Source organism: Anabas testudineus, chromosome 16, assembly GCF_900324465.2.
Source record: "Anabas testudineus chromosome 16, fAnaTes1.2, whole genome shotgun sequence".
Taxonomy (NCBI): domain Eukaryota; kingdom Metazoa; phylum Chordata; class Actinopteri; order Anabantiformes; family Anabantidae; genus Anabas; species Anabas testudineus.
The window spans coordinates 18,433,042-18,495,333 of record NC_046625.1 but is presented as its reverse complement, the minus strand read 5'-3'; the positions used below and the strand labels follow the sequence as shown (position 1 = coordinate 18,495,333).

Here is a 62,292-nt window from a genome sequence, read left to right as displayed (position 1 = left end):
CATTTTTTGAAGCATGAAATAATGTATTACAATATTACAGTAGTTGTGTTATGTTGTGTGTTTAACATGTACGCGTATCTGTAAGGAAGTGCACATGCATGCATTTATGTGGGTGTGTATTATGCATGCAAGTAGATCACATTTCAAGAATGCGGCACTGCGTTATAGTAGATTTGTGTTTGTGTGCTGGATGGTGTGTTTTCATTTGTGTGTTTCTATCTATGTCTACAGCTGAGTTGGTCATATGTAATCAAGGAAATAATGACTTGCACATGGGTGTTTTTGGACATGAGTTCATCTTATATTTAAGGAGGCAGTGATGCGTATTAGTGTTTAGTGATACACATCAGTTAGTGTGTATTTCAGTGTATGTGTGTAACTGCTAAGGGAGCTCCTGTAGAGCATATACAAGCACTGTGCCTGCCATTACAATTCAAGGGCTCACCACTGATAAGACGTCTCTCTGTCTTAAGTCACTGGTACATCAGCAGTCAGCAACATGGCTCCCTCTCACTGCTCACATGCTGAGCAAACAAGCCTGACCTCTGCACAACACCCACAACAACACCATGAAGTGACAGTTATTACACATGACTTCATTTTACCAACATGATCTGTGCAGCGTCATAGGCTCTGCACAGGAAAATGTATATACATCTGTGACGATATGCGTTGATATCAGCAAAATCACAAAGTGCACTGATTCACCCTTAGAACCAGCGAGTAAGAACTAAGTATAACTACTGTAAATTATACACACCTTTGGTTTATCACTTTAATTTGTCATGCTTTTCTAGACTTTCCAGTTCTACGAGGGAGCCATTGTTAACCCTGTTTTGTCAGACATATTGTTTGCTGTGAAAAAAAAAAAATTAATCAACTGAATTCAACGTCATTAAGCCTATTTTTCAAAAGTGGAGCGCGCATGAAGTAATATAAGGCTTTATAACTTCGTAGTTCTAGCACAGGGCGCACAGATTGACCTAAGATTGTTGCTGCATAGCTTTATGCAGTATGAAAGTTGATCAGGATTGAGCCTGCTCCACTGAAAATAAAGCAGCTACACAAAACAGTGAGAAAACATTTGATTTATCCAGAGAAGATCTGTTTTGATGTCATTTGTGACTGTTTAAAATCTTTTCTTTCTATTCTAAAGGGGAAAATTCTGCATTTAAAGGAAAACTAATGAGCAACTTGTGAATGCAGTTTCATTTATTTCCCCCCTTAGAAATAAAAGTACATAGTTTTCTATGTATAATGTAACAATGGGTCAATGTATGTAACATCTTTGTGTGAAAAAGAGGAAGTGGGGTTTCCCTGCCTTAGCCAGTGAATCGACTTATTTCGACTTTAGTTCAGTCGTAATTTAATGGAATAGGCGTAAAAGTGAGCTGTACTTCGACAGCATTTCCCATAAGTTTCCCAAACAGCTGTTATTGCAACAGGGTGGATCAACTATCAGCTATCAATACAATCAGTCGAGCGCCAAAGAGTGAAAGACACCACACTGATTCCCCTGTAGCATCATTTCACATCTCAACATAAGGGTGAAGAAGTCGCTAAGATGGTCACTGCCCGTGTCTTTGTGCACTTTTTTTTTTTTTTAGTCCTTAGCAGTATCAACAACTTTTCGCTGATGAGATAATAGCAGATAGTTCCATTTAATGCGGGAGAAACCACTCGGCTGCGGAAAAGGGGTGCCAGGAAATTATCAAAACTCGGGCGGAGGCACCGAAATGAAAACATTTCGTATCCCTTACAGATGTCCTCAAATCCTCATATTTACACGGACGCATTTAATTTTAAAAAAACGAAACATGTAAACCCTACGGAAATAATCGCAGAGAGGACTCCCCGTCGTCCCCCGCGGGACGGAATGGAGCTGACCTACTCAATCATGCACTTCAGCATACACTGCAAAGAGCATGCTTTCACCTTTAGGATTGTCTGTGCTTCTTGAAATCACACTGGCCTATTCTTGTGGATGAAACAGGTACGCAGATTTCTGATTTCCTTCTTTGATACACATACACACCGTACCGGACCACTCCGTGTCTTTTCAATTTGGGGCAGAAGGGTGAAAAACGATTGTTTGATCATGATGTAGAAATAGGTTACATGCAGGCAAGAGAGTGGATGTAGAAAAAAAAAAAAAAAAAAGTATGACCTACTGTCGGTGATCATCTCGTGGTAACAGAACCAGAAGTGCGTAAAAATAGATAAATAAATAATTCATTTGACTTTTCATAGACGGTGTCTAACTTGTGCCAGCTTGATGATACTTGTGATCTACTACGTGAGTCATCATACTTAATGTCAAGCTCCGAGAAGCAGCCTGAAGTGAGCTATTCAAATCACACAGTGCAGGAATAATGTCAGCACGACCAGCCTCACAGCCTCCACCGACATCCTCGAGATTCAGCAAACTTTCCGCCGGCTCCCCGAACACGCTCATCTCTCCCTGAGTACATTTTTAGGACAACATACTCTATCACAGCAGCATCAAACACACACACACACACACACACACACACACACACACACACACACACACACACACACACACACACACACACACACAGATTCATGGCGTTTACGGAGCTGGAGGTAGAGTGGAAAAAGAAATCATAGCGCGCAGAACATCCAAGAGGAGGATGGAGGATTTATCTTATTTAAAAACAGAAAAAAAAAAAGAGTTAAATTCACTGATGCGGACACACAGAGGGTGGAAGTGGACGTTAGGGAGGGGTAGGAGGTGGGTGGCTGGTGTTGGTGGTGGAGGGGGGGTATATCCATATTAGGAAGTGGTGTCCTACATAATAGGCATGGCACAACTGCCTCTGAGCAAGGCACAGGTGCCTGCAGCCGGAACGGTGGCTCTTTCTTGTCATTAATATGAGGATGTGAAACCGCTGGAAGCTCTCTGGTGTGTCGCATTTCTTCTTCTTCTTCTTCTTCTTCTTTTTTTTTTTTTTTTTTTCAATCTCTGCGCCAGCTCTAGCGCTCTGAGCTTATCTGCATACGGTGTGCGAGTGTGTGTGTGTATGTGTGTGTGTGTGTGTGTGTGTGTAGGTGCGTGTGTTTTGAGGAAGGGTGGTGAAGTGTGGCGAAGGAGGAGTCGATCGGGTGTTGTGTGTGTGTGTGTGTGTGTGTGTGGGAGGTGGAGGGTCCGCATGCATCTAACTTTTTTTTGTCCCCTAATAATGATGCACCTACAAGATGTGAGCCTGCTGTTACGGCAGACGGACACAATGGGACTAAGCTGCGGGCTGCACGAGGGGTGGGTGTGGGGTGGACAGCGGACAGCGGACAAGTCCGAGTAAATGACGTTTTCTGGTTTCACTCCGTCGTGTGACGTGTGCATACAGGTGACTGCACCGACACGAGTGTGTGTCTCTGTGTGTGTGTGTGTGTGTGTGTGTTTACAAAAGTAAGTATGCAACCCCATCGCAGATAATGCTATCTGCCACCTGGCACCGACGTGCCCTTTTACGCACGAAACCGAGTGCGCATGTATGCTGCTGGGACTGCTGATTGAGCTGGGGACAAATGTTTAGTGTCGCCCCTTGTCTCTTCTCTTCTCTTCTCTGGACAGTTTAGACTAAACAAACACACATAAACAGAACAGCTGATCGGTAGGAGGCGATGGAGACGTAAATGAAGCAAAGATCCGGTGACATGTGCGACCTGGAATGATGGGGTTTAGTGACAAGGACTACACCGCAGGGACAAACTTTTTCTGCTTCTCCTTTTTTCGCCCTCGATCTTGTCCTCCGTGTTTCACACACACCCTCCCTCCCTCCCTCTCTCTCTCTCTCTCTCTCTCACTCACACACACACACACCAGAGCTTCATCCCAACGATGGTGCGTTCAGCGGCCCACGTAAGCACCGACATTTGCGTGTTAGAATTTTTTGATCAGAAACCCATAGGATAATAATTTTAAAATTGGAAGGACAGGTCTTTAGTGTGGCAGAGGGCGGGGGAGGGGAGAGGAGAGGGTGAAGACTGATTAGCAGGGCAAAACAAATAATAATATTATATTTATAATATAAAACAAAATAATATTGCTCAAATGACAAATACAAAACTTCAGATCTATTTGAAACATAATTAAAAAGTCAGCCAAGTACAGCTGATTACTTTTCTATCGACGGACTCCTTGTTAACAGTGCTTGAAACACGTTTCTAGCCAAATGTTAACGCTCTCTCCTACACTATTCCCACAATGCATTGCCCCGTCCTGGACACATATTGACTATGTGGATGGGCTAAGTATTAATCACCTGATAGTATAAAAGTCCAGCTTTCGTATGGAAAGTGTGCCAACGAACCACAAGCAGCACCTTTTTGTTTAAATTCGCCACGGAATTTCTGGCTTTGCCAGCCTTCGGTAGAAAACAACAATATGTCCGACACCACCTGAAGGCAGCACTAGTGAAACGACAAGAGACGAGAAATAGAGAGAGAGAGAGAGAGAGAGGAACCTGTACTACTCGGCAACACAAGGAGACAGGAATTCGCCTGAGATAATAATACAAATAATAATAATAATAATAATAATTCTCCACGGTTTTCAGCAAAGTTGAGCCGCGGGTCGCTGCCGTCAGCCGCGGCTCTGGAGGATAACAGCGGGTCTCCAGTGCGCGCTGGATCCGGACTCTTCTCATTTGTTTTTATGGAGAGCTGCACCGGTCCTGTTTTTCTGTGCGTGTGACTGTTTGAGCTCAGCGGTGTTTCAACTGGTAAGGAAGTGACTGTATATAATTATTATTGTTTGCTATTTAGAGGGTGTGTTCGTCGGGGCTGCTGCTCCTGCTGCTCCTGCTGCTGCTGCTTCACTGTGTGGCTATTAGAGACTGTTTGGCTTGGACCTAGTCATTCCCTTTAATAGTGAAGCGACAGGGCTGATAAAGAAAAGGGCAGCAAAAGTACATGTGCTACATTGGAGATAAGGGTCATTTTGAGGAATGCTGTGCTGATAAGAGACTGAGACCATGCCAAAAAAAAAAAAAAAAAAAAAAAGAGCCCCAACAATGTTAGGACACATTTAAGATGTCAGTTAGTTAGTTCATCAAGGAAGTGTGTACTTCTATTACAGGTGATATGATGAAGCTGTAAACTCAAGTTAAGAATAAAGCTTCTTCAGGCTCCAGATCTGCCACAGGTATGTTATAGAAATATCCCGGGACTGTCGTAGTCACCATCAGCTAAAGAGCAGGCTGGAGTAGTTATCACAAGAGATAGTTATGTAAAGGGATAGTTTGCAGCGGAGAGAGGAGAAAAAAAAAAAAAAAAAAAAGAGGCAGCGTGTGCGCACGCACTCACGTGCACGTGTGTCAAAACATGGTATCAGCCTTGTGTGTGTAGTTTGAGGAATACAACATGTAAAACAAAAAGAAAATATGTAAAAGGAGAGCTGCTGTCTTATCTGGTGCAGCTGGAATTCAGACACACGCACAAGGATTCATGGTGAGTGATGGTGGGTTTCAGCCTACATGTATGTTTCTAGCATGTGGTGCATCATCCTATGAACACTCACACTTATTACCTTATTCCAGTAATAATCTCTTCAACTTTCTATTCTGTACTTCTCTACTTTGATATTGACTTTGTGCGGTGTACTGTTTTCCTCTGTACTTGTTGAAAGATACTGCCTTTTGTTTTGTATAAGGTCACACACACACACACACACACACACACACACACAGAGAGATAAACACACACATACAGAAAGAGAAAGAAGCAGAGAGAAGCAGGGGAGGGAGGGAGGGAGGGAGGGAGGGAGGAAGAGAGACGGAGGGTTGTTTTGCAGACAGGATTACATTGTCTCCCCCATGTCAGATTTCAGACGTTATGTTAAACATTTCTTCTACAGCCTGCAGCTCTCACTCTAGGGTTGTACAAGTGAACGTAACACCCATACGACGCTGCACAGCGACAACGAACGATCTAACTTCCTAAAATTGACTGCCAGAAAATAAATAGTTCTAAAGAGCGCCACCTGTGCACCGGCCCCGTTAATGGAAGCAGGCGAGATTCAGAAGGTAAACACATTTATTTTGGTAAAGCTTTAGGGAAAGTGTAAGTAAATGATTTGGTGGCAGATTGTGGTGTAACATCATTACTGGCGAGTCGTGCTTGTTTTTGACATGTCTATTTAAGGGGAAGCCACAAACTGGCTTAACTCTACCTGAAAATGTAGAGTCGGGATTTTTCTTTTTTAGACGGTGTCTAAACCATGCTGCGTTTAAGTTCAAATCAGAAGAGGAACATGACCTACTCCATGTATATATGTGTATCTTGTGGCTGTCAGTTGACTAACACAAATGTGATTCATGCTGATTGACGCTCTTACCACAGTTCCAAAATGAGTCTGTTCAGAATTTTTATTTTTCACTAAGGGGCCTGTCGCAGATGCCTCATATTCATTAAGTGATACCTCGAGAGCTCACATGTGACTCAAGTGAAGCTTTTGTATTTGATTGCCTTCCACCATTGTGCCTCCTTTTTCCCACTGAATAAATGCTGCATACATTTGGCTTTTGTCAATAGCGCTGTTTGTCTTTTGTAAGCAGCATGTGTGCTTACTTTTCCATCACTGTGCTTATCACGATCAAACTTTCAACTCTACCGTGGCCCTTTATCTCTTCCAAAGACTTGACTTTTTTTTTTTTTTTTTTTACTGAGGTTCACCCCCACCTCCCCTCCTTGCACCCTTTCTTGTATCTGTGGGAGTAAAATTAGCAATTTAATTTTTTTTTGTCTTCTCCCTTCAGAATGTGGAAGTGTTTTATTGGTGTGGCGAGAAACAATGAGTACAAGGCAGGGCTTTGTGGTGGCAGAAATGCATTTTTAACCCATGTGAATGAATGGCGCCTCACATTCCACAGCAGCAGGGCCTTTACTGAATGGCAGCACTAACTCGGCTGTTTTCATTACTCATTACTGCCTTGTGCCTTTTCACCATGGACATAGTCATTTACCTTCACCAACTGGGGGGTGGGAGATGAGGGGGGGGGGGGGGCGTTCGACACTACAAAGACTTAGTTTTAAGGTAATATGACAGAGTTTCATGTGTGATAAAACTTTTTTTTCTTGCTTACTAATTGAGAACCTATTGACTGTAGCAGTTCAAATTCAAGCAACAGTATGTAGCTTTTATCAAATATATTTTAGTAGAATGCTCCTGTTCATATCTCAACATAGAGATGGCTGTGACACACACTTGTTGAACAGCCTGGCAGCAGTGCAGAATGAGACTCACCCTTTTAGCCACACAGAGTAGATGATTTTTAATTAATTTTTCTTTTTTTGAAGTGACTTTTAGCTTGTTGTTTTGGTTTTCTGGTCTGGTTCACTGTCATTGCTCTCATTTAGAGCTCGGCTGATGAATTGACCAGGTCTATAAATAAGGTGATATTAGAAAACAAGTTAAATAGTTAGTCCATCACAGAATACTGACTAATCGAACATCACTAGTGAACTGGAGCATTTAGTAGCCTTAAGCAAGCTAAGGTAAAAAGTTCACTGTATCAACTTAGAAGTTTATAGTACACCAGTGTTGTTTACTTATTGTTTCTTTTGGCTGTATTTGTGTCAAATTGTTAGTTAAAGCAGAATTTAGAAAAACATACTTAAAGTTAATTTTTACAACAAGCTTCAGATTTGTCTTTTCTAAAATTAGTTTTTTAAAAGTATTAGCATGGACCAGTGTGTCTGTGGGTGGTTTCCAGCACTGTCCATGTGCATAGCTACAGTATGTCATAAATTGAATCCCTTCAGTTCTTTTTAGGGTGTAATTGCTACCCTGCCTTGACTCTACTTCTTCATCTCTGTCCAGACTGTTCGTGTTAATGTTGTGTGGCTTTCATAATAATGAACTAGAATGGATGTGAAAAAAAAGTGAAGACATCAAGTCACAAGACAGATATGTTTTCCTACCGAGTCAGTTAGGCTGAAATCTTGTGTGTCATGTTTCTTTCTGTTGAATGTTGGGTGAAAAAGAAAAAAGGAAGAAGTGCGTGTTTCTTTGCTGGTGGTCCAGGGAGTAACATCATTTTAATACGGGGTCTAGTGTCTATTCTGTGGTGATGGCATTGATTCCCTGGTGCATTGTGGGGGTTTCCACCCTGAAAGGGCAATCTCTCTGTGTCAGCCTCAGAAGCACCAAGCTCCTGGATTAAATTATAAATGAGTCTTCTATGAGAAATATATTGTTTAGCACCTGGGATAATCACAAGGAATTTTGATTTCCTGCAACTATACACACAGTCAGTATTTTCGTATGCCATTTTTATTAGGAAAAACATGATAAGATAGTAGTTTTCTTATATTTTTATTTGGGTCACACCTCTGTGGATCAGTGTCTGTGCTGAGCTAACCAGCACTGTCCAGGAAGCAAACCGACGCCCGATAACTGGTCAAATTAGACCCAAAGAAAATGATCTAGTAATCAGAGGATTAGGATAGGAGAGGGGTTAGAGTTGTTGAGGGGTAGGGGAGGTGCTGGCAGGGGGGATTTAGGCACAGGCCCATTTTACTTCACACATGGTAGTGGGGAGGGGAGAGAGGAATGTGGTAGTAGTGCAGGGTAAGGTGCAACTGTTGCATATACAATTTTGTTTTCTTTAAATCTGGACAGTTGAATTCATATTCAACTATCCAGACCTTAAGGTCATCAAACCTTAACATTGTGACAGAAATGCTATTCCTCAGAAATAGTTGCGGGTGTGGAAAACCCCTGTGAATGCCACCTGGGAACTCACAAAGTGCAAGCTATACTACATATCTTCCTCCAGACAAGCTGCTCCTTAGAGTTTTATATAGACTTGCAAAAGCTAAATAAGTTGAATGGTAATGAAATATCTCACTACTGTATATGCAGATAGAGATATTAATTTACTCCATGCTAAGCATGAAATAAATATCTGTAACCAAATCTTAAAATGACATCAACTTTAATCTGGAAAATCTAATTATATACAAGGTTTGTGGGGTGTTTATTTAAGCGCACTTCCGCATTTGTATTTACAATAAGTGTTTAATATAGGCTTACACGTATGTTTTGTCACACATTGTCTTCATCAGGCCTACAAATAAAAACATGGCAGTGTTATTTCTATTGTAACAACAGCTCAGTGTGGGTGCAGAACCAACCCACAATAATTAGTTGCAGCAATATACCATGTTTTTCAATAAATTATAAAAGGCTACATTATTAATATTGTCCAGTAAATCCCCAGTTTGCTGACACTGACAGGTTAATGCCAAACATTTAATGTGAACAATAGTTAGTGCAAGTTGTTTCCCATTATACTAATTTCTCTGATTAGATTTATTTCTGAACACCTTATTTGTAACCTGCCTGTATCCAGCTACTCTGAATCATGGGAAGCAGTGTACGTGTTCTCCCGATGAGAATACGCCAGATCAGACTAATAAATGATTATCTTAATAGCTGTGCAAAGACAAGACTCAAATCCGAAATGGACCACACTGAGAGGCTGATAATCAGGGTCGGGCATCGACACTATTGGTTCTTCTGTGTTTGTTCTGAGGCCACTTCGCTGGAGCCGGGGCCTGTTAGGGATCCAAGCAGCTTTAGATCTCCTTGTGAGTTCATGAATAGTTGAACTGAACCGTGTTGGTGTTGTACAGAAAGTAGAATTTCAATCCAAATCAAAGCACATTCACTACAGTACATACTTCACTACCTAACACAGTCGCTCATGTTGATTTTCCATCTTACACATTATTGATGATCCAATGAAATAACAATCTGAGCACTGAGCTGTGTGTAGATTCATTAGCAGTGCTTATCAGCTTTGAGCTGACATAGCAATCATAGTTAATAGATGTCTGCCTTTGTCTATCAACCAATGCTTGGCATTGTTGCTGTGATTGCCGTGGGATTAAAGAAGAGGAATACGCTTAGAGAGAAATAGCCCAGTAAACCACGTGGCTGTGATCAGGGATTGAGAGAGGGCGATAGAGAGAAGCGGAGAGCTGCCGGGGGAAGGAGCAGCACTCTTTGTCCAACCCAGATGTCACTGTAGTAGATTATCGATCCACTGCTTTACACACACATCCTGCACACAGCCACATACACATGCTCATATTCCAATTAGATTGTATTTTAAGAAAGGATACTGTCAACTCTGTTACATAAATACATTTTTATCATTCACTCAGCCAGTCGACAAAACAGTCTGATTGATGGAAAGCATAACGGAGATCAGATTAGGCATACTTTGATCTATAGTGTCTTAGTCAATGCATCACATCCTGTGCTGCCTAATCTTCTGTAAAACCAGCTTTTCTCACCTCCACATTCCTTTTTATCTCATCTGCCTAGTTTGTTTATCTCTCTGCAGCTCCGTGGCCTTCCTAATGGCCTTTCTCATATTTGATAGACCAGTATGACACACAAATATAGCATGTAGGTGTCTGTGTGTGTGTGTGTGTGTGTGTGTGTGTGTGTGTGTGTGTGTGTGTTTTGGAGGGGTAACGACAGGGCTCGGCAGGGAGGGGACATGGCACCCATAACTTAATCCAAACTCACAGCAGCCCAGAGGGCATTAAGGGTGGGGTGGGGGTTGGGTGGACTGTTTCCTAAGCAGTGAGGCTCCTTTTCAGCATTTACCATTCTGTTCCAGTTAATAAACTCCCTCCCAATGGGAATGAAGAAGGCAACAAAAATTCACTTATATAACACAAATCGAGGTCTTTTATGGTTGTTTGAAGGAAACAAGGCTACATTAGCCTAGTAGCACATGCACGCTAATAGGCAGTCATGCTTTGTTTGCAGTTTGTTGTTTTTAGAATGAAGACAGGAAGAGTGGCCACTGTGGCAGTGCAGACAAAGAAAGGAGGGTAACTTATAGGAGCTCGGCCTCTATGAACAGAATAATCCAAGATTCGGTTACAAGTGAATTATAGGAAGAGGGAGCAGGAAAAAAAGTCATGAAAAGCTGTGGATTACCACTTTAAAAGTATTTTCAAACTTTTATTATTATTATTATTACTTTAATTTCTATGTAAATATGTAATGACTTACTCTACACACACACACACACACACACACACACACGACATGTTGTCTCATCACTCTAAAGGAACCATTTAGTGTAGAATGAAAACAACTTCAAATACAGCAAAGTCTGTTCTGCTTTTTGTTCTGCCCTGTCTCATCCGACCCACATTCACTACATTGTTAACATTATCTATTAGTCTATAAAAACCTCTCTTTTTTGCACCATGTCAGAGAAAATGGAAGAGAGTAGATGTAGTTACTGCAAATTGAAAGCCAGTGATGTTGCATGTCTGACTAACTTAGGGAAACAAGCTGGATATGTCTCCAGGCTACTGCAGCTAATCATTCAGCCCACAGAAAAACTGATCGTTAGCCACTGATGTCAGCCTAACCTTGCCGTCATGCACTTCAGTGTGTGTGTGTGTGTGTGTGTGTGTGCGTGTGTGTGTTCATTCACGTGTGTCTAAAGGAGAAGGGGTACAGATGGATAGAACTTTATCCAGTCGCACACATTTTGCCTCTCTGATCATTACATAGGACATGATGCATTTGTCAATTATGGGATTATAATATAAGAAAAAAAAATACATCAATAAGGAGTGATTACATTGATTTCTAGAAAATGCTGCTGTTAATGTGGCTGCATATCACTATTGTTCCATCCGTCTGCTGTGGGAAAAGAAAAGAAACCCCTGCTCTGGTAGGGGAACCCACTCATATGGAACACTATGACACTGTGGGCTGTCTCTAAATGAGTCAAAATAGTGAAGAATAGTAAAAGTGCTTTATTATTGGAAAATCCAAATTAGGGCAGTACTTAGTACTGAAAAACTGGTGAACTGGTGAGTACACTGAAATTTAACTGTACTTGGGAAATCACCACAGGTGATTCATCAGTCTTACTACCTTCATTTATTTTACGCTTTGTAGTGAAGGGAATAATAAAGCATGCCGGGTTTAGCAAGAGACAGGTACTAGTAATAGTAATTGGAGTAGCTCCTGCAGGGAGCACACACAGAGGGCTTTGCATGAGCAACACGTTAGCAGAGCAGCAGCAGCAATAGCTCTGGCTCTCCATCGGGGTCTACACAGCAGGCTTTGAGGCAGAGTGTTCAGTTGTAGGTCACCCACGTTTCTGAAGCGCTCAGAGCTCAATAGACTTGAAGCGTAAAAATCGGGTCGCTGATGACACACCATGTGTGTGTAGACATGGCAGCAGGGGTCACTCAGGACAGAGGTTAGGTAGAGGAAGTTTGTCCAGGGGCTAGTGAGCCCAGATCTACATGTGGATCAGAGTTATAGTTGCATACTATCTAATCTAATCTGGATTTATGATACTGGTGATGCATGTGAATTCATTGTCGATTCTGAGAGTTACTAATCAACAGGTAGGATTCTTGCGATGTATAAGTAAAAATGTATGCAGTGGTATTTCCACCCTCTAGATGCATTGTGGGTAATGTAGGCGAGAAAATAAAATGTGTGAAGTGCAAAATATTTCTGGTTCTACTGTAACTTTCCTACTTTTTAACTCTTTGACTTTGATCTGACAACATCATAGAAGTGCAGTGATGAATTGATGGAGTAGTATTTTACAAAGTGCAGTGGTTGCAAGTATTTACATTCCTTTGATTCCTGTGTTTTAATCAACACAGTAGCTGAACAGTAACCATATGTAAGTATGTAGGGCTGTCTAATTAGGGTGTTATCATGATCTTACATCCAGTGTATTTGTGCTGTTAAGAGCAGGATTACCAGATTTTTTTTTTTTTTACCTTGTCTGCATTTATGCTCCTTCATTGTTCCTGAGCTGCTGTTTGCTACTTACCTCAGTTCCCAGCTGTCTGTCTGTTGCTCGGGGGGCTTGTAGTCAACTACACAGTGAAGAAAAAGACAGGGAGCTTTTTAGCACCCCCCTCCCTCACACACACACACACACACACACACACACACACACACACACACACACACACACACACAACACACACACACACACCTCTCCACCTTCCCACCACCACCACAACACACACAACCCCTCGCCTCACATCCACCACCACCACCAGCAGCAGCACTACCATCAACTTTTTCCATTGGCTCTTGATGTTTTGTAAAGAATCCCACAGCACACTCTCGCCCTCTCTTCAGCTATCCCTCTGGCCTCAGTGCCCCGTTCCCACATTGGATCCAGATGTGAGGAGGATAGTTGAGGGAAAAAGGAAGGGCGGTTGGTAGTCCTCCCTCTCCATCTCCTGCCCTGTAGACACCATCCCACATTAACACCATCCCAACACTAGAGCTTTTCCAGTATGATCACATAAGAACTAGAAACAATGGAGTGAGACCTGCAGAGCACTTTAGACTTTCATTTAAAAAATCTATTACTTTATACACACAGGTACACACATGATACAGTATTGTGACTATGTTATACTAGTGGATGCTTCTACATTTCCCCCTAAAATTAAAACCATGGAGATGAAAATCTGTTGCTCCTGAGGTGGACTGACTGCAATCAGCTAATCCCTGGCCACAGAACTCTATTTAAAGAGCATAGCCGTTAATCTCATCAGATTATACCTGACCAACTCCAAAAAATCACCCAATTAATAGTCTTAACGAAGGCCACAAAAGCCCGTCTTCCCTAAAAAACCAAACCCTAATAAGTGACATAGAAAAATCTGACCCATTTCTGGAGCCTTAATCTTATACTTAGTCTCCAACTGGGAGCCAGGCGGGGTTCAGCCTAACCATGGCCATAAGTCTTCACCCAGAAAAAGAGCTGATAATGTAACCTTAAAAAAAAAAAACTGCAAATGTGCATATTTATGTCAGTAGAAGTGATAAGTTGCACTTAACTGAATTAAGAAATCTTAATCTGTGATGCTCATTACCCCCAGACTATACATGCTATGGGTGCACCATTTCCTAATGTGCTTATTTAAGGCCGTAGCTGGCATCTGTACACACACAGATATAGCTCATTATAAATGCATATTGATCCCACAGCTAGGTTTGAGCCAGCAGTCCCACAAGCAGTTGATATGCTTAGGTTTAAATACCTGGACAGCAGGCTTCACAGACATCATTGTCCCAGATAGATTTGAGGTGGAGTGCTTTACTTGTATGTTTTAGGATTTTTGTAGTTACTGCCAGCTCGTTAATTAAGGAATCAAATAATCTTGTTCCAAATTTCAGTATTTTATTGAAACTGCCATTGTTCATAATAAATGAATAAATGAATTTTATAATAGCAGAAAAGCCCCTAAAACAGCATTTATATCGTACAATATTAAAACATGTGCTACCAATTCTAACCAGAATCAAGTGTGCTATTGATTAACAATACATTTGCAATCAGTTATGCAGATACATAGTGAAACAGCGAGCAAACCTTTTTCTAATCTGCCAAAAAAAAACATTATCATGTCACTGTTGTTGATTCAGCATTTGCACTGGAGCCTCCTCTGATCCTCTCATAACCGTATACATCTCAAACAAAATGTCTCTGTTCATCCTTTGTAAGCTGAAGCTTTTTTCAGTTTCATTTCCACGTGACTATTTGATTTGCTTATCTTAGATTCATACAAATACATGTAAGTTTAGAATCCTTTTTCTTTCCCTCTCTCTCTACTGTATATGTGCGATACTCTTCAGAAAGTGAGTGTCTCGATTTTTACTAACCCGTCCTGCAGCCTTTGAGTCTGTGCGCCTAACAGTGTGTTGTGTAAATCTGTCCACTGGTGCGATGTGGAGAGAATGACAGTATATGTAATCCGCTGTCGCTTATTTCTTGTGTAACAGGCCTGTGGGTTTTTAGTGGTGGCTGAGTGGCTGGTGGGTTGGCTTTAATGGCTGTTTTGCTGCCTGGCTGATGAAGGTAACTCCCGTTGGATGGCATCTGATCTCTTCTGGGAGTGTTGTGCAAACATTATGCAAAATTTGCTTTCTCCTATATTACCGTTGGTTGCTCCTGTGAATTGATAGTTCAACATTAAGTAGAGAGCAGAGGGGAGCTGCCGTTTTGTACAGTTGTCAAAATGAATGATACTTACCATATCACAGTTATCTGAAATTATTGCTGTACTACTGCTATCATGCAGTATAACACTTTTTATATGAGTGTGGTACATTGTTATGTCATACAGTATATACAAACCATATTCAAATTCAGGCACATACTGTATCTCCTGCCACACAAGCTCCTAGCCGGCACTTTGTACTACAGCCTGCCTTGTCTTTAATAACCACCAAGTAATTGATTATTGGCGTATAATAGTAAGTAACACAGGGCTTAGTATTTATGCTGCACATATAATAAGGGCATTATATAATGCTCCTGGCTGTGGTCTAACAGTGAAACATCACTAAGTTGGTGAACAAAATACATGGTGCTGTAGCTCCCTGAACACTGTGTCAGAGCTAAAGGGAAGGAAAAGAAACAAGAATAAGATTGTATAAGCACACCAGCCTGTATAAAGCTATGTCACTATGCTCAGTATTGCTTTGAGCTAAATGCTAATGCTCTCAATTACATTAATACCTTGTTGTTGTTTCTAGCTCATCTAATTTAGTGTTTAGTGTGTCCAAAAGGGCTTAGAAAGGAAAGCCAAAAAGGTGGTTTATACTGCAAACTAACCCTAAAGAGGATATTTTCCATCATTTAAAATAAAAACCTAGAACACACACTATTCACTTGACAGCAATTTGTTATCATTGACATCCCACTGACATTATGTAGCCCATTACCACATAGACTGTTAGTCTGACATTCCAGATGTTGATCTGGTGAACCCACTACTGTCTAAACACAGAAACTGGTGCAAATCAGGCTTTATTGCAAACAGGCGCACCGAGGAATGCTGCTTGTTTACTGACAGGATGCTGTGATCTGGTTCTCTTAAGCCCACCTGCATCAGAAGGGAAGATGAACTGGAGAAATGGCTGATTCAACCCCCCCCCCCCCCTTCTGCGTTTATTATATCCTTCAGCACATGATTTTCAATCACATGTCGTGGATGTAATTTACTTAGTCATCTAGCTTTTTTCTCCCCATTTTGAATCTCATCTAAGTCATCTGTGTATGATGTTATCTTTGTTCTTTGTCATGAAGTGCAAGGAAACTTGTCACACTGCAGCAGACATCATTTTTAATAGCTGCTTTTAAGAAATTGTCTTTTCCAATTAAATCTCTAGAGACAGATGTTTCCCACCATTATACACACTGGTGGTTTCTTAGGCATGAATGAAACTGCTAACTATTTGGTGGGAGAGTTCTTTGAATTCATAAAATCAAAGAAAAAAAAAAAGAAATTTCTGTGAAAACAGAGGAAAATGTTAAATTAAAATTTGTTTCCCTCACAGAGGCACCTACCTTTTCAGAAATCCACCTACACACCAGCCTGGTGAACACACACACACACACACACATATTGTTGCACAAACAGGTACATTTACACTGTGCAGTGCGGCTTGATTGGAGGGTGAGGGGATTACAGTGTAACAAAACTAGCAGATTGTCTCTGTAGGACTATTGGATGAATGTTTAGGGAGTGGATTCTGGCCAGTTTCCTGTGCTATGGTTACACTGCAAAGAATATCAGTCATAACAAGCTGTGTAGTCATGTGTTGAGTGGTTAAGTCATACTTCTTTAAAGAAGGTGAGCAAATATAAGACACATTCATAACCAAAGAGACATTGTTTTTTTTTACCAGTCTACTCATCAGTCAGTGGTGATCCATAGTCCAAATTCCTAAGAAGTCAGAGCACTCTTGCATGATGGGCATTTTCTGCTGCGTCCATCCCACAGCCTAGTTTTCTCTCGCTGGCCCTCTGCCTGGCTCCATCTCTCACATCTCCCATTCTCTCTCCCTCACAGTCAGCTCTTATTATCCCAATCCATCTCCAGCCTTGACTTTACATCACTATTTACCACTTATCTTCCCTCTGCTGCCCTCCCTCTCATTATTTGCTCTGCCTTTTCTGCTCTCCTTGACATGCATCCCTCTCCCGCTCTCTGTTCAGATGCTGCTTTGTTTTCCTCAGTATTAGTTTAGAGTTTTTCCACTGGGCAGGTTAACAAGCCGACATGATTTCATCAATGTGAATCAGTCAGCTTGATAAGACGTGACCCAGATGGGATCTCCAGCTCTTTTTATACAGCCATCCATCACGACCACATAGCCACATAAGCGCTCTCCCACTGTAATGTCTGTCAGCCTGTGTATGAAAGAAATGTGTCATCAGCGCACGCTGTAGAAAAACTCTGTGTCCTGTACAAAAGACTAACAACGTTTGTTATTCTCATCTAGCAGCCTCAGCTCCTGTGTGGTGCTCCTTTTTTTTATTATTATTTTTGGCTGCGAGATTCAGGGCAGATCTTTTAGCACATACACAAATAAAACTCCCTAGAATATTCCGTCGGGGACTTTTGATGGTCAATAATGTGTTTATGGTGCATCAGTGAACTTAGATATCTCTATAATCATCCCCAAGACAATAAATTGTGCAGTAATTGGCACTTTATTATACTGAATATCTTTTAAAGGAATTGTTTGGCAATTTGGGTGATGTACTTTTTGTCTGGCTACAAATGAGATGAGGAAGTACATGAATGCAAAACTGTAAATCAGGTGAAATAAACAAGGAAAATTTAATATTACACTTCACACAAGATGTACCGGACGAGTTCCTGGCAGGACTGTTACATATACCTGTGATGTTTTTATAGTTTAGTTTTTGTACAGATGAAACAAACAAGGAGCAGTTTGCCTCTGTTTGTAGTCTTTGTGATAAGCTAAGCAACTGACTGATGATGATGTGCCACCTTCTGCAGGAGGCATGAACTAGGCTTTGAGCTGCAGCTTAGTTCAGTTCATGTTAGCCAGGCCTAACACATGCTTCTGGATCCTGTTGTTTGTGTTCAGGTTCGGGTCTGAACTAAGAACTCTCCTGAAATGCTGTATTTTACTTCCAGCTTCTGTGGTCTCTTTGTCTCTATATGCATTTTCGTAATATTGTATTTTTTGTAATGCTTCTGTGATAATGCTATTTATAATGTCTGTGTGGCAGCCAAAGTTAATTTATCTGTAAGGCTATATTTTCGTCTTCATGGGGTATTCAAAGACGTACACACATACAGAGGGTACTGTACACAGTAAACCTTTTTCAGGGGATGAAGCTGAATTTTACCCACAGGTTACTTTGTATGGAGTTGTGCTACTTTATAATGTGTATTGTGTGTTTTTCTTTTATTGTGTACTCTAGAGCAGTGTGTGAACCACCTCGCAACAACAACAACTGCCTGTTTGAGCCCACACACTCTTTCTGTAGTAGAGCCATCAGGAGATTTCTGTGGACGCCCTCCCATCCTGCCTGCAAGTGTGTGTGTGCGCGCGCGCGCGTGTGTGTGTATGTGCGAGGAACAGTCGAAAGCAGATCCGTTGCCCTGTTATGTTCTTATATCTCCTCTTGACAGCTCTTGCAGGATGTGTTCTTCAGAATTTGCCTCAAGGTAAAGACAGGTTCAAAAACAAGTTGCACAGCAAATAACAAAAACAAGTAAACCAAGTAAATGAGTTGGCAAAGAAGATTCAAACAGGCATTCTCTATTCATGCACAGGAAAAAAGCATCAATGCAACACCTTAGGATGAACTCAAGATGATTCCTTAAAATGTACGTAGAACACTGGCCTCACTGCTCCATCCTCCACCCTGTCGCTGTGTTGGGTCATTGTGGTTGGACCATTCTTGAAATGACTATAAACCGATGCCCTTTAATACAGTTGAACTTTCCTTTTTTTCCCTCTCTGGCAGCCAGCTGGTGGGATGCAGGCTTCACGCATCAGTGTTGCTGTGTGAAAAGACAACTGTCTGTGGTAGATTTTATCAGCTGTAGCTCGTTAAAATTAATTTTGTGAGTCAGCCAGATTGCAAAATCAAAACTCTTGGCTGTTTTCTTATTAATGTTCTCTCTTCCTGCTGTCGTCTGGGCCACTTATGCTGTGCTGAAGATGCGCATTTAGACGCAACACTAAGATTAGTTTGAAATGTAAGCTTTGTCTTGCTAAAGGACACATTGGCAGCTAATGCTACAACACTGGACCATGTCCATGATGTTGTTTGTGTGTGTGTGTGTGTGTGTGTGTGTGTGTGTGTGTGTGTGTGTGTGTGGAGTTTGTGTAAACTCACTAACCACTTGGCCATCTTGCCGCAGCAAAATAAAACGATTATGTCAGAACGTGTGACAGTGTGAAAGACTGGTGGCCAGATTTGAGGTCGCCGGTCTAATTACACTTCAGAGAGACTGATTTAGGTTCTCTTGCGGAGGTTGTTTGGGGGCTGCAGATGGATGGCAGAGAGCGCAGAGGAAGAGTTGTGAGGAGAATGGACAGTCGGGGCATGGAGGGAAAAGAGATGGAGGAGTTTCAATTTAGATTTAAATCAAACACTGTTGCTGCAAGTGTTTCCTCTGCTTTCACTGATATGACACTAACAAGTTGGTGTCAACTTGTTTCTGTGTCGACTCCGGCCCATTCAGCCTCTGTGTGCCTTCAATTTCAAAGCAAGGGAAGAAACACAGCTAGGACCGGGTTTTGCAGCCATTTGAATGAATTTGAACAGAAAACAATGACAAATCTTTTTTCAATTCATGCACAGTTGTGACCTTCTAAGTTACTGGTGTACTCATGAACATCCTTGTAAGGACAATGAGCATGCTCCTGTTACACAAGAACATCTGGATCATTTCTAGTAGTTTAAGGTTAAGATTTGGATTTATGGTAATGATTGGATGAAAGTTTTGATCAGGATTAAATTTGTTGCTGCGACAACCAGTTGAATCCTTCAACCGGTGCAAAAAGTGTTCATGCAGTCAGTACATTTTATACATTTTATATCAGTACATATATATTGTAATATATATCATGTACTGATAGTTTAGTCTTCTTTGTACAGTGACAGTAGATCTTGGTGTGTGTGGTTGTGTATGCGCAAGTGTGCGAGAGGAATGCTGCTGTGGTTTAGGAAGGGGGTGGGGGTGGGGGGACTCCATGGGCAGGAGCACCCAAGGGTTAACGAGCGGTGTGAGAAAAACAGGCAGAGTTTGAGAAGGAGGGGGGAGGGAAACACACACACACACACACACACAAGCACACACAATGCACACAGTGCAAACACACACAGACTCCCAGAGGAAGCTGAAGATGGCCCATGAGATCAGGCATCTCTTGTTCACTTTACACAAAGCTAAATTATAGTGGCAGATATTATTGCATGTCTGTTACTTTAGCGCTGTGGTGAAGAAGGAACAATGTACGTAGTTTCCTCAAATCCAAATTTGTGCAAAGTTCATTTTGACATGCTGGAGTGTACTCTATAGGACTGAGAACCAGCCCCTTGTCCTCCTGACCCATCCAATAATCCCATGAGCAAGAACTGGTCAACAAAATGTAACATGACAGTACTGACCCAAACACCTGCCATTTCCTACACACACGCACACACACACACACACACACACACACACACACACACACACACACACACACACACACACACACACACATAAACACACAACAGACCCAGTGGACTCTTTTCTATCCAAAGGCCCTTCTCACGCAAGTGGAGTAGGCAGGCAGGATCTCCTCTCAGCCTATTTATCAGAGGGGGGTAGAGGATAGGGGTGGTGGTTGAGAACGGGCAGACATGCGGTGTGGACCCCCTCTATTGTTCTGGCTGGGTTTAAGGGATGAGGGGGTAGGGATGGAACTAAGGATAGGATGGGAATAGGAGACCCCAACAATGCCACAAAGCCCCCCACTGCTATTCCTGCTTATGAGCATGACCAGCTCTGACAGACCCTGACAAGAGGGAAAACTATCACGTAACTCAGCCAAAAAAGTCTTAAATTGGCTAAGAGGTTAGTCTTAAATTGGACTGAGAGTGGAGTCAACTTGAAGACAAAGTTTAAATAGGGCCAGATCTGTCAAAGAGGAACCAACTTGTCACACTACAAACACACGCAGACGTTCGTTGTCTATCAGATGTATACAGTGGGCTGTGGCACTGCTAGTTTTCTTATGGCAGGTGGAAAATGTTATGATAAATTGTCTACACTTGATTTTTCTATCCTAACTGCAGACAGACAAAAAAAAAAAGCAGCACAAATGGACAAAGCTGGATGCAAAAACAAATCATACCAGAGCCAAAGTGGTATGCCCAAAGACACTTAAACACAGAGAAGAGACCTACTTTAGGAAGAAGAACTGACTGAACTGTACCAGAACTGACTTAAACACAGCTGCACCACCATCATCTGCATTTAGCCTCTAAAAGGATTGTCCCATGTAGCTTGCATAAACACACAAACGTGGCCAGATGTGGTTAGGTGCAAGTATTTGAGTAATGTAGTAAATTCTGAATGACCACATACTGCAGGAATAATCTTTACTGCATTGGTTATATATGATTTGAAAGTATGATATGAATTTTCTTATTGTTGTCTTTTCACTACAGTATCTGTAGTGAAAAAAAAAACTCTTTCTTCTTTAATGTGTGGACTAAACCTGTAGCACCAGTACTTAACAGTCGACGTAGAACGTCATCTGTCAACCACCAAGTTTGCAAAAAGCTTTTTTTGTTTTGTTTTGCTTTGTTCTACAGCTGACACGACACCCTCAAAAAAACCTCACATCTCCAGCATGTGTGTGTTTTGCGAACAGCCTGCAGGTGTGTGCGCATATGATGAGTGTGTGTGCACATCCAGCTGTGCTTTACCCCTCTTTCTCCTCATTGTGGAGCTTACAGCAGACCTCTTTGTCTGTCAGTTTAGAGCGGGGTGGGAGGTGAAGAGCAGTTTGTTCATAATGGATTATTGATTGGTCTGAGAATACACTGGCTCTGCACTGTGTGTGTGTGTGTGTGTGTGTGACTCCATACCATCCCTTCTGTCCCCCTCTGACCACTGAATGCCTCTGCTTTATGAGCAACTGTTCAGAGGATAGCAAGGTTTTTTTTTTTTGTAAAGTACTCTGTATGTTATGGTTCGTGAAGCAGTGTCTGTGTGTGTGTGTGTGTGTGTGTGTGTGTGTGTGACTAGCTCTCTGTATGGGCTGTTAAGCTTTCAATGCTGCCTGTATGAAACAGTATTAAAAGCCCACACTGTGCTCATACAGACTTTCAAAAGATATGTGTGGACAACATTAAATGCCCCCTGTGTTTCACTTCTTGATTTCCTCAGTTCCCTTCCACGTATGTGTGTTCGTTTAAACAGAAGGTCCACTCTTTATTTTTCCCTGCTGTGTACGTTGTTTTTCCTGAACCTCAAATACTCGTCTCTGTGCTACTGTGTGGGAACGAAACTGATCTCATCATGGATGAGGGATGTCCCGCACGAGAACAACCTCCAGTCATTATCGGTGATAAGGTGACAGTGCGAGTGAGCCGGTGTCTATGAAAGTCAATCTCCACACCCTTGGGTGCAGGAGATTTGTGTCATGGCTGCCTCAGAGATGATTGCTATGATGAAAGTATGTCCTGGCTGGATGACAGTGTTTTCTATCACAGAGGAGCAAAACAGTGAGGTGTACCTTCTGCTAAACCTTGGTACTGTATAATTCATACGTACTAGACTACAGGACTAACCAAATCTAAACATTTGTTCACAATATTGCACCAAATGTGTTCCATAAGGTTATTCTGAGGCCTCTAGAGGGGGCAATTGAACACATTACATAAATACTGGCATACATGTGTTGACAGGTATTGTTGTTGCACCTTTTATATTGAGTTTTTGCCATTGTGTAATGGTAGTTGTATTTTTTATATATATTAACCCTAGTTTTAAAGTCCATTTGTGGCTTTGTGACAGTACTAATGTGTGAAACATATATAAAACAGATAATCTGACAGCACACTTTGACAGTGCTTGTCTCAAGATTCACTCCAGATGTGAACCTCAGGAGTCACGGAAACAAAAATAGCTACAGTGCTCTGAAAAGGTTGCGATTGGATGAGAAAATAAGGACGGATTTCCTCCTCTTACTGGACCTCAGCTGCTGTGGTTCAGTGTTTGGGTGGGTGGGCGGTTGGAGGGTGCAGAGCAGCAAAGGTTGAGCATTTAAGGAAGTGGGGGAAAATGAAGAATTTTCCTTTCAGTTTGACACAGCAGTCATTATCAGCTGAGTGTAGGCCTCCGCTCACTCCTGGTGACTCATGACAGGGCAGCTTAAATGTCCATTAAAGACATGTCTGATATCAGCAGAACATTCCCAACTAGGGTTAGACTGGTCTTAGCAAAAAAAAAAGAAAAGAAAAAACAACAACATTGAGAGGAAGATTGTTAAGTGCACTGTGTCCATTCATTTATTTATGTTTTGTACTGTGTTGGTGTTTATTAGAGCTTTGATGCCTCATCACTTTTTGATGACTTTAGTTGATTGGTAATCTCGTCCACCTCTCCTGGACAGTTTCTCCCCCCCTTGAGCCAATTTGTCTTTTTCTCCTCCCTCTGGCCTGTATAGCAAGGAGGCTGCATTGTTTCCCTTCTGCTGCCTAATCTCATTACATATCAGTTTGCACATGTGACTGTCTGGTGGATGACAGGCTTGCTGTTGAATAGCCAACCCTCCCAGCCCTCCTGACCTCCAGTCAGCAAAACTGTTTAATAGGAAATAAGATCATTATCCTCATATACATTAGGATGTGGAGACAGATGAAACAGCGCAGAGAAAAACTGCACTTTGTTTCCTTTATATCGCTGCTTTATCTGTCATCACTCGTTTGTCTGGCATGCCATGTGTTGGAGGCTATTCGCTCAAGCTTCTTTGTTCCTCCTAGGAAGTGGTGGAAAATTAAGATCAGGGTATTTGTTTTTCTGAACATTCATCTTCTCATACTTGGGGTTTATATATATTTCATATCAACAGTTCGTATATCTGTGTAACTGAGGCAAGGACACGAGTTTATAAATAATAGAGTGCATACCACAATGAATCAATGAGTTGTCATTGGGTTAAAATACTGTAATTAAGACAACTGCACACTGCTGTGTCCTTGTATTTGATTGGACTGGACAAACAATAATCATTTTCTAATAACCTTATGAGCTTTAAGCTGAGGAAGTTGACTCTGGTTGCAAACATGCTAATGGTTTGCACACATACTGTTTACCACGTTACTACCCTGTGTTTTAACAATTGCATATTACTGTGTACACTAGCTAATTACCACTAAGCACAAAGTACAGCACAGGGTATTCTAAATGCCATGTAGACTAGTTTTGCAAGTCATAAAAAACTAATTTTGACTTGATAATTTCTGTAGGTGATCAAAGTTTAAAGGTTCAGGCATGACCAAATGATTCTTTACAAGGTATGAATTTCAGTACCAAAATGAATGCCAGTCCATCCAAGATATTTCACTCCAAACCAAATGTGAACCTAGTAGCCGCGCAGTAGGAGGATCAACGAGGCTGCAAGGATTTATCACACAAGTGTGTGAAACCATACCTTATAGAAATAGCCTTAACCCTACCATGGCAAAAAATGTAAAAGTTTAAGAGTTTTCAATTGCATGCAGGAATTGCGAGCCTCTGTCCTTTTTTTTTTATATCTACGCTGATTATATTTAGACATTAAGCGGTCTGGATCTGATAATACATTGTGTTTCAAAGTACCACAGCTGCACTTCTGGCTGGAAGAGTACTTGTTCGCTAGAAACCTCAGCTTACTAAGCACTCCAGGAGGAAGCATGGTGAACCATTCAGGCCGGGCTGATTTCAATAGCATAAATCATTCTAGATAGATAGGTGGCTCTGGCTCAAGGTAGTCATTTTCAGTGCAAGAGTTTAAGACATATGATTGTTCTTGCGCTACGTTCCCTCCTCCACCACCTTATCCTCTTATGATTATGATCAATTATCCACTTATAATTAGAGGCTGGCAGTAACTCAGCTTATGGGCTCTGGCACTCTATATAATAGCCTGTAATAATGCTGTCAGTCACATTTCATATAGTCCACACTTTCAGGCTCCAGTATCTGCTGAAATTAATACTCCAGCTTCCCATTTCTTTTCATGTTTCAGTGTTTTGATCTTTGTGTTTATTGAATTGTAGAAGTTGCGTCTGATTTTCTATATAAATATGTGTCAGTTAATTCAAGACATGAACTCTATACTATCCACTTACATAATGCTTAAATGAGCTGGCAGCAAAGAATAAAGATGTGATTAAAATGTAGTGATTCTTGCGTGAATGTATATAGTTACTGCAGGAAGACAAGCACAGCTGAGCAAACTGACACAAAAAGTGTTGAAAAATAAAAATATGCAGATTATGGAAAAAAATATTCCACTTGCAGGAAATACATGCAGTATGAAATCAAGTCAACGCGGTTAAAAGTCTTTGTCTTCTTCTTATCAGCCTCTCTGTTTCTGTTTCTGTTTGACTCTCTCCTCGACCCCATTCAACTCCTGTCTGAGAAACAGAGCAAAGCAAACTGTCTGAAGAGCCACTTCCTGTTGTGTACTTAAGATCCCTGTCATGTGATAGTGTCAGTTGAGGCGGGTGTGTGAGGCCAGAATGGGGGAGGGGGTGGGGGTGGGTTGGGGATATGGTGGCATTGCTGATCTTGCTGATGTGAACACCACCCCGATTGTGTAAAGTGTCGACTCAGCCAGTGTGGCGTCAGAGCCCCCAAGCCCTGCACGGCTCGTGCACAAAGGCAACATACACAAACACACACACACATGCACAAACACACACACACACACACACACACACACACACACACACACACACACACACACACACACACACACACACACACACACACACACAAAATGCAAGCCACAGATACATGGTGGATATTTTACATATACTGTATATAGATATAATAAGCCACCTACACACTTTTTAATGGAGTATGTGTATGTCATATAAGTTATAATGTATTCTCCCTTTTAATTCACAGCACATTATCAGACATGGCATATGGAGGTCTACACTAGGACACACCTACACTTACATATTATAGCTATCTTGGCCATGTGTGTGATGGTAACTGACTGAAAACTGAAAATCTTTTAAAAAACGGGAGTTTTTCTAACACGTCCCCTGTTTCTCTTCTCACCCTCTCCCCCACTCTCTGTCTTCCTCAAACTCGCTGTCTTTCATTCGCAGGTGGAAGACATACACGCCAGCTGTGCTGCAGAGAGCTCACCGTTAATATGACTCGAAAGCTGCTCATAAAAACCCAGGATGGAGAGGAGACACTAATCATGTGAAGAACAGCAGTTAGTTGAATTAGCTACGCGGACACAGAGAAAAACTCCCCACCACTGACACAATGATGATACAAAATTGAGTGAAAGCGTGCTCACATTATTTACAGAAGGAAATTATATACTGTGTTATTGTTAATCTGAAAAAAGAAAGATTTTACATTTTGCTAAATGTTTCTTAGCAAATCTTGAAGCTACACAAGTTGCTTTTCAAAGTGCCAGTTGCACGTAGAGATTGAGTCACTGATTCACTGACAGTGCTAGATGAAGATGGATAGATGGAGTTGCATCCAGTAACTGGAGAGTGCTAAATGAGCTGCTGTGTAAGCAGCTGCATCTCTGGATGATAGACGGCAGATAACATTTTAACTGACCAACAAAGGCAAGCTAGACATCCCTAGATGTGTAGCTGCAGATAGCAGTAGTTTGAAGTTTTATTGAGTTTGTGAAAGGCCGGGAGGACAGGGTTGATTAGTACGTACGATGAATCCTAGAGACAGTATGGAGGTGATGGAGACCCAGTCAGGAGGTCAGAAGGAAAAGCTGGTTGCAGACAAGGCCTACCCTGAAAATGAGATTGAGGGCGATGATGACAAAGTCCCCGGGGCATACGACTGCAGCGTGTGTGGACGCAGCTTTCCATTCCTCAGCTCGTTGTCGCAGCATATGAGACGCCACACAGGAGCACGCCCTTACAAGTGCCCATACTGCGACCATAGGGCCTCCCAGAAGGGCAATCTCAAAGTTCACATCCGCAGCCATAAACTTGGCACGCTCTCTAGCTATCACTCAAACGAGGATGAAGAAGGTGGGGCTGACGAGGAGGAGATGAGTGTTTCAGAGGGTCTTGATGGAGGAACGAGTCCAACTAAGAGCACCTCAGCCTGTAACCGCATGATTAATGGAGATAGTGCGGAGGAGAGCCGGAGAAAAGTGCCTGCAAGGAGCTTGAAAAGGGAGAAGCCAGTCACTGACCAGCGGCCTTACTGTTGCCGTCTCTGTGGCTTCGAGGCCCAACGGGAGGACCAGCTCCTCAGCCACATTGAAAAGGTCCACATCACAGCAGATGTAGAAGAGGAGCCTACTGTTAAAGATGAGGTTGTGACTGAGCCTGATGCCATCCAACCCCAAAGTGATGGCACCTTCCCCTGTGAGACCTGTGGCCAGGTCTTTACTCAAGCCTGGTTTTTGAAGTCGCACATGAAGAAACATGCAGGAATTCTGGACCACTGCTGCCGCATTTGTGGCCGACGGTTCCGTGAAGCTTGGTTTCTGAAATCTCACATGAAAACGCACAACACCAAATCCAGATCACGTTCAAAAGCAGATTCAGCCGAGCACCCGGCCACCATCAATGATGTAGCCCAGGATCCTGAAGTTGTTAACAGCTCTATTACATCTGTCTATCAGATGTGTTCCAAATGTGGGAACCTGTTCCACAATAAAGAGAGCCTGAGAGCTCATGATAAAGTCCACAATCCCAGCTATGGCAGGAAATCCCAAAGCCAGTGCAGAACCAGCGATGATGAGGACTCACCAGCTGCTAAGAGACGCTTCCTCGACTACTTAAACCTTCAGCCTGTCGGGGGGAAGACCATCGATGAAGAGGAAGAGCGTGAGAAAAAAATTCTGGGTCAAAGAATCCAGGAGCTAGATCCAGTTTGCAGCTACCAAGCCTGGCAATTAGCAACTAAAGGAAGAGTTTTGGAGCCAGTGGAGGCAAGTTGCAAGGGCAACTATGGAGGAGGTATGGGGGAAGAGGCCCTCGCTGAAGCAGCTGTGGTTTTTGAGAAGGAGAACAGTCGTTATGTTCTACAAGGTCAAGAGAAACGCAGCTCAGGCAGACGCAGCAGCTCTGGGTTGGGAAACCATGCCTCTTCAGGTGACCGGACACCAGAGAGCCTCAGTGACTCTGAATACCGGCCTTCATCACGTCAGGACCGCCGACGACCATCCCAGTCGCAAGCTTCCTCCAAGTCCAATGAGTGCTTTGAGTGTGGTAAGGTGTTCCGCAGTCGTCATCAGATGATCGTCCACCAGCGGGTCCACAGGAAGGACGGAGGCAGAGCATCTGTAGGAGACAAGGAAAGAACTGGAAGGGGAGACCGATGGGGTTCCAACAGTGATCCAGAATCAGGGTCCCCTAGCCGACCCAGCACCCCAGGGTATGGCGACTCTCCACCAGCCTCCACCCTGGGAAACCAGGCTTCAGAAATGGGTACTGCAAACTCTGGAGAGCATTCAGGTTTGTTTTCTTTTCACATTTATCACTTTATTCCACTTTTCTTTTATTTTTCTAAATGATCATAAAAGAAACAGAGATGTGTTGTGACTTGTTTCGGTATCAAGGATCATCTGTGATCCATCATTTACACAAGTTAATATTCTGTCTTTTGAGAAAGTGACTCAACTTTCTAGCTTTAAGCAGTAGAAAAATATAACTGTCATACAACTACATAACTACACTGCAAGATGCACTGCAGGAGTTTCTAGCGGCAGAAATGACTGTAGACCTTTTCAAGCCTCCCACTCAAGGCCTCAGACTCGGTAGTAAACATCTGTTGATGAAATGGCCTTTGTGTAGGTACAGCTCCTCGCTTATGCGTCTCTATGGAGTAGGAAGTAGAGCCACCATGTGGCTGCATGTTAGTATTACATCTGACTTCAGCTCTTTTATACAGTGCTACACATAAATACTATGAAATATGGTCAATAAACTTTAACGGCCAGTGAAAATCCTGTTTACACAGTTAGGTTATGTTGTATCACAGAGCAAACAGCTGAAGCTAACAGTTAACTGAAGCTCTGTGCCTTTCAATTGGCAAGTCAGTAGAGCAGAGGACATTTTTGGAATGCCTGTCATTTTTTCACCTCCACAACCAATAAACACTGCATAGCAAAAAAAAAAAAAAAAAGATAACCTACCCATGCAAGGGCAAAACACCCATAATCACATCAGAAATAGGCTGAAGGAAGGACTCTTTTGTGTGCAGCACTTGAAAGCCCTCCGGCTTTTGTCTTTTATCTATCGAACCCCCTGAAAACACAGCACATGTTAGGGTAGTGGATAGCTGCGAACTGTAGTGAAACTGTAGTGATTGTTTCCATTCCTCCCTGTTAGCACAGACATTCAAAAATAGCAGCAACATTTCTTTGGGCCTGATCGAGCTGTGTGCTATTTCAGGTCTTCCTGTCTCAGGAAACTCCCCCCACCCCCCCTTTATCTGTGTGAATATGTTTTTTGCTCTTCTTCTTACGTCTTTGACGTGGAAATATGTCTGTTTGTTTCCTTTTACTCTTTACAGATGTTGCTCAATGTTTAAATACTAATTATTAGCGTGAGTACAAACATTACAGTACATATCAGTCCTGTACTCCAGCAGTTAAGGGACTTTTTTAGCAGTATATTTACTGTATGGTATATATTGATTTTCTCCCTAACCATTGCTCTCCTGGTGTTTGGATTCAGGAATTGCATTTAATGGGCCTCAATTCATTTAAATTGCAAACTGTATAAAAATAAATAGTATGATGCAAACTCTGCAACATGTTATGATGTAAAATAACATATCGATACATAGCATTTGCCAATATGTGATGGGATTAGTTGATATTTGCAACAAAACCAGATGAAATAAAAATATTAGAATTCAGCATGTATTAAAATAATATTCTCACTCTTTCTTCCTTTCATCCAACCTCTTTACCTGTCTTCCCTGTCCCCACTGACTGTTTCCTAATCTCTAAGGTTACCTCCCGTGACACTTCCACTGTCACTCAGCCACTCTTCTTACCACTGAGCCAGTCAGGCTGCCTGATGTCTGAGGGATTGGTTATTTATAGAGTCACCTCCTGATGGAGAAGGATGCAGGCTATGGGGGAATGAGACACTCAGAGGACACTCTAGTCCCAGTAGCCTGATGTTCCTTAAAGCCATTTAGCTAGTTTTTACGCTGCAAATGAGAAGTGCCAGTGTATGCATGCAAATACTCACTTACATGCCATCATCTTCTTTTTGGCAAACCCATTGTAATGATAATAGATTGGTGACATTTTCCTTGGTGGTATTAATAATCGCCACTGCGCAAACACATGCTTATGTAATAGAGCTGAGAAGTGTTATCCGAGCTTTGCACCATACACTTCCACTACTATGAACTGTGTACTTTTTTCTGCTCAGCCTTTTATCCAAAGCGACTTACATGGGGAGGAACAAGGTACAATGGCAGGCAGGGTAAGCATGAGGAGGTCTTGCCTACGGACCCCTACTGGAGTAGGCCACAACTGGGATTCCAACCTCAGTCTCCCTCCAGAGGGCGGTGATCTTACCCCACCACTATCCAGCCACTCATTCTTTTTAACAGCTTTTGACACAGTGACACAGATTCCTGGATAGTTTGATTGGCTCTGTGTGTATTAAGATGCAGTTCACATGTTGTTTACTGTAACGGCTGCATGACAAGTGTCAGTGTATAGACTGGCAGTACTATGGCATATTGTCTGCACTGTTCCTTACTTTGGAACAACTGCTATAACTTTGACTGATCAGTAATATTTTAATACCAGTATCATCATGACAAACAGGACACACCAGTCTTTCCACTCTGCTAAGCTGCCCAGCCTGAGGGTTTCACCTTGGCAGAATCTGAGCTCAGAGTGTTGGCCAGTGCTGCCAACAGGAAGCCAAATGAAAAACAGATGGCAGGTTACTGTTGTTGTTGTAAAACTGAGGAGGGGGTAGCTGAGTGTACAATAATGTGCTACCTATATTATCTGTAATCGGCGTAAGATTACGGAAGATATGAGGTTTAAAGCCTCCTGTTTGAGGATTTTAATGTTTCATCCATTACTTAAGGTTAAATTGTATTTTGACAACAACAAAATACAATGTTTATCATATTCTTACTGTCCTATTTCCTGAAAGTGAAAACTGTGGGAGACTTTTCCAGTAACCAGAGTAAAATTCACTTGTTAAGAAAGACCATCTCCGCCACCTAGTGGGGCATTTATATACCTGCACCTCAGGCATCCAAATGACTGATTCCATGCAGTGACTGCCTGTGCAAGCCAATTCATCATCATACTGTAGATACAGAGCAGCTTTATAAACCTTTTAGCCATAATGTTCATTTTACTTTGTGTCAAAAAGGTGTTCAATCAATTTGATTGTATAGCATGACTGTTTCACTCCATGTAGATTAAAATTTATCCCAGACATAGATTACTGTAGGGGATAATTACTGCTCTGATACAATTGTACCAAACAATAAAAACTAATCATGAAAGTTATATCAGCGGCATGGCCAATACTCTGTATCACTGAAAATTCCCTTTTTATTTAACATGATATGGGAACACTGCACCAATACTGCTACCTGGTGGCTACATCTGGTTGAAACAGAATCTTGCACAGGCAATAAGCTGTCCCTCGTGGCGAGCAACAGAAAACAGTCTAGTCTGCATCTCAGTTTTTATTTCTGCTCAATCTCTGATTCATTAGTCTGGATGTATAGTATAAGAATAATAATAATATAATGATTTCCATTTTATTTTGTCATTCTTCTGCCTTACAGATGTGAAGCCTTACGTCTGCAGCTTGTGTGACTTTGTTACACCAGAGTCTCAGGCTTTTCTGACTCATGTTCGTGTCCAACATCCGGCTACCCCTGAAGATGGACACAGTCCCATTCCCAGCCCCAGCTCTAGCTCGGACAGAGCCACTCCCAGTGGTTATCCCAAGTTAAAGAAAACTCTTCTTCAGGGTTTGAACAGCTCTGCTCGATCCTCACCTCTTGATCCCAGCTTAACCCCTGTGGATCTATGTGTGAGGGCTGAGGGCTGCAGGGACATAACCTCCTTAGCCCTGGACAGGAAGAGCCTCCCTAGCCACAAGTGCTCCTTCTGCTCACACTCCACGCGGTACCCCGAGGTGCTGTGGATGCACCAGACTGTGGCTCACCGCATCAACAGCAGTAGCTCTAACCTGGCTCCTAAATGGGCCCTGAAAAACTCCTCAAAGGGCTCTAAGGACGGTTTGCTGTGCTCCAAGAGACGCACCGGTCCCCCACCAGTTCTGGAAGGGAAGGAGTGTCCACCACTGCCTCCAATAATGCGCACCCAGCGTACCAGGCCTCCAACCCACTCTAGCGAGGTTTCAAAGAAAAACAAGTCAGCCAGTCATGCAGCCACAGCATCAGCGTCATCCTCGACTCCCTCCTCCTCATTCTCCAGGGGCTCCTCATCCACCTCAGGCACCCAAGCTGGAAGAGTTCCTGTACGGCCAAGCAGCAGCACCAGCACCAGCAGCAGCGTCAAACACGCCGAAGACCAGAGTCATCAGTCTCGCTACAGACCAAAAGTGGATATTTACCCTCGTGGAAGCTCGCTGCCATCCTCCAGCTCCTTAGAGAAGAGCACTGGCACCCTCTCACGTCCCTCAGCCCCAAGCCCGAGCTCTGCTACAGCTTCCAGGATGAGCGATGGCTACTTGATCCCTCAAGAGGGCCTCGGCTTCATGCTGTCCAGCAAACATGGTCTAGCAGAGTACAGTAGAGCTAGAGGCTCCTCTCATCAGCCGCTCCCCAATTCCCTCAGCCAGAGCCGGGCTAATGCTACTAGGCCCAGCGCCATCACCCACAGCTCCACGGCAGGACTCAGCTACGGAACCTCCCAGACACACAGAGGCACCCCACAGAGTTCCTCCTCTTCCTCTTCCTCCTCCTCAACCTCTTCATCTTTGTCTTCAGAAGCTCATGGAGAAGTAAAGCAGGAGCCAATCACAGAGGCACAAGAGATGCCAACTGACATCTACAGCTTCCTCAAAAACTACAGCCCCCATGAACTGGCAGCCCTCTACCACCGCTGGGGTGCAACAAATGCCATGTTGGGTTCCACTGGTATGAAAAAGTTTTGTTCCCTTTTATTTGATTTGCATTTAGTAAAATGTGTAGTTGCACTTTTCAGATTATTTGCTGGTTTAGATCCATATTTTATAGAAGGGCTCTTTTGGAGAAGGTCTTGTGAAATCCCTCATCATCAGCTCACATACCAAATGCCCAGAGGATCTTGGCTCTGGAGAAAATGGCAAATGTCAAAAGTTGAAGGCAAATGTTTTCCAGTGGTTGAGCTGCTTGTTTTTTGAGCTGCTGGGAAAGGAGCTGACTTGATATGTCAAGCTAAGCCAGGGAAAAACCCACAGCCACGTAGATACACGTGTAATATATGAACCATATTTAATCAGGTATATAACCCCTAGAACACACACTGACTCCATCTTTCACATTAACTCACCACCTGGCAGAAGGTGATTGACAGACACACAAACTGCTCCATAGGCTTTGAATAATGAAGAGGGGAGCCATTAAATGAGCAAACACACGTGCTTTCATGTTTCTGAGGTAAGATTAAAGGCTGTATCTGGGGCAGCATGTGTGTCTGTGCACGTGTGTCCATATGCATGCTGGTTTTGAGATGCAAAAGGAGTGTGCGAGCCTGTGCGAGCGTAATTTCTCTTGCTGTGAAAGACGTGAGAGAACCTTTTGCTACTCTCAGGTCTGCGAGGCGTGCCTAGTCTCCAGCTCCACTCTCCCAGAAAGCTGTCACAAACTGTTTAGGTCACGGCTCTGCCTGATGAGAGACTCGCGCAGATGCGAATGGAGGGAAGGAAAACAGAGAGAGAGGGAACATAAGAGGCAAAGAGAGAGATGAGACAGAATAATTACCCCACCAGCTGCTTTGGAAATGGTCATTACTGAACATTCATATTATTTGCCCATTTCCAGTTGTGTCTCTAAGGTCAAGTGGGGCTGTATAGAGCCAGGGGTCAAAGACAACAGCCCCAAAGCAGACGCATGACATCGCTGTCACCCGTCCAGGCACATATCGTCACGATCTGCCTTAGCCCTTTGAGTCACATGCTATAAAGTGACCTTTTTTGAGCAACTGAGTATTTCTCCCTTTTCTCTCTGTAAAATGTGTATGTGTGTGTGTGTGTGTGTGTGTGTGTGTGTGTGTGTGTGTGTGTGTGTGTGTGTGTGTGTGTGTGTGTGTGTCTGCTCGTGTTTTCCGTCCAGCTCTGTCTTGTCTTTCATTAGTGCATCAGTGAGAAGGGCTGGCGGCCCAGAGTAGAAGTAGAGTATCCAGAGGCCAGCGGCCGGGCTGCCAGAGACACTCTCTGTCACCTCCTCCGCCTCCACCGTCCTTCTTGTCCTGCTGTGTCCCCACTCTCTCTCTCACACACACACACACACAAACATACATACAACTAGTGGGCACTGGCCAGGTATATACCAGGCTTAATGCTCGGGGTGTTGCAGCAAACGTCCCTTTCCCAAAAAGCACCCCCAAACCTTTAGGCCTGTAGTCTGTCAACAAGGTAGGTCACAGGAGTGCATGTACGTGTGTGCCTGGAAATGTGAGTGTGTGTGTAGTCACAGTGTCATTAAATGGATCCAGCAGTCTTTAAATGCTTTTTCCTCCTGCTGCTGTCCCTGTGTCTCCTGCACCAAACTAGTATAATATAGTAGTCCAGTTGTCTTCATCATGCAACCACAGGTTTCTTTATGCGCCTTTAGCCACTCTATTTGATTTAGCACAAACACAGTAGGGCTTCATGTCTCTTAACAATTAATTTCCTGGTGGCATTTTTCTTATACTGCTTCATTATAGTTTCAGACCTCTCGTTAACTGTGTTCACTTGCCTGGTTTTGCCTGAGTTTCTTTTGTGTTTTAGAATTAGTACTTTACTTATTTGATTATTTTTAAGTAAAATCCATGTAGCATTAGAGCATCTTTAAAAAGTTTGAAACTTCATTTTGTTTTCCCGTACCACAATTACTGTATGTTCTTTGTCGGACGTGTATAATAGCATCGGCTCATAAAGTACAAAGCATGTTGTCAAGGCATCAAAACTCAGGTAATTTCAGGAGGTTTGAAAATGATGTGACGCTGTTGGGCACAATTTCCCCAGTTATTTTCGGAAAGAAAAATCTCATTAGGTTCATCATGTTTGTCTACAATCAGTTGTCATGTCAGATCTGTATACCAGATTCATCAAAACTATAAAAAAGGAGCATAATCTCTTTTTAAAGGAAAAAGAATCCTGACTTTATATTTTACTCAGATCATGTCGTGATAGAATTCATGAAGTCCTCAAAATTCAACAAGTCTCTTCTTTCTGCTATTTAAGACCATTAACATACAAAGGTGCCTTGTGCAGGTGATGTGAGTGCTTTTGCATCACTTTGTTTGCGTGTGTCTGAGGAAATAAAGCCAGCACGCGCCACAGCCCAAGTCTCACTTTCCTACCTTGGACCAAACACACATACATACAACTCTTGAAACATACAAATGCAGACACACACACACACACACACCTGACATGTGACACACGGGCAGCGGAGCGGGCACATCACAGCCGGGGCGTTTTAATTGCCTGTAATTTATGCAGTGTGTGTGTGTGCTGTGTGTGTCTGACTGTCAGCCTCTGAGATGATGCTGTGTGACAGCTGCAGTCCAGCCCCTAGAGCTACCCGCTCATAATGACACATTAGACATACTAATGATGCTTGCGCGAGGCCACTACTGACGCTACCCACTTCCACAGCCACTCCAACCTAGCTTTATGCTTGTGTACGCCCACTCACTTTCTGCCCATTGCTGACCTTTACTTCTTCACTCAATCTCTGCAAACACTGCCACGTGGAAACGTCTCTTAACATGAACTGATGCAGAGTCCACCTTCTCTCCACTCCTGTTTCAAATGAGCAGCACTTTTTGATGTCTCAAAGGGTGCAATTTAGGCTTTCATGTCCTAATATTGTTTTAGAGAAAGAAATCCTTTAGATACCAAAATATAAAATGTTCTTATTATATATGAATGTAAAATACAAAAAGTCCTAGAACATTAAATATTGGTTAGGTAATATGTGTGACACACACAGAAGCATTTAGTGCATAAAATTGACCCTTGATATTAGACTCCTCCATCTTTGAATGAAAGTCTTCTAATAAAAATGAGTACATTCCAGAAACGGCTCTAACACAGCTCAGTCTGCTGAAGAACAGTTGCCACAGGTTGTACATTTGCTCCTTTGGACTTTGCCTAATTATGTCTTCCGCTCTTTCTCTCTGTTTGTGCTCAGGGATGCTGAGGTCCCTCATGCGACAGGGACAGTATTTCTGTCACGAGTGCGGGAAGAGTTTCAGTCAGCCCAGCCACCTGCGCACTCATATGAGATCCCATACAGGTGAGCACAGCCGTCACTGACATTAAAACACACTTCGATGAACATATATTGCACGTGCAGATGTACATTTAGTGGCTGGACAAAATAATGGAAACATTTGCTGTGTTCATAATAACAGTTTTTTGAAACACAAATTGATGTTTGCAAACTATTGTCTTCCAACTAAGTATGAAGTTGAAAAAACAAGTCTAATGAAAAGGACTCCAAATCTCCAGGAGCCCGACTGCAGCATTAGCAGTAAAGAGAACAGACATTAACGGTAAAAAGGTCAGACAGCCAGTCCTTTAATATACCTTTTCTAAGTCATATGCAGCAACTTGAAAAGTTTTTGAAGGAAAAATGGTCTGTAATCAAGTTGCAAGACCATCAGTCATGACTGTAAAATTATTTCAAAGAGAAAGGTATGACAAATACAGATAAATGACGCCAGCAAAGAGCAACAGCAAAAGGAAAATCCAGCATCCCGCTTTCACCCACATCACAACCCCATTAGCTACTTGTTATTCATGTATTACTGAATGAATTTTTTTTATTTTTGGCCACTCCTTCAGTGGTCACTCATTCCCATGCCACCTGTGCGCACGCATCATCACCTCTCGCAGCTATTTGTCCACCAAGAAACACTCGCATGAGACGTGGAGAATAAATGCACGGGGATTCTCGGCCATATTTCATCATCTGACTCTCCGTACGTCTGCTACGTCCCGCGATCTCCAAAATAAATCACAATGGATCTTTTTTGTTCACTTGAGTGTGACAGCCAGTCTGTGAGCTCTTCCTCGCCCTGGGCTGGGCAGCTGTCTCTATTTTTTAAAATGAAACATGATTTGCTCCGGATACTGACCTGTGACAAATTGTATACATTATTAATCACATGTCAATTAGAGAGATGGAATTGTGCATTCTAATGAAGCAGAACAGCATTTGTCCACGCCAGCCCTATGAATCCATTTGCATGTGTCCCAGTGCCACTCACTAAAGAGCTCGATTTAGAGATCCGGCCTTTTCCGCCACGCTCTCCTGTTATACTTCACTTCACTTCCACTGTGGCCTTTCCTTTCTTTCCCTGTTTTCTCTCCTCTCATCTCACCTTTCCTCCCGTCCTAGTCCTCTTTCTTTTCCTCTCATTTCACTCTTTCCTTTTCCTTGCGTATCTTATTTCTCTTTTCCCCTGACCTTCTCTCCTTTTTCCTCTCATCTTATGCTCTCTCCTTTTAACATCCCTTTCTTGTTTCCTCTTGCTTCCTTTTCTTTTTCTGTTGTTGTTTCTCACATTTTCTCCTCCTTCTCTTCACTATTCTGTTCTTGTTTCCTCTCTCTTCTTCCATTTCTTGTTACAGTTCATCTAATATTTTCTCCTCTTCTTCTTTTCTTTCCTTTTCCTTTATTGTTTGCTCCCATCTCAATCTTCTCACTTCTTCTCTTCCCTGTTATTTCCTTTCATCTAATCCTTTTTCCGCTCCTAGGCTGCAGCTTTACTCCCACTTCTCTCCTCCTCTTCCACTTCTCCCATCTCCTGTCCTGTCATGTCCATCAGCCTGGCTGGCAGTGATCACAGTAGACAGTGAGTTAAGTAGCTTCTTTATAGAGAGTGTGAATGATATGTGGCACAGCCAGTGATTCTAAGTGACAGAGGCCAAATGGTAAGTGATGCAGTGTTCAGCTTTCCCCCAAGCCTTATTGTAAACACACAGACACACTGCATCAACACACACACCAACATGCCCATGCACGGGCTCTGTAAACACTCGCCAAGGCTGTAATTAATGTTGTCACCAACGGTTGTCTTCAGCATGGACGTGCACACGCAGAAAAGGCCAGCCACCCCGAGGCCTCTATTAACATGCGTCATATTAAATCACTGACTTGCCTCCACCAGGTTCCATCACCATCATCACCACCATCACCTCCATCATCATCAAAGCCAGATCTCCTTTATTAGCGAGGGTGCTGGTGGCTAACGCTACTGTGTGCGGGTGGTGGTGGTAGATAGAGAGAGAGAGAGAGAAAAAAAAAATGCTTTTGTGGATCTGGTAGAGCTTTTAACCGATTGCCATACTCCCCTTCCCTTCCTCCTCCTCCTCCTCCTCCTCCCCCCCCCTCCCCCCCGCCCCACCCTCCTTCTCCCCCCACAGTTGGGTTTGATTTTAACGGACTCCACAGAGGTACTGACGCTCACACCACCGCTTCTGAAGCTCCCAAACAAGTATGTGGCACGATGGCTAATCACTGGGCTCCCCCATCGCTTCTGCATGTTTCTTATAATTATTGTCTCACCTTTGCATGTATGTGTCAGTGTCAATCCCGCATCCCACCCCCAGCATCCTGTTATGAATGCTTTCTTGCTGTTTTTTTAATGTAACAGTCACATGTGGCACCATCTGCACCTGGCATTAACAGCTGAGTTTTTTTTTTTTCTGGATCACACCTGAGCATCAGTATGTGTATCCAATATATATGTCACAGTTGTATCATTGAATCGCTTCAGTTTTGCTGCAGTCAGTGACTTCCATGTTTTGATGACACTTAAATAATTAGTGCTTCTTTTGTTGATTGACAAACCAACCTGACACTTCAGAACGTCAGACCCACATAAGGTAGTTTTTCTGCACTTTTCACCCAACACTGTAAGGATGGGGTCAGTTTTCCCTTAGTCATGCCAAATTGCAGTTTGTTGCACTACATGGTTGTTTCAGTTTGTATGATCCTTTGTCTTTGCCTGCATCCAATTTGTACCGATCAGCCAACATTAACACCACCTGGTGGTTTTAATGTCGTGGTGGGCAGAGGTCAGCATGGGAAGAATGTCGTGCTGGCCTTGACTGACAGGTGTCACAACACACAGCTTGCTTAATATTCACATAACTAAACACTTATCACACCGCTTCACGACCAGAACTGTCTCCATTTGTAGCTTATGTAAACCAAAAGGACTGCATGCAGGTATTTTGCAAAAGGAGAGATCATATACGGCATGTGCAGACACTTGCAGCTGCAATGCAATAAAAACTACAGTAAAGGTATTTCACTGTAAGTCAGAGTCAGCTGTTTCAGTGTCGCTGTGATTACTTGAATCAAAAGCAGTGAAACGCAGGTGAATAGAAAACAGGATAAGCTTCTACTTTTTGGCTGAAAGCAGCAGCGTAACGAGTGCAAAGCACGTTTCACTTTGCTCACATTATACATGTTCACACACAAGCTGCATGGCTGAACATAGAATAGAGGTAAAATAATAAGGAATGAAAGTGATGGTTAATTGCAGTCCTAATGGAAACAATAAAACCAAGAGTGTTGAGGGTAACATGTAAACAGGATTTAATCCAAGCATTTAATCCACTTAACATATTGGAGAACTATTCCACTTAGTTTCAAAGTAGACAAGCATTGAGGGAGCAGCAGAGTAAATCTGTTCTGTTTTGACATGTGGAGAGAGCTGGCTTCCACACACTGCGCCTCCATCTTAATTAATTACACATATCACACACACATACACACACACACACACCCACACACATTGGCTCAGATTTACTGCACGCTATGAATGATGGGAGCAGGCGCGGCAGAGGGGTCCAATTAGATGTAGTGTTGACGCTGCTTTACGGTAACGATAACCTTTAGTATAATGTAGTGCACCGGTCCCGTCAGCGATGTTTTTCCTCGCAGGACGATGTCGTGGAGGTTCTGGCTTTCTTCTCACGTCTCAACTCACCGTCTTTCCAGCTGTTTTTTTTTTTTTTTTTTGTCAACATTTTTGTGTGATTAATTATACCTTTTTTGTTTTTAGCCCCCTCTATTTCTTTCTCACATCCCCACCCTTCTTTATTTCTCTCTGTTGTGTTTCTGATGATGTATGATAACAGCTATATTTCCCCGTTTCTTCTTCGGGGAGAAGGGTGCGGGAGGGGCACGGGGAGTCATTTGTTTTCCCGCTTTGATATTCTTCCATTTATCAAAATGATAATTAGGTGCAATTAAATGGCAATCTCATTTGTTTTGTTCAGGTGTGTGTTTCCCTAGTTTTATTTATCTATTTATTTATTTTGCCGGGGTGTCTGCACCATTGTAGGTCAGTCTAATTAGAAGAGGTAGTATAGGGTGTGTGCGTGTGTTTGTGCATGAGAGAGGGGGTGGGGGGCGTCCTGGGTGATTGAGAGAAATGCATAGAGAGAAAAGTAGGACTGTTCTGACAGGGTATGTGTGCTGCTCTTCTCCAGATGGCAGGAAAGGGAAAGGAAGAGCTAGTTCATCTGGGTCAGGACAGAGACGCGACGTAAACTTTTTAAGTGAAATTAGGTGTAAAATATTAAATGTGAATGCTGCTGTTGACCTGCCTAATGTCTCCATACTTCTCGCTGAATGCCACCATGTGTCTTGGTTTATGTTTGTCTGTGTTTGCTTGTTTGTTTCTCTCCTGTTTTGTTTTGTTTTGTTTTTTCATTCATTTCCTCTGCAGCATTGCATCGCATCCATGGTTTACATGGATTTTCATTGTGTCTTGTTAAATCCTGTATATTCAAGCCTGTCTGTGTACGACACAACTGGTGCACATACCTGACTTTTCAACTTTACGTGTGTGTTGTGCTCCTCAGGGGAGAGGCCATTCTGCTGCAAGCTCTGCCCATACCGAGCCTCTCAGAAAGGGAACTTAAAGACGCACGTCCAGAGTGTCCACCATATGCCTTTTGACAACAGCCAGTACCTAGACACAAGGAGCTTGTTACTGAGCCAGGAGGCGCATGGAGCACCGGCTGCCAAACACCAACCAATGCCACAACAACAGTAGACCTTCTGATAAACAGGGACTCGGACTTGGGGCCAGAGTAGTCAGGAAATGAGGATGGAAGAAGAAGTAGGACCCAAGATCAGTGACTGACTAATGACCTTAGAAGAATTTTCTACAACGATTGAAGGTTCTTGTAGTGTTGGGATTTTTCTTTTATTGCTCTTAAACCTGTACTAGGAAATTGCAAAATCAGAGACTGCGGAGCATGTGGGAGTCTTTATGCATCAAGAAGAATTCAAACAGTGAAACAGTGTCTTCAGCAGCAAGCAGAAAAGCTGGACCCTCCCATGTTAACTCGTTTTTATTTTGTTTGATCCTTTTTAGTCTGGAGGTTGGCAAAAATGAGGACGTTGTGTGTAGTTAAGTTGCCTCGTGCAGCTTTACTAAAAAAACTTGCAAAAAAAGTTTTTGATGGAAAAAAGAGCTGAACTTGAACACAGATGTGTTTTAATCAAGGACTGTGGCATTGCATGGCTGACGTAGTTGCACCCCTCATCCACCCTCCCATTACTTTCTAGCTTTATTGTATCAGTTTGTGCACTCCTCAGGGCACCAGTCATCTACGCTCTGCACTCCATCAGCAGTCACCTAACAACCGGCATGTTTGTCTGCTCATGGTTCTAAGTCATGAAGATGAAGGCTTGCGTGTGTGTGTGTGTGTGTGTGTGTGTGTATGCACAAGTGTTTTAAACTAATTTTTCCTCTGCTCTCCACTTCCACTCTGCTGTAATGTTAAGAGTTAGCAGTGGCCACTCTGAGGCTGTGTAGCTGATGATTAGAAGGAGAGAGCGTGTCTGAGAAAAAGGATTAAAAAGAGCTAGCGAGAGAGTGAGAGAGAGAGAGAGAACGCTAATGGCGGTGTATGCTTTAGTGCTCATTAGAAAGAGTGTACGTTTTTAATAGCCAATATAAATGAGTGTACCGTTTTTATGGTCATTGAGTTAGTCTCCATTGAAGAGGAAAGGACTGAGTGGAAGCAGTTTTCCTCCATAATGCCTTCATATTAGGGAGACACATGACTCCAGAACTGTGGGGGTGGCAGGTAGATGTTCGCTCTGCTGTGGATTGCACAAATGATAAGGAGAATAAGGTACTGTTAGTGTTGCTGTGTCCTCACCCAATATGAGATGAATACCAAAAATCATCTCAGTCTCTCTGGTCGAGAGTCTGTCAACAGCACACAATGCCTTAGCACAGTGGCTCCCACACTGAGGTGTGAGGATCCCAGCGATGTTGCAATAGAAAAGAGAGGGGTCCCAAGAAAAGTAAAGGGATAGGAATGATAGACATGAATAAAAAAATAAAACAAATGGAGAAAGATAAATAAAAGCCAGACTGACTTTCTCCAGCCAGAGGTCGAGGGTCAGCCTCTGAGAGGGTGCAGGGATAAAAACACAAGGTGGAGATGTGTCGAAGCCTATTCATTTGTAGAGCCGTCACAGCCTTAACACGACTTTGAGTGAGAGTGTGCGTTTATGTGTGTTTGTGCATTTTATTTCCTCTCCATACTGTATAAGCGACTGACTCCAGCTGACCCCCTTCCTCCAGATGCTCTGTACATTAGCCTACAGCCTGAAAGCCTGTTGTAGGTTTGTTGGCATGTACATGTATGGTGTCCTGGTTCCCCTCCACCCCCTCGATGATTGAATAAGCCATGCCTTGACTCTCTGGGGAAAAGAAGGACTAAAGAAAAGCAGTTCAGCTCGAAGGGAGAACTCTCACTTTGCTGAGATTTTTTTTTTTTTTTCTACACGCAAAAGCAAAATTCGCACCACTTGCAGATAACGAAGTATACAGAGTACTGTACTTCATGTCTATTTTAAAACCTCAGTAGTTTTACACGGTCGCTATACCAGTGGTTTGTCTAGATATGCATACAATATTGTGTGCTTGAATATGCCTAATAATACACAAATGTGTATATTGATGGTGTGGGTAGTGAAAATACTTGAAACGGATACTCTAGCCTTCGAGGTAGTGTAGTACTAATACCAATGTTGTACAGAATTCCCTTTAAGATTAACTCCTCAGTTATGATTTTGTACCCCGAAGTGTGACTTAGATCAACTATGAAGCAGGAGCGAGTGTATGTAATATAAAGTGTATATCTGTAATCCACTATTACCAAACCCTTTATATACAGCAGTAGAAACCAAATGGCATTACTAGTGCACTTAGACTAGGTTACTGCTTTAACTGTTCTCATTTAGCTAAGCTTTCTTTGAGAATGTCTTTTTAATGGTGCCGGCTAACACACTTCCATGTCATTATTATTATTATTATTATATATATATTTTTTAGGATGATTCCATAGATTTGAATGACTAATGATTTGTTCTGTGACGGCTGTGTGGTCGATAATGCTAGGTGCAGCAGCAGCAGCAGCAGTGCTTATTCTTTTTCCATAAAGATGTAAGAGTGTGTTTTTAGTCTTTCTCTTTGCTAAACTGTAGGATTTGTTCAGTAGCTAGTCATGGCTGCCCTCCCAGAGGGGCTGGCAGGTGTTGTTCTTTTCTCTTTGGTTGAGTTCTTATCACGCTTCTTAAGTTGTATTATTTGTGTCCGTATCGCTTCTTCTTCTTTTTTTTTTTTATGAACTTCATGATTAATTTACCTTAGAAGACATTATTATTCCAAATGTATTTGGTTGCTATCTGTATTTATTATCACTTCAAAAAGGATAAGAAGACGCGGGCAGACAGGAGCGTTTGTTTTAATTTGATTTTTCTGGGTTGTTTTTGTTTTTCTACTGTGTAGTTTTCAAGCCAGCAAGCCGATGTGAAAGCTCTACCTCGTCTGAGCCATTCTCAGTTCTGTTACACTTTTGTACATCATTTCAAAAAGATGTAATGTCATGTCCACAATAAAGACACACAAAATGGCACCTGTTGGCGCTGTTTTTCATCTGGTTTCGCTTGTTTGTTTTTAAATTTACCTCCGCTGCTGTGACTGAACACGTCCAAGTTTAGATGAAACGGCTTCAGAGATTCGCAGTTTTTAAGGTTTTATTTTCTTCTCAGTTGCCGATGTGAAATTTACAAAGAGGCCCTGCAGTGCGGTGTGCTGTCTGTGAATATTGACAGGATTAAAAACTCAGCATGTTATGTATTCTTTTGTGTCTCTCACAAAACGTATTCTTGCTAAGGGTCACTCACTGTCATCACATGTTATTGTCAGCCCTGTGCATGCTGCAGTATTAGTATTGCACCGTGAAGTCACAAGAGACACACAGACAGAGGCTGTTTTGCTGTCGTGCAGGTGAAAAGGTTTGAATCTCTACCACAGTCTTGACTTTCTACTCAGTCCTGGACCCTCAGTATTGAGTCAGTCCAGTCAGTCTGTTTCACAAATCCTTCCTGACCACAGCTGCAGCACATCAAAAGCCGATAACAACTGCAATCAAACTTTATTGACTTACAATTTATGTGGGAAATTACTGTTAAAAGTGTTTTTGTAACGGTGCCATATGGTAAGCATTGTCACTCTGCAGCAGAAGGCTCCTGTGTTCACAATGAAATGGGACTGTAATGTGTAGAGTTTACACGCTGTGCCCATGTCGGGCTGAGATTTCCTCTACATTTACTCACGTTCTGTACTTCAACCAGAGATAAAAAAAATAAAATGAAAGAACATTTATGAACACTTCCAACAATTAGTAGGAGGTGTTCAGGCCCTTGCTTTAAATGACCTCAGCTCATGTGCCGCCACAGGACATCACTGGTCTGTCACACTGCTCTGGAGTGACGTTGGTCCACTCCTCTTCCAGTCTCCTCCACAGTTCTGCTGTAGTGGGTTCTTGGTCGTAACTTTGTCACCAAGGATTTTCCAAATATTTTCTACTGGGTTTGGATCAGGACTCTGGACTGGCAGTTTCATTATTTTACTGTTTACAGTTCTAAAGAACTGCTTTACCCGTCTGGCTGTGTGTCAGGGGCGGCGTCCTGCATGAAAACGGTTGACTAATTGAATGACGAATGCAGGGAAGGAACTGCATGTTGTTAAAGAAGGTTCTGATAAACATTTGCATTCGCTCTGTAGCTGTATAAGAGACCAAACTACTGCTGCAGAAAACATTCTTCAAACCAGGACACTTGCTCCTCCACCTTTCACTGACTCCTTTACACACTTTGGGTTCAGTCTTTCCGCAGTTTGACGTCGAACATAATGTTTCCCATCGGACCCAAATAAATTTGGCTTCTTTCATCACTGAAGTGAAGTTTAACTAATTCTCCTCTGTCCAATTGTAAAAGCACTGACACCCAGCTGGCGTCTCAGCTTGGTTGGATGACTGAATAGGTGGGTGTGGTCACTTCGTCTTGCTTTTCCTTTCTGTTGCCATTTTCTGCCATAAAAGCAGTCAAGTCTTCAGCTTCACTCAAAAAGACTAGCTAAATACACATCTTCGTCTGCCCCATTAGAACCTACTGTAATTTGTCATCCATGTGCACGCACTTGATGAGACTAACCTGCTTCTTGGAAACAGTCTGCTGTCTCTAAGAGTGCCCTCTGGCTCTGACTGTGCTCCAAACACCATTAGCTGGAGAAGAAAGTGCAAGTGGTCATGATTCACACATATGAGGTGAAAACACGTTAGACCTGAGCCACACTGCGAGCTCTTCCCTTTCATAGCATGTGACACATTTGATGGATAGAGACTTTGATGTTTGTCCGGGGCCCGTTGGCACCTTGATGTCCATGTGTGGCCATGCGGTTGAAGTCGAGCTGCCAAGCAACGGTGATGAGAAACCCGCACCCTTCAACAGCAAGGGACCACCTAGGGATTGGTTGCTACTTTGCCAGTCTCTTTCATGTTCTGTGTCTATGTGCACCATCTGTCTGTCGGTTTGAGTGACGTCTGAATGACGGGTTCCCTCTGAGAACATGGCACATAACGGTAATGCCAGGCAGGCCCGCGGGCTGAGAAAAGACTGCAGCTGCCCGTCACTCTTCCCAACCTCATCAGTCACTGCGAAGGCAGACGTGACGGCCCTGAGCTCCCTGAAAAACCTGTTCGCTGACATCTCTTCTTTCTGTCACACAGCAGAAAGAAACTGACTGACTGACTGACTGAATGACTGACTGAGGCGGAAAATACGCAGAACGTCAAGATGACTTAGATTTGATGGACAGGTGTGTTTGAGAACACAGTATAAGGTACTTTCTTTTTTTTATTTCACATTTTTCTGTGTTGTAAGAGAAAGCTGTTGTTCTCTTGGATGCTTTTGCTGTTACAGAGGTATAACCACAGGGGTGTATATAAAATACTTTTTTTCCCCCACTGCACAGAAACGTCTTTTTTTGTTTTTACTTTTTAAATGCATGTTTTTATTTCTTATTTATTTCGAATTCAGCTTGGTTTCAACAGATACAGGTCTTATAGACAAAGGTTTTGGATTTGGAATCATTGTTGCTGTTATTATGTTACTGTTACAGTGATTTTAAGCTGTTTTAAACCGAATTACATTGTGACAAGGAGGGACAAAACTTTAAACAACATTTACTCTTTAATGAAATACTTTATTGATCTCCTTGGGGAAATTGTGGTTGGACAGCTGCCAGACTGCCAGACAGTACATGTTGGCGCTACTATGTTTCAGTGTCTTGTCCAAGGACACCTTTAGCAAGTAGCCAAGAGGAACCGAGAATCGAACCACGTGAGCTACTGCCACCCCAAAATAAGTTCCCTGGCCGAATCCTAACCACTAGACCACCAGGGATACAGTATACTACTCTACAGCTGAACATGTCTCACTTGTCAGTGACACAAACATGTAGCACTGCACCAACACATCTCTTTGATTCCTTTACAAATACTTAGGATGGCAGAATAATTTGACTGAATTTTCTCTGCAGTCTCTGTTTAGCCTCTGCATACCCTTACGGGTATGCAGAGGGTGTATTTTCCAGCACTTGTTGCCATGCATTTGATCATGTTTCTGAGTTGTTTCTTCTATTCCTCTCTGGCATTGCTTGCTGCAGTCATACCTCAGTGAACTGCAGTCATTCCCTCTGGAGTAACTTCCTTTCTTCCTTTTTGCATGTAACCCTTCTTTACTCTGCAGCGTAGTGCTCAAGTCAGAGGGCATGATCTACATCTGCCACCAGGGAGCACTATCCCTCTCTAATGGCCACTAAACAGACTTCCTCAAGAGGACAAGGGGCCACATCACAGCCCAAATGGCACTTGTATATCTACAGTGGTTGTGGCGGCGTGGGCGGTCGAGGGCTACATATACTTAAAACACACTACGGCATATCAGCGCAGCAGCCTTGACTGCAGTTACCACCAGAGAGTCTAACTCCTCCGCATTTCCCAGGCAAAAGGCCAAACGCATTTACAACACTTCAAGTGTCTGCGACACAAGAACGCCCTCTCCACTGTGAAATATGTAAATATTGCACTAATCAAAGGGTTGTGGAATCGCAAAATGCCATGGAAAGGTTATGACCCGGAGCCTGTGCTAATAGGGGAGTGAGGGAGGGGGAGGTGGTGGTGGGGAGTAGAGGAGTGACAGCTACCACAGGCGTTTCTCCTGCCTGAGGAGGACCTTCACATGCTGACCTCCGCCTCCTGCACTCCAACGCTCTGACAGTAATGAATAGGAAGGGGCTGTTTATGCATATCAAATATTATTTACTCTTCCACAGTCAACTGTAGCCACAGAGGATAGAAAGAAAGAGGAGCAAGAAAAAAAAAAACAGCAAGATATTCCCAAAGACCGTGGGCTGCCATTAGAACAATGTGGACAAGAATGCAGAGGTCTCTGTGGTGCACTGAGGTTAATCTATCTATCGCAATGAATTACATGACATGGTTTTTGTAGAGCTTCAGCTCGACTTGCTTTTAAAATGCCGCATTGTTCTCTGCCTTGATTTTCTTCCAGGATTTGAGTGCTTGACAGATACAGAGTACCTACATGAAAACATGCCCTTGCAAGTATATAAGCGAACTTGACAATGAACTCCTCTTGATATCTAGCCCCCATGATTATTTACTTCAACTATCTCCTGCTCCACCAAACTAAAGTCTATATCCAGAGACAGAATCAGGGGGATGTTAACATAAATTCTAGTCATGTAATATATTTTTAAGCAGGATTAATTCTTTTCCACGTTGACATGATTGGTCTTAAATAGCACAAACCTTAAAGCCAGAGGGAGGAAAAGCCTGAGCGGAATTATTCAAAGGAATGACGTCGGATGACAAGCTCAAGAAAATAACCTTGAGCGCGAACAATGAAGAATCAGCCACCAGAAAACGTTTGTGTCCCCCCCCGCCACCCCCACCCACCCTCTCGAGTGTGCGTGTCAGCGTCACCGGTTTACGGCCCGGGCTTCATTTTCCATCACCTCTTGTGAGAATTAAGTTGGATCTTAAGTATGTAAATGAGAACCTATTCTGTGGCCCCCAACCTCTCTTATGTGAATCCCAGGACAGACCATGACATTTAACATCGCCTTCACTAATTTGTGCTTAATAGCCAAAAAGTGATTAGAATTAACATTAATGACATTTCATATGTCTCCCTTTCTACATTCATTACCCCTTCTCTGGTGGTGATACTTAAACAGCTAATGCTGGTGGGTGCTCGCTGCAGCTTAATTTCCACGTTACACTTTTGGCAGAAATCTTTCAGTCGCCCTTTTTTACTCTTTTACTTTTACGCGCTCTTTGGCCAGAAGACAACAAGGAAAGAGAATTAAAGGAGGGGAGTGGGAGGGGGGGGCGTGTTATAAAGCCTTTGAGTTGGGAATCTGTTCTATCAGTCACACCCTCTTTACCAATTGACATGAGAATCGCGGGAGATTAAAAGAAAAAAAGGGGGGGGTCATCTCTTTTCTGGTTCGACGCCTGTGCTGCAACCCTCAGCCCTTCTAGCTGAAACAAATACCCTATACCGATACCCTTCAGCTCTTCCTCTGTGTTCGCGAACTTCACTTAATGCTTCCAGAGGATAGCACAAATGCTGGGATCATTTCTTGCTAAGATCTGTACATATGGGAGATTATTATGTGAAAAATGAGCATTGTGTTTCTATCCAACAATGGTTTCTACTGGATCAACGTCAGAAAAGTCCAAACAGGAAGCATATCACTTGTAATTAAACAGAGCCAAGAACAAATAAGCAGTATTATTTCTTCTCAGTGCTGCAACATTACTGACAGTTATGCATAAAAGTATTTTAAATGGTACATGGAAACCAAAATAAACAAGCGAGGCAATCCGAGTTTCATAAAGACGATTCTTCGAAAAGGCAAAAAGCCTAATAATTATTGCTTTTCATGCAGGTTTAACAGATTTTTATTAAGCCGGTTGTTTTGTCTCATTAGGATCATCGACTGGAGGGCAGAGTTTAAACACCTTCTTTGTTTACCTCCACAGCACTGTTGTAATACACAGATGGAGGACAGAGGTGGCAGTAGAAGAGGGAAACACAGAGGATTGTTGTGGACAAAGGGAGAAGAGAGGATATTTTTGTGCAGGAGTGGAGGGAGGGTTAGAAGAGCTGGGGGTGATCATGGATAATGGCAGGGGCCTGGCCGTTGACAGACAGGCCAATCTCCCGCCTGGACAGACTCAAGAGAGATGTGTCAGTCTCCTCCGGCACCCCGGGCCAGCCGCACCAGCACACTGCTAAATGTGTATTGGCAAAGTGTCGGTGCCATTGCCATTAGCCAGCAGACTTAAATTCCCCAGTAATTTTCAGTGGCGCTCCTCGTTATTGGCACCTCTGATGGGATCGAGTATTTGAATCCTGGTTCACTTTTAATGGATGTCTAGTGGTGGTGAGCAGTGGGGCGATTTGTTATCACCGTTACAAGGCACGTCGACGTGCACACACAAGCACGCTCACACTCACCGGTGTTGTTGTCTGTACGAGGACCTCCGCAGACACGATTCATTCTGCATCACCTCAATCTCTCCCATGTTAATGTTATTTGTGTGTTTTGCTAGTAAATATATGAAATCCTCACAGGCCGCTGTCTCAATCCACCTCTTAAAAAGCAACTTCACAGGTTTTGATTCCTATGGCTCCAGTTGGACTAGTACAAGTACAGTAGCCTAAACCTCCCTCTGTTTTTCTTATATTACAATAACTTCTAGATGGACCATTTGAATTCAGATGATGTTGCCTCCAGGAGTTCTGGATGAGCAGGTGGAATGAAAAACGTCTTTAGATGACATCATCTGTTGCTCTTCTTACAGACGTAAAACACTTCAGAATGGTAGGAAATAACCTAAAATCATGTGCTCAATCCTTGCATGTCTGTGAGATAGTTTAATTTCAATTATTTGTTAACAGTTAACAATCCAGTATCACACACTGTCATAGTCTGACACTTGAAGTACATTTTTCTGATAATACATATTTACTACTTAAAGCCACAGTATGTAGCCGGGTTCAGGAGCTGCCAATGCCTCCTGTGAAGTCAGACTTAGACTAAACTTGATAATGGCTGCTAACTGAAGGGCGGTGTAGAACATAGCAGAGTGTAGCATAAGGTAGAAGAGCACAGCAAAGCAGGGAGGGCTGGGCCAAGAAAGACTGGAGAGCTGATCATTCTCATTCTAGTGAAATAAGTCACATAATGCGGCTTTAATGGATGAGTTTAGATCACATGTTTAACAACTTACATCTCCACAGTCTAAAACTCACAGTAGTTCAGTAAAATAGAGGATGAGCATCCTACACACACACACACACACACACACCTTAAAACATTCCTGACATGCACCTTAACACCCCTCATTACACCATCAGGACACATTTAATGAAGGGGAAAAGACAAGAGGCCGAGAGTTGGGAGACACAGCCTGAGAGCAGGCGTTTGCCAATCAAACCTCACTCATTAGCTTTATAGGGCGGTAAGGACAAACTCGCATGCGGTCTGATTGTGATTAGCATTTAATTTAACTTTTTCACTGAAATCCTCCACGGATTCTGATACAATAAGTGCTAAAAAAAAAAAAAAAAAAAAAAAAAGAGAGAGACAGCTTTACTTTCTCTTACCATCTGTGACCCAAAAACACATTATAACTGCTCGAATTTTCATGAGCTTAACGATTGTGAAGTTGTTTTGGACTTATGGGATTTGTAGCTTTGAACGTCTCCTTAACAATTTTTACGACTCTCCCTCTCACTCTGCTTTTTTTTTTTTTTTCCCTTCTAGCGACATTGCCCGTCGCGTGTCGAGGGAATACAGCCTTCGCCAGGCCAAGACAAACGCACGCTCAAAAACACACACAAAAGTTAAATAGCTATATACAGGAGCAATTTGCCTCCGTTGTAATTTGTATATAGTGTTTGACAACCTTGCTCGAGAAGTTTTCACCCCAGAAATGCTAAGTAGTCCCAGCAGGAGTCAGTCAGGAAGAGGAGAGGGGCTCTTTGCTGTTTAATGTATTCTTCGGCAGCCCAGAGGCCTCCAAAACGCTGCATGTCTTTGCCATCCACTGTACACACACAGACACACACAGACACACACACACGCTCACATATCTGTCGGCAGTCAGGCTCTGAAGGAACATGGCTAATGGGGCAGTTTTTAATGAGCCAGGAAGAGAAAAGAGTGACCCTTCGAAGGTGAATATCTCTATCTCTCTCTGTATTTTGTTGCGTACGAGTGTTTGTACGCATGCCACACACACACACACACACACACACACTCTCACACACACACACACACACTTCTCACGCTCGCCCTTGTGGATTTATACGAAGTTGTAATATTTGTGTCTAATTGTTTTTAACTGCCATAATTACTTTCAGCTCTCGGCTCATTCATTCATCCAGCCTTCTCATCAGGAGCGATCGTGTGAGACATCAGAAAGCAGGAATGGGTGCTTTTTACAGCTGGGGATCCTGCATAAATTGTAAGGGTTTGAAAAAAAAAAAAAAAAAAAAAAAGAAAAAGAACCCTGCAGCAATAGTCCTCTGCAAAGCTGCAGGAGATTCGTCGATTTCCTCAAGTTCCACTTCACGTTGCAAGGGACATATCCATCCCCAGACAACCATTTCACTTTATTTCACTGATTTTATGATCTTTGCCTGCAAAGAAAAAAAAAAAAAAAGAGGAAAAGGGAAGATGCAGAGGAAGCAGTTCTGTGCGCTGCCAAAAGATGGCACACTATGTATGGTGGGAGGAGGTCTGTGACGAGCGTTGTGGCGGCTGCCGAGTCTGTATTTAACCTAGAACCTGGAGAGTGTCTGTGCTTCCTGTGCTGGGAACCTTCCGCTTCCTGGATTCGTAGGGGTAAGAAGAGGAGGAGGAGGAGGAGGAGGGAGAAGAAGGAGCTAGGTAGGTGAGCGGATGTCATGCTTCTGTTCATGTTGCTCAACAAGCCGTACCGTGGCTTCTTTTACACTAAAATGAGCCTGAGGATATATAGCTGTGACATTTTGTATGAGAGCACCCCCCCCCCCCCCACCACCACCCCCCCGTTCATTTTGTCTGCAGAACATGTGGAGTTACAGTGCAATCTGAGAACACAGCTAAAAATAATAGATATCCTGATGATTTGTGTCTTCAATGCCTCGTGCAGAAAATAAATGCACTAACTAACCAGGTAGGACATATTGTATGAGTTCATATTTTTGGGCCCTAAAATACGAGAGCGCAATGAAAAAGATTTCATGCATCATTTTTATAACAAATTTGTTATGAAGCATCCTCATTAATCCTGCCAAAATTGTCTTTTTATGGGTGTTGCTGATTTCATTTAATCATTCTTTCCTCACGCTCGTGCTGCAAAAGCGGTTTTTATGTCTGTGCTTAACAGTTTCTTTTTTTTTTGCCAGACGTGAATGATTGGAATGTCCCTCTTCTTCGGTGGGTTAACTGGGGATCGTTACATTATCATTATCCCAAAAATACAACGTGCGAAAATGTGGGATTTGCTCTCGAAGATAGGGTTACGATTCCCAAAGTGCCAATATCCAAATTTATATTCGCACATCATAAAAATGAGCTTATACGGATGTTTTTTCTTTTTTTTTTTCAAATGGTGAATACCTTATTTAATCTTTTTTTTCAAATGGTCACGTGCTCACGTCTCTCTGGTGTTGTACTTTGTTGGGCATTAATGCTGAAACTGCATTTAACAGCCTGTTCCTGCAGTGTGATTACATTTGCTCTGTTATCACACAAACACTTAACATCCCCGCTTTGAACACGGACATGCTCCTACACTCACACAAACTCCACAAAGACACACACACACACACCCATGCTGCGAGACCACTGAAAATCAACGTGACAGGTTTCAGTTGTCCCTCAGTGTACACATCCCCTCTCAGACTCTCTCCTGACATCTGCTCGATTACCTCCTACAGCCACACACACACACATAGAAAGAGAGAGAGAGAGAGAGAGAGACGCCCTCCCCGTGGCCGCTCTAAGCCCCTCTGAGCCATATGAAAAGTAGTCGGTGCAAGAGAAACCAGATACTGCTGGCTGTGTCACATCGCGTTTGCCACCACCCGTCAGGAGCGCGGTCTGTTTGACTGCCAGCCGTTATGACAGCGTCAGTCATCCTCCAGCCCAGCAGCAGGCTGTGGGATGGAGAAGAGGAGGAGTAGGAAGAAGGTGGAGGGGTGGGCGGGTGGGGGGCAGAGATAGACCTCCACCACAGGCTGACTAGGAGGTGGAGAGAGAGGGAATTTACACTAGAAGAAAGACAAGAATCAGTGATTTCACACAAACATATCATGCTTCGTTCATTTGATTTTAGATCTCCCTCACTCTTCTTTTCGGAAACATCGTGCTTCACATTCACACTTGCTGAGAAAGTGAAAGTGGTATTTGAAGCGCCCTTCCGCCGGCTCTCTCGCCGCTTGCATTATGCTTGTGAGTGTGTTTGTGTCTGGCTTGAGGATTTGACAGCTGCAAAGTTGATGATTGAGCTGCTTATCCTGTCAGACCTGACGGCTAGACTTGCAATTTTTATTTCATTTTATGCTGCTTTATATTTATATATATATTTTTTCTAGCCTAAGCTGCAAGAGAGCGCAGTATGTCAACTTGCAAAAAGGACACACACACACAGTACAAACAAACACAGGTGTAAACTCAACCTGCACACACACACACACACACACACAGAAGATGTGATGGCAGCCTGCTTTGTCAGGTCATCCGACAGTGCAGACAGAGCTGTGGGCTCCCATGTGGCCTGGAGAGTTTCCAGACAGCAGGACAGGAGGCCCGGACAACAGCACCTCATGCACCTCGCCTCGTCTCGCATGCCTCCCACCCCCCACCCCTCCCCCCCGCTCCCTCACAGGCCTCACCTCTAGCCTCACCCTCTGCCTCTCACCGTGCAGGACAGGAACCCTCAGAAGAGCCCGGCAGGATGAGAGATGATGGACAGGCCGTCTCTGGTGTGAACTCTCGGCCCCTCTCTGGCCAGCGTCATGGACAGACAGCTCACTGTGACATGAAGCAACAGAACAGGAAACAGAGTCGTAGTGGTAATCCTCAAAATGCAGGTGTTCTGGTGGGTTTTGTTGTTTAAGTTTCTACCAGTGGAGCTCTTCTCTTAGCTTCTACTTTACTATACACACTTTTAATAACGAACAAATGTGTAAACTCATGATTTTCTGATGTTTTTGTTTTACTGAAAATAGAAAATTCTTTTCTCTTCTTCCTCTTTTTTTAGTTGTCAGACAACATAAAAAAAAACATAAGCCCAGTTGTTAGTTAAATGCATGCACAGATCTGTTGAATACTTCGAATGCAAACAGTGTCCATTCACAGACAGACGCTCGCGTTCTACCTGAACCTCACTCAGAGCTGCTGTCAGTCTCCTTTATAGCCATTCTATGTATCACTACCTCAGAAATGAAGGCCCTCTCCTATGAATGATTAATAAACAAACCTATTAACAATGCAGCAGACATTTCACAAAAAGGTTCATTTTGGGAAATACAATCTCCTTTTTGTTAATAATGTCCATTAATCATGTGAGGATGTCACTTAACGCAAGGTTAATGAAACACTGCTAATGCCTGGCTAATCTATCCTCAGTCAGAAAGCCGCCGTAACTGTAATTCCTAACCCTCAAAACTACTTTCCGGGGGGATTCTTGCTGTGTGATTGATGGATGGAGGACAGGGGATGTCCATTATTTTTAAGTGGAACACAGAGGCAGAATGTGGGGTCAGCTGTGGGCCGAACTCAGAAAGCTTTACCTGTCCAAATGGCTAATGAACCGCTGACAAGATATATGGGAACACTTTGGGGGAGAATTTAAGTATGACATAACAACTTGATAATGGATTTATTGTGGCGCTCTGAACCATTCATTCCCAATCAAGCATATTGTTCCTCCATCATCCCGCGGCAAAGTATTGACGGCGAGAGCAACTTCAACTAGTGCTGATCCTCATGTGTCGGCGCGCGCGCGCTCGCGCTCGCGTCAGCCCTGCGTGGCTTGTTCTGACTTCCATTTTCCAGCTGTCAGGCTGACCTATTAAACAGAATATTCTTTTTTTTTTTATGTCTGTGTGCATTGTGTCTGTGTAAGCATGTCGTGGTGTAAGCACAACATTAGGAGAGATGTTTATTGTAATGTGAGTGTCTGGTGCCAGCTGAGCTGAGCTGCAAGCTGTTTGGAGAAGCGGATGACTGTTTGATTGTTTGATGACAATGTGAGCCTTACATCTCTCTTCCTTTCGTCTGTGTCTCTGAAGAATGCTGACATTAAATGTTTGATGTTGGCGTACACAACTGATGTACAAATAAAAACCTCACCGGTGAGACATGATTTTTTTTTTTTTTCTTCTTGCATTTTGACAATACATTTGTTGTTTCTGTTGTTTCCAGATTTGATTCAAGTTTTACCTTTCCCCCCCTTTTTAAAACTTTGGATTGTTTTATCTCTTTTTTTTTTTTTTCCTCCTGAACCACAAAGTCACCAGAACGGAGGAGGCAAAAGAGAAAATACACTCCGGTTTGCATATGACTTTAGGAATAAATGTTTTCCAATTGAGTGCCTCTTGGTTTTCAGTAGGGGGTGTATGCAGCATGACGCCGTGATGCCGGAGAGTGGAGCTGGTGCCGGTAGAGGAGAGGTACGTCAATATGAGTCCTAATAAAGCGTGAGTTCATTTCCCCACTGCGCTCCCCCCCCCCCCCGGCCACCAGCCCCTCCATATACAAGTCAAATTGGCTTTTTGCCTCCCAAAGCCCTGTGATTTATGACCCGGCTCCATTGACCAGACCAGCTAGTTTTCATTTTTGTTAAATCACGCGGTCCCTTAAATGAAACTATTGATTTAAAGTCAGCTTACTGAGGATTTAATTTGTATTTGGAAAATTAAAGCAGGTAACGCTTTATAATTTCACACTACACTGGAGTAGAACCAGTTATCCCGATCCCTTTGGCCCGCTGTGCCCCCACGAATGGCTGCTACCCCCCCCACTAACAACACACACACACACACACCTATCCCAACCCCACACCCCACGCTCATTTCTCCCTCCATCTGGTTTCACTGGCCATTTTGTGTGGCCATTAATGAATTTTGGACAGAGACAGGAGGGATTTATAGCCCTGGGACTCCGGCCCTGGACTGTCCCGTGCTTAGTGTCCTTTTGCTTAGTGCTGCTGCCACAGCACATCAGCACTTAACTGCTGTCTTTTCCTCCGTTCCCCGTGACCTTGACTGGCACTTGTGTTGTGTGAACTTGACTTTCTGTTGGTCAACGGCTGCCCGGCAGCTGTCAGGGTGCTGCTGTTGCTGTCCCTTCATCACGAGGAGGACCAGGAGAAATCAGGTGAACGTGTTCTTTTAACCACGTATCAAAGAAAGGCTTTGTGTCAGTGTATTTGTTTGTTCACTAGTTTGTCACCACTGTTCCACTTTTCAGGAAACTTGGGGAAATGATGTTCATGATAAATCACAGACAAGGAAACGGTAAAAGCATCATCCCGCGTCGACAGCGTTCTGGTATTTTCAAAATGGCACGGCAGGGGAAGCTGCTCTGTTACCCCTCTCCATCACGTGTGAGTTCGCAGACGCCCTTGCCTCCCATTTTGACAAAACCTGAAGAAATGATGCGCCTCACCTTTTCAAAAATTACACTTCGCGGCCAAAAGAGGAAGCTACAATTACAGCTCAAAACACGGTGACATATTTGTTAGCGATCGTCCCTCATTTGCAGTGGAGAAGACACGCCGACTGCTGACTTGTCTCAGCTTTGTCTCCAGGTCTGCTTCCACCATCTCCTCCGCAGACACCATGGCAGCCTGGCCTCCTTCCCCGCCACCACCCCTCTCCCCTCTCCCTCACCCTGCCATAAGCTCCTTCTCCAAGCCCCTCATTAACCCCTCCCTTTTCCCCTGGCATTGAAAAGGCGCTGTCTTTAAACCTGTCCCCACATCTTCAGCAGAGTTTTCAACAGTGAGCATGTGGGCGGATGGGTGGATCCCTTTCCCCGTGCCCCCACACTGACTGTTTTATATTATATTTAGTAATAATAATCACAGTTATCGCGCCTCCTCCTCCTCCGCCTTCATTTTTGTTAGAGCCTCCCGCTAGCGGGGCGGTGGGATGGCATCGCTGTCTCCCTGGCCTCCTCACCTCCGAAAGGGCTGTGTGTGTCGCTCACCCTCCATAAAGGAGAGGGAGGAGCGACGGGTGGGGGTGGGAAGCTCTAGGGTGTCATTAACTCCTTTCTTCTCCCCAGGAGGAAACAGCAGTTTGACTACCACGAGCCTGACCCCCCACCCCATCCCATCCAGCATCCCTCCACCGCCCCCCTTCCCCCTGTGCCCTCCCCAACCCCTTCATCCTTCTTACTTCCTCCCATCCTCACGACCCCCAAGCACCCCCCACTGCCGGGGCGCTCCATAACTGTTTATTAACATGTCTTTGACTCCACTAGAGTCTTTAAACTGAGCTTACCCCTCCACCCACCACCTTCACTCAGACGTCACTTGAAGCCGGCGCTTTCCCTTTCATTATCAGGGACCTGTTAGAGCTCGGGATTCTTAACCTTTTAGCTCAGTTCATGTGGGGGAATTTCCCCGTCACTGGCTTTTCTTGTCTTCATTTGGAGGCAGCCATATTTTTAGTTAATTAAATAGAAGCAATAGTTACATGCTGATAATGTTTTTGTTTATTCCATCAGCAGATTATACAGCAAAAGGAAACTTTACCTCCACCATAAGCATGACGCCACAATAAAATCCAATGAAACTAAAGCTACAGTTTGTAATTTTTTACAAATATATATTTTTAGTAGAAATATAATGTGTTGAGGTGGTGATAGATATTTGCCTGAGTGAGGATCTCTCTTCTAAACAAACATATAATTTAAACATTTTATGCTTCATTAGGAGGTTTTGAACTAGTGTTATTTATAGTAATTTGACATTATTAATAAAACAGAGAAAAGCAGTGAGAGGGAGGGCTGGGTGAAGCAGAGTGGACAGATTTTCAGGCTAGCACTAGCGTTAGTTGCATGTTGTAGATTTAATGTTTATTCTCTAACTCATTGTGTCAACAATGGTTTTACATCAACATCTGGGGTCCCAGAAATAATAATCATAACTACAAAATCAGCTCATTTTTTTCCATGAAATGCTTTTTTTTGTTTCTTCTTGTATTATTTAAACCATCCATTTATTATCCCGGCTGATATGAGTAAGTCCCAGATGTCATTGGACAAGAAGTGGGGTACATCCAGGTCTATCACAGGCTACTTAAACCAAAAATGAAGAAAAGTGTTGAAACTGTTCATATTGTCTCAATGTTAGCTTTTTTAGCTGTTTATGATCATAAATTGTTGTTGTTATTATGCCTACCGAGGAACATCTCAGTGCTGTCCATGCATAGGTATACAGTATAATCCTTTCCAATACAAAGAAACATTCATTTAAAATGTGTGATGTGTTATGCTAGAGTTTCTTGTTCATTAGTCCTGCTGCATAAACAGTTTCAAACATCCACTCAGATACCAAATAGAAGCAATGTGTCATTTTTCTAGTGAACTTTTGAAATATCAAATGATGAAATGAGAAACATTTGTTATGAATGTTTTGTGGTGCATTACATTGGAACCAAAACAGGATATTCCAGTTACGCTGCCACCACATAGTTTTTTTTTTTTTTTTTTTTTTTTGCCATATTAGATTTATTATCAGTTCTAATGTTATTTTTATTTACTGTCTTCTATTAAAACAGGTTTTACATGGCAATTAGTGTTTGTTAAAATGTGTCCACATGATGACCATATCAAAAAGCCAAACAGTGTGCAGGTATTAAAAGACGCTTTTGCCACAGTTTGGTTGCAAAAGTTACAAATAATCAACAGAATGTGTGTGGGATTAGTCTCAGAAACGTTATGTAAACATCATCAATCAGAAATTGAGTACAGATGTCGGTCAAGTCTGGTTTTGATTGTTTCCATATTTGGAGGAGGAAGGAAGTTTGACTGGGTTTTGGGACGATCCAGGACAGTAGTAGCTTACTGACTGTATGAGTGTCCCAGAGGGAGATTGCACAAGGGTCTTTGGGCTGGGGCTGCCAAGCTCATATCTCTCTCCTCCCATAAACATCACAGAGCGCTGATGTCTTTAAAAGGCCCTGAATGACATCTGGGAGTGGAGGAACATTGTGATTAATCGCCACATTGATTCTCATGGAAATCACCCCGGGTTGACGCAGAAAGAGAAGAGGAGGAGCTGAAAACCGTGTGAAACCGACTCTGGCCAAATACACAAAGATGATTGCTCACAAGGGGATTTTTATGTTAGCAAAAAAAAAAAAAGGGGGATTGGGTTTAGTGTAATGGCCTCCCTTTTGTGCCAGTGTTTTACTCCATATATCAAATCTATAGCTTATGAATTGGCATTTTAGGTCAGTTAGAACAGAGAGACTCGTACGATTTGATGAGACGACATTTAAATTATTTCCTAATCATGTGGCTGTGAAGCTGATCTATAGAAGCACAAGGAGAAGTTCTGGACATTTAAAAATTCACCTGTCTGAATCACATCTAGTAAAAAAAACAAAACCATCATTTTACAATAATGATGGAGTGAACAACATCAATTAACAACACAAGTGTTGTACTTGGGGACAAGTGTTAGATGGTTAACGTAGGATTATAGTTGATTTAATGGGGATGTTACTGAGTCGGTGACTCTGATTTCCCACAGGAAAAAACCTATTGTAAATGCTGCACATGAACCAGCTAAGGTAATTCATCCGGGGGATCATTCAAATAAACTGATCTCAATGATAAATGCCAGCTTGGGAATGACACAGATAGATGTGTGTTTTTAAAAAAAAAAGGTGCGTGCCACATTTGAGGAACGGCGAAATTCACAACACTACTTCTTCATAACAAAGCCTTGGAAAGTTGAGTCTGACACTCCTCTAGAATGAATGCAAGTTCAATGGCGTTCTGAATGTTTGTCAGGAGGTGTAGTTTATACTGTTTGGCATAACTGCCTTCCCCAAACCATAAGTCTATGCCAGCATTAAAAACAAATAGCTGGACAGAAAAAAAAAAGCAGGGAAGGAGGAAATTTGCCCAAGTGAGGAATTGATTTTGTCTGGCCCAAGAGAGTACTTCATTCTTGGTCACGGCAGCAGGAGGGCTCCGAGACGTGTTTTACTAACAGGAGAGCAAAGGCACCCATGCAAAACTATTTTTTAACAGCGCCTGGAAAAATCACCCACTCCTGTGCACCATTTTTTTCTTCTTTACAGATGACACAATACTTTCCAGTCACTCATCACAAGGAGCACCTCACGGCCACTTTTCAGATTTAAAGCTGCAGCGGTGCGGCGTGCCTCTTTATGCTATGCAAGTGTGGGTGGAGGACATACACTTGCAATGCTAGATTTACAGTAAAGGTGAACACGGGACTCTCGCGGAAACAGGAAAGATTTCCCACCGGAGCCATCGCCTCCTAACACCTCACATACTGCACTGCACATGTTAATCCCTATATTTTGTTGTTAGATATTATTTGCAACAGGCCATTGATTTTGACTCCAAACGATTATGGCAAATGATAATATGATTCTTCCCATATAATTGAATATCTCTTTTCTTACTCTATCAAAACAGGATACAGATACAGTATACGCGCCGGCTGTCACTGATTCTGTCCACCTCAGCAGAAGTGGCTGGTTTTATAGGGCTGGTAAGGAGCGGAAAATGTGAATAAGCGAATTTGGAAAGCCTGACTCTCCTCTGCAGTGCTAATTTAGTGTGAGAGCTAAGTGGCTCATTTTTATGTGAACACCATTGTGTTCCTAACTGTGCAGCAAACAATCGCTGTTCCAAGGCAAAGAATGACACAATGTGAACAATGGAACAATGAGGGCCTTTTTTTTCCCTCTCTGTTGCTGCCTGGAGGAGAAAAAAAAAGATCCCTACAAAACAAAAAAACTGGGCTGGGATAATTGTTTTCTAAGGCTGTGATTCTGAGATGTTAAGTATTTTTCTTGTTTTTTTTTTTTTTTTTGCAGGGAGGAGAAGATGATGCTATGCACAAAAGAATGTGAAGTGTGTGCTGTTGCACACACTCACCCAAGGAAGGGGTGAAGGGGTGTGTGTGTGTTGCGGGGTGAGGGTGGGGGTCGTGTACACATGAAAACACACACTCAGGTGCACATATGCACAGCGTGTATCAGCCGGCGCTGCCTCGTGTCATGTGTGTTAGTGTGTATGTTGACAGGGATCAGCGATGGGTGTTAAAACATTTCAGGCCCCTGCTCTCCCCACAGCCATAGCATTGACAGTGTGAGACCTGCCACTGAGCAGCCTAACCTGACACTATCTATCACTGGGAGCATGCAGGAGTCAATGCTACACTGCACACACCGACACACAATCTCCCTCTCTGTCTACTGCACTCTGTCTCACTTCCGCTGCCTGGCTATTTCATCGCCCCCCCTCTGTATTTATGTATGTCTCTTTGTCCC

General features: G+C 43.0%; 1 protein-coding gene across 5 annotated transcripts; it reads left to right on the top strand.

Annotated features, from left to right (window-relative positions):
* The first annotated feature begins 1,898 nt into the window (after positions 1 to 1,898).
* LOC113168968 (zinc finger protein 516) lies at positions 1,899 to 44,253 on the top strand. 5 transcript variants are annotated; one of them, XM_026370068.1, is made up of 7 exons: positions 1,902 to 1,993; positions 4,581 to 4,745; positions 26,214 to 28,559; positions 31,888 to 33,210; positions 36,457 to 36,561; positions 38,697 to 38,767; positions 41,151 to 41,349. In XM_026370068.1, the coding sequence occupies exons 3-7, from the start codon at positions 26,798 to 26,800 to the stop codon at positions 41,208 to 41,210; spliced, it is 3,321 nt and encodes a 1,106-aa protein (XP_026225853.1). In that variant the 5' UTR covers positions 1,902 to 1,993; positions 4,581 to 4,745; positions 26,214 to 26,797; the 3' UTR covers positions 41,211 to 41,349. The 5 variants fall into 5 exon arrangements, with proteins under 5 accessions (XP_026225851.1, XP_026225853.1, XP_026225849.1 ...); XM_026370064.1 differs by lacking the exon at positions 38,697 to 38,767 and having other exon boundaries at positions 41,151 to 44,253; XM_026370066.1 differs by lacking the exons at positions 4,581 to 4,745; positions 38,697 to 38,767 and having other exon boundaries at positions 1,899 to 1,993; positions 41,151 to 44,253.
* Positions 44,254 to 62,292: the final 18,039 nt, after the last annotated feature.

Bases quoted from the DNA above. Each gene is read 5' to 3' on its own strand.
- LOC113168968 (XM_026370066.1), top strand. From the start codon at position 26,798: ATGAATCCTAGAGACAGTATGGAGGTGATGGAGACCCAGTCAGGAGGT. The intron at 28,560-31,887 runs GTTTGTTTTCTT...TCTGCCTTACAG, and splicing joins AAACTCTGGAGAGCATTCAG to ATGTGAAGCCTTACGTCTGC. The intron at 33,211-36,456 runs GTATGAAAAAGT...GTTTGTGCTCAG, and splicing joins TGCCATGTTGGGTTCCACTG to GGATGCTGAGGTCCCTCATG.